The sequence below is a fragment of the Callithrix jacchus genome, chromosome 16 (assembly GCF_049354715.1).
Source record: "Callithrix jacchus isolate 240 chromosome 16, calJac240_pri, whole genome shotgun sequence".
Lineage (NCBI taxonomy): Eukaryota > Metazoa > Chordata > Mammalia > Primates > Cebidae > Callithrix > Callithrix jacchus.
The window spans coordinates 12,629,525-12,681,568 of record NC_133517.1 but is presented as its reverse complement, the minus strand read 5'-3'; the positions used below and the strand labels follow the sequence as shown (position 1 = coordinate 12,681,568).

General features: G+C 42.9%; 1 protein-coding gene across 3 annotated transcripts; it reads left to right on the top strand.

Moving 5' to 3' along the window:
- The first annotated feature begins 32,956 nt into the window (after window positions 1-32,956).
- On the top strand, window positions 32,957-51,826 carry SDR16C5 (short chain dehydrogenase/reductase family 16C member 5). 3 transcript variants are annotated; one of them, XM_008982674.5, is made up of 8 exons: window positions 32,957-33,045; window positions 35,899-36,046; window positions 36,705-37,051; window positions 39,879-40,010; window positions 42,078-42,177; window positions 44,864-45,008; window positions 45,980-46,105; window positions 50,231-51,826. In XM_008982674.5, exons 3-8 carry the CDS (start codon window positions 36,719-36,721, stop codon window positions 50,322-50,324), a joined length of 930 nt encoding a protein of 309 aa, XP_008980922.1. In that variant the 5' UTR covers window positions 32,957-33,045; window positions 35,899-36,046; window positions 36,705-36,718; the 3' UTR covers window positions 50,325-51,826. The 3 variants fall into 3 exon arrangements, with proteins under 3 accessions (XP_008980922.1, XP_078209687.1, XP_002758965.1); XM_078353561.1 differs by having other exon boundaries at window positions 34,657-36,046; XM_002758919.7 differs by lacking the exon at window positions 35,899-36,046.
- The last annotated feature ends 218 nt before the right edge of the window (window positions 51,827-52,044 follow it).

Sequence of the window (52,044 nt, the reverse complement as noted above, 5' to 3'; positions counted from 1 at the left end):
TCCTGCATTGGGTCCATATATGTTCAGGATTGTTAGCTCTTCTTGTTGTATCGATCCTTTTACCATTATGTAATGGCCTTCTTTGTCTCTTTTGATCTTTGTTGCTTTCAAGTCTATTTTATCAGAGATGAGAATTGCAACTCCTGCTTTTTTTTTTTTTTTTTTTTGCTCTCCATTTGCTTGGTAAATCTTCCTCCATCCCTTTATTTTGAGCCTTTGTGTATCCTTGCATGTGAGATGGGTTTCCTGAATACAGCACACTGATGGGTTTTGGATTTTTATCCAATTTGCAAGTCTGTGTCTTTTGATTGGTGCATTTAGTCCATTTACATTTAGGGTTAGTATTGTTATGTGTGAATTTGATACTGCCGTTTTGATGCTAAGTGGCTGTTTTGCCTGTTAGTAGTTGTAGATTCTTCATTATGTTGATGTTCTTTAGCATTTAGTGTAATTTTGGAATGGCTGGTACTGGTGGTTCCTTTCTATGTGTAGTGCCTCTTTCAGGAGCTCTTGTAAAGCAGGCCTGGTGGTGACAAAATCTCTGAGTACTTGCTTGTTTGCAAAGGATTTTATTTTTTCTTCACTTCTGAAGCTCAGTTTGGCTGGATATGAAATTCTGGGTTGAAAGTTCTGTTCTTTAAGGATGTTGAATATTGGTCCCCACTCTCTTCTGGCTTGTAGAGTTTCTGCTGAGAGATCTGCTGTGAGTCTGATGGGCTTCCCTTTGTGGGTGACCCGACCTTTCTCTCTGGCTGCCCTTAGTATTTTCTCCTTTATTTCAACCTTGTTGAATCTGACGATTATGTGCCTTGGGGTTGCTCTTCTTGTGGAATATCTTTGTGGTGTTCTCTGTATTTCCTGCAATTGAGTGTTGGCCTGTCTTGCTAGGTGGGGGAAATTTTCCTGGATGATGTCCTGAAGAGTATTTTCCGGCTTGGATTCATTCTCTTCGTCCCCTTCTGGTACACCTATCAAACGTAGGTTAGGTCTTTTCCCATAGTTCCACATTTCTTGGAGACTTTGTTCATTCCTTTTTGCGCTTTTTTCTCTGATCTTGGTTTCTCGTTTTATTTCATTGAGTTGGTCTTCTACTTCAGATTTTCTTTCTTCTGCTTGGTCAATTCGGCTATTGAAACTTGTGCATGCTTCGCGAAGTTCTCGTATTGTGTTTTTCAGCTCCTTTAATTCATTCATATTTCTCTCTAATTTATCCATTCTTGTTATCATTTCCACATATCTTTTTTCAAGTTCCTTAGTTTCTTTGCATTGATTTAATACATGTTCTTTTAGCTCACAAAAGTTTCTCATTATCCACCTCCTGAAGTCTAATTCCGTCATTTCATCACAGTCATTCTCCGTCCAGCTTTGTTCCCTTGCTGGTGAGGAGTTGCGGTCCTTTCTAGGAGGCGAGGTGTTCTGGTTTCGGGTGTTTTTCTCCTTTTTTCGCTGGTTTCTTCCCGTCTTTGTGGGTTTATCCACTTGTCGTCTGTGTAGTTGCTGACTTTTCAATTGGGTTTCTGAGTGGACACCCAGATTGTTGATGATGAAGTATTTCTGTTACTTGGTTTTCCTTCTACCAGTCTAGCCCCTTTGCTGTATGACTGCTGAGGTCCACTCCAGGCCCTGCTTCTCTGGGGTGCACCTCTAGCAGCTGTGGCACAGCACAGGATGCTACCAGTTTCTTTTTCTGCTATCGTTGTCCCAGGACGATGCCTGCCAAATGTCAGTCTTTTGGATATAGAGGGGTCAGGGAGCTGCTTGAGGAGGCAGTCTGTACTTTATAGGAGCTCAATTGCTGAGCTTTGAGCTCTGTTGTTCATTCAGGGCTGTTAGGCTGCTATGTTTGATTCTGCTGCAACAGAGCTCATTATAAAAACCCTTTTTTTCTCAAATGCTCTGTGGTGGGGGGTTCGGACTTTATTTTTGGATTACTGGTGATGTGTCTTGCCCAGCTAGGAGGCAGACTAGCCACTGTTTGCCTGCCGAGGCTCCGCCCTGCTGTTGTGTGGTTCGCCCTGTTGCTGCAGGCTCTGCTGTTCTGCTGTGGTCTCTGCCACACCCTGCATCAGAGTATCTCTGTTGTAGAGGGTTGCCTCAGCAATGGCAGGCTGCATCAGCAGTGGGCGTGTATCTCAGTAGGGACTGGTTGCCTCGGCTACGCCTGGCTGCGTCAGCAGTGGGCATGTATCTCAGTGTGGGCAGGTTGCCTCGGTAATGGTGGACGCTCCTCCCCCACAGAGCGACTCGGACTGTCTGCACGGGAATCGTTTGAAATCACGGTTTTGTTCGTCCCACTGGGCTACCCCAGATGCTCTGTCCCTGCTATTCCCTGGGCTGGCCCACTGTCCAAGTCTCGTTCAGTCTCAAGTCCAGCCCTCTCAAGTCTCAGGTTGCTGGTTCAACAGGGCACCCAGACAAGTGCGCCCTGTGGGAAGCACTGGGCAGGGCCAGCCGCCGCCACCCTGGCTGCCGGCTTCGCCAGGCGGAGGTACTACCTGGTGTCCTGTGTCTCCTTTATACTTGGGAATTTCCCCTTTCTGTGGGCAACACATATCAGTCTGGAAATGCAGCTCCGACTCACCTCTCCACGAATTCAAGGAGAGCTCTAATCCTGGGTTGTTCTCACAGCGCCATCTTGAGTCCTCCCAAACTACTTGCTTTTTAACAGTCACTCTATTCAAGTCAAAGATTGCAGATAATTTTTAACAATTTTTAATCTTGAGAAAGATCTTTCTGCCTATGCAACTGTTATAGACTCTAATTAAACATTGAGATGCATTTCTGACAAATTACTTCAAAACATAAATTTTAGTCTATCTACAGCCAATGAATCTTATGGAGTAATTTTTCTAAGATATAGTCCTTCATACACATCAGTTACATGTAACTATGATTTTAAACAAAAATTCAAGCTGGGCACAGTGGCTCATGCCTGTAATCCCAGCACTTTAGGAGGCTGAGGTGGGCAGATCACTTGAGGTCAGGAGTTCAAGACCAGCCTGGCTGACATGGTGAAACTCCATCTCTACAAAAATTTAAAAAATTAGTCAGGAATAGTGGCAGGCATCTGTAATCCCAGCTACTCAGGAGGCTGAGGAAGGAGAATTGCTTGAACCCAGGAGGCAGAGGTTGCAGTGAGCCAAGTTCACGCCACTGCACTCCAGGCTGGGCAACAAAGTGAGAACCCAGAATGGCTTTATGATTTGTACATAAATCAAAATACTTGTTTATGAATTCTATTACTGTACCTTCAATGATGAGGAAAAAACTAATTGTATAATTGTCTTTCTCACTACTGGTTCATGTGAAGTTTCAAATGAAAATTGTGTTTTTTCCATCCAACACAATGATCTTTAGATATAATTTCTAAGCCTATGAATGTTTGCTTTGTAATGTAGCAGTTCTCAAAAACAGAAATTCTAAATCTTCTAATAAGTCTTGCATATACTTTACTGAAATGTCCATGCTTACAATCCTATTTTGTAATGACTTACCACAAAGCTTACTGTCTAAACACTGGCCATTTCTATTCTGGTGCTTAGATGGGAGAGTTAATGCTTGTGTAGATACCTCAGGGACAGATTCTGGAGATGGCAGGCAAGGCAGCCTTTCACTGAGGGTCTTGCTGCTGCCCCTATGTGGAACTGTTCTTTCTTCTGTGAGCACAGCCACTGCCAACTGCAGTTTCTGCTGCTGCTAACACCATGGCAGCACAAATCTGGGCCACTTCCAGGTTTAACCCTCTCTTTGGGGCTCTGCAGCAGTCCGGACTCCCCTAAGGCATGCATCTGCATACAGAGCCAACTGCTATGTGTGCACTGCCCACTCTGTGTGGAACCTGAGCCTGCTCATGCATGGGCTGCTTCTGGACTACTCCTGTGTCCATACTGCCACCAGGCACACCCTCCGTGCTCATGCCAGGCACTACTGTCCCATCGAACTTCTCTTACAAAACACGAGTTCAAAGATAAATTATGAGGAATGTTAATACAGTAAAGGCAAAACATTAAACTAAGCACAGGGTCCTTCTGAGCATGACTGAGTGTGACCTCACAGGTCCTTGAAGCCAGCCCTATCCCTATGTGTCACACACTGTGCTGAAACATCCATGAGAAAGGCCACATGCTGAAGTCAAACTCCCTGATTCAAATTCAGCCTCCCAACTTATCAACTAGGTGACCATTACTGAGCTTGCTAAGCCCCAGCTTTCTTACCTATAAAATGAGGATAATAACATGCCACAAATCTGTCATTGTAGAAACGACCTAACAACAATTCATGTAAATCTCCTAGCACAGTGCCTAGGTGATGGTGTTGCCTGCCAGCCTTTGACCTCAGCCAGCAGTTCAGCTTCCTCTTCAGTTCCCACTGAGCCAGGTCTCAATGTAATTGTTATCTTGTGGTCCTCTCCTCTTCTTCCTCATCCATCCTTGAAACCCCACTCCTATGGAACAGGTGAGTTTCGGGAGAAGCCAGGCTGGGCATTAAATTCACACAAGAGTAGCTCCTGGAAAGGGGCAGACAGAGGGGAAAGAAAAGCCTCTAGCATAGAAAGAGAGGTCAAGTACACCAGCTGCTGGTCCTGGTAGGGACCAGATGTGATTGGCCCCACTCTGGAGAGGACAGCCTTTCCCACTGGCAAATCTAAAAAGGTGATTCTTCAGAAGTTATGACTACTGTCATTTTTCAAGTCGTAAAGATAAGGTTGTGACATAGTATGTGGGAAAGCCATCATTATGCGTGTGATAGCATGGAAATTCTGTGAATGACTATCTTCAGAACACAACCCTGCTGTTAAACTTTGAGAAATCAACTCAGTCTAAAAGCAAAGATTGCCTGTCTTGGTACCAGAAGCTCCCACCACATGTGGGGCACTCCCCTGGGGGTAAAGCAGGGGTGAGTGGTGTGAGACAAAGTAACATACGTCTGTCTCTGGCCAGCCACATAACCAACCCTTGTCACAAAGAGACTGTGTTCACTCGTTCTTCTTGTCAGCATAGCCTCACAAACCCCTGGCTCTGGCTGAGCACAGCCCACGAAGAATGCCTCAAAGACAATAAGCTAGATGGGCACAGGTTCTCACATCTTCCCTAAATCAATGCATTTTTTAAAAAAGATTAGTTTGGTAGATTTCGAGGATTATGATGGATGGGGAGCAGAACTAGATTGCAGCTCAGGACACAGTAACATGCAGAGGTTTGCATTGTGAATTTTAGCTCCTGATCAACTGCAAGAACAAACCAGAAATCCCGAGAGGACCCACAGACCCTCTGAAAAAAGTGTCTTGCTCCTGCAGGACCCAGGAGACACCCCAAATACTGTGAGTGCCCCAACTGCGGAAGTGGGAAACGGAGACCTTCCTCTCCCGAACACACATCCCCACTGGAGAAGCTGAATGTCTGTTTGTGGGAAAAGTTTCTGATTTTACCTGGAGCTGAGTCAAGTTAGACAGCCAAGCGAAATACAGCAGTAGAAAAAGCAGCAAAAAGGCCCTGGGAACTCACTGGGTCCCTAAGCAGCCGATTTGTGCCTGGTACCACAGGACCCATCGGGAGGGTGGCCAGATGAGCCGGGCGTAAAACTCCACAGGAAGAAGGAGTTCTCTAGCTGAACTTTGTAACACTTTGAGCAGAGTGGGAAGCCTCCTGGCCAGAGCTTGGGGGACCTAGGGGGAGGGCACAAATCCTGAGTGCCGACTTTACAGGAGGGAGGAAGAACTAAAGCTCTTTTCTTTTGCAGCTGGGAGGAGGATAGCCTTAGGCAAGTTTTCAAGCTTGTCTCCAGCTCTGTCTGGAAACAGACTCAGGGATGTTGAGGTGGGGGTGGACGGGAAGGATGGGGGCAAGGTGGGAGTAAGACCAGTCCTTTGGCTTATGGTTTGCATGGGAACTGGGTGAGGTCTGTGACTGCCACCTTTCCCCCATTTCCCTGACAACCTGCTGACCCCAGGGGCAGCCATAATCTTCCTAGGTACACAAGTCCAATGACTTGGGAATCTCATCCCCATCTCCCACAGCAGACACAGCAAGACCAGCCCAAAGAGGGTCTGAGCTCAGACAAGCCTAGCCCTGCCCCCACCTGATGGTCCTTCCCCATCCACCCTGGTTTCAGAAGACAAAGGACATATATCTCTGTCCCTCTCCATACTACTGCAGCAGATGCTTTCTGGAAAATGCCACCTCCTGGCAGGATGCCAACTAGCACAAAAATAGAACATTAAACCACCAATGCTAAGGACCTTCATAGAGTCCATTGCACCTTCCACTGCCGCCACCCAGAACAGTCACTGGTATCCACAGCTGAAAGACCCATAGATGGTTCACATTACAGGACTCTGGCAGACAACCTCCAGTACCAACACAGAGCTGGGTAGACTCACTGGGTGGCTAGACCCAGAAGAGAGACAACTATCACTGCAGTTCAGCTCACAGGAAACAACATCCATAAAAAATGGGGGCAAGTACTACATCAAGGGAACACCATGTGAGAGAGAATCTGGGCAACAGCCTTCAGCCCTAGATCTTCCTTCTGACAGAGCCTACCCAAATAAGAAGGAACCAGAAAGCCAGCCCTATTAATATGACAAAATAAGGCTGTTCAACACCCCCCAAAAATCGCACTAGTTCACCAGCAGTGGATCTAAATCAAGAAGAGATCCCTGATTTATCTGAAAAAGAATTCAAAAGGTTAGTTATAAAGCTTGCCAGGAAGGAACCAGAGAAAGGCAAAGCCTAATGCAAGGAAATCAAAAAAATAATACAAGAAGTGAAGGGAGAAATAGTCAAGGAAATAGATAGCTTAAAGGAAAACAGTCAGAAATTCAGGAAATTTTGGACACACTTTTAGAAATGCAAAATGCTCTGGAAGGACTCAGCAACAGAATTGAAGAAGTAGAAGAAATAAATTCAGAGCTCAAAGACAAGGTCTTCAAATTAACCCAGTCCAACAAAGACAAAGAAAAAAGAACAAGAAAATGTAAACAAAGCCTCCAAGAGGCTGGGATTATGTTAAACGACCAAACCTAATTGGTGTTCTTGAGGAAGAGAGAATTCTAAAAGCTTGGAAAACATATTTGGGGGAATAATCAAGGAAAACTTCCCCAGCCTTGCTAGAGACCTAGACATGCAAATACAAGAAGCACAAAGAACACGTGGGAAATTTATGGCAAAAAAATCTTTGCCTAGGTGTATTATCATCAGGTTATCCAAAGTTAAGACAAAGGAAAGAATCTTAAGAGGTGTGAGATAGAAGCACCAGGTAGCTATAAAGGAAAATCTAATGGGTTAACAGCAGAGTTCTTAGCAGAAATTCTCTAAGCTAGATGGGATTAGAGACCTACCTTCAGCCTCCTCAAACAAAAAAATTATCACCCAAGAATTTTGTAACCAGTGATACTAAGCATCAAATATGAAGGAAAGATAAAGTTATTTTCAGACAAGCCACCACTACAAGAACTATTAAATAAGGCTCTAAATCTTGAAACAAATCTTGAAACACATCAAAACAGAACCTCTTTAAAGCATAAATTACACAGGATCTATAAAACAAAGATACAAGTTAAAAAGCAAAAGCAAAAAAAGTCAAAGTGCACAGGCAACAAAAAGCAAGATGCAACCATACCTCACATTTCAATACTAACATTGAATGTAAATGGTCTAAATGCTTCAGCTAAAAGGTACAGAACCACAGAATGGATAAGAACTCACCAATCAACAATCTGATGCCTTCAGAAGATGTGGAGGTCGCCCCTGCGAGAGGCTGACAACTTGGCCTCTGCCATTAGGTGAGCTTGACTCCTTACCCATTTTCCCTGGCTGGAGGCTGTGGAGCTATGAGTGAGAGGAAATTAAGAAGAGAATGAAAGAGAAAATTGAGAATGATTAAGTGGGACACTATCCTCAGCCTTCTTGGCTGATGAGATAATGGCCAGGTGAATGCTGAAGTGAGTTAATTGGGTATTGTGTTCCTCTTTCTGGCTCCTGATCTAAGACTTTGTTTACCAGGCATTGTTTCAGCCTAGCGACCTCCCCTGTGGTCCTTGTGTCTCGCAGATACATGGTTTACTGCTGAGCTTGTGACTTCTACTTAATTAAAGATTGTTATCTAAGTTACTGATTGTTCTGACAATATTGATAATCAGCATCACCTATTTCCCCCTTGATCCTTTATACTAGTATTTGTTCCCTTTTGACAGTTCCTCAGAATCATCCCCCAAGGAATTTTCTGTTCCTTTTATTGTTTGAGTAATGATCTGCATTGAGGTAATGATGTTAAAGAAAAAAAGTATATAAGGAAACCTGCACAAATAAAATCGCTGAATGGGCATAGCTCATCTAGTCCTCCAGACTGCTCCTCTTTCTGTCTCCTTTCTTTTCCATGCACACCCTCTTCCATGTTTGGGACCCCCCTTGCTGGATGAGATTCCCGGGCTCACGTTCAGTTCACAACAGCTGGCGCCCCAAACGGGGGAACCTGGACACAAGGGACAATCGTGATGCCTACAAACTATAGAGGTGAAGCTGCAGCATAAGTAAGTGAATAACCTTTTCTTTTCATCTGGAGTAAAACATGGGGAAAATAGAATCTAAAGAGCATAAGTTGTTTGTACAACTTTTGCAACATATGATTAAGTCACATGGTCATGAGATTAAACTAAAAACTGTTGAGGAATTTGTGCAGATAGTGCCCAAGCTTTGTCTGTGGATTCCAGAGGGTGGATTCTTGGATGAAGACACTTGGAAGGTTATAGGTGAAAAAATTGATCACTTTTCTACCCACAACACATCGCTACCTCAAACTGATATTTTGCTTTCTGTTTGGCCTAAGTTGCGTGATTCCCTTTGTCCCATTCATACTTCTCCCTCAGCCCCACTTTATACCCCTGTGGCCACTTTTTCCTCTCCTCCTCCACTATCTCCTGATCCTCTTGATTTAGCAGAACGTGGCTCTCATCATTCTTATGCTGCACCTCTGCCTATGGATGCATTTGAGACCGTGGCCAAAGTGGTCGTGGACAGTTCTTCCCCTCCTGTATAATGGACTCCTGGTCATTCCACCCATACTATTTCTCCTGATTTAATTCACCAGTATTAAGATTTACTTTTGCTTTGCTCCTGTGCTCTCTCTCAACAGCACCAGTGTTTTCCTATCACCCAGCAGTCACAACCCCTTGGACCACCTGTTCCAGTTTGTGTGCAATCCACTCCCCTCTCTCCTATTTAACCACTGTCTCATGCCCTTATGTCCCTTCACAGAGGACTTATGGGCCCTGAAGCTTCTCTTATGTACCCCATTATTGAAACTGCGGGCAATGATGGTAATCCAGTCAGAAATTATGAACCCCTCCCTCCTAAGACTTTAAATGACTTGAAGGATGCTGTTTCTCAATATGGCCCAACTGCTCCCTACACTTTAAAGATCTTGGATAACCTTTGCATTGTATCCCTCCCTCCAGGTGATTGGGGTCATCTTGCTATGGCTTGTCTTTCTGGTGGTGATGTTTTGCTTTGGAAGGCTTATTATGAGGATGCAGCTTTGGACCAATCAATTCAAAACCACTGCCTGCAGTCCGCAGTGACTCTAAACATGCTTTTGGGGAGAGGAGCACATTTGGAATTACCCAACCAGCTAAACCACCCTACTGAGACTTATATGCAGATTACGTCCTGGGCGATGCATGCCTGGAGACAACTGCCTTCATCCAGTGTTAGGACAGAGGAGCTTGCTAAAATTCGTCAGGAACCTGACGAGCCTTTTCAGGAGTTTGTCTCTCGTCCAGGCTGTTACACACCAGGTTGGCAATGATGAGGCTAGCTCCCTTTTGGTAAAGCAATTGGCTTTTGAAAATGCTAATATGGCATGCCAGGCAGCCATGAGGCCTTTTAAACATAAAGGCACCTTAACTGATTACATTCGCCTCTGCGCTGATATCAGACCTGCTTATCAGCAAGGTTTTGCTCTAGCAGCTGCTCAAGCAGGAATGTCTATTGTCACCTTTTTAAAACAAAGACCCAACCAACCTAGGCCACCCCTTAAATGTTTTCGTTGTGGCGGTCTAGGCCATATGGCTAGACAGTATCAAGTTCCTTTTGCTCCACAGCCTCAGATGTTAGCTTTGCCAGAACCCCCAGATCCTACTTCTGCATCTCCTTCTCCTGTCACCCCATCACCCCAACCACGTCAACCAGCCCTTGCTGTCGCTGTGGCACCCATTGGGCCAACGAGTGCCACTCTAAGCATGATGCCTAGGGCAATCCCCTCCCTCAGCGGTCGGGAAACTCCCAGGGGGGGCGGTCCCAGCCCCCGCAAAATATCGGGACACCTTATGTTCAAGCTCCTGTCCTGAGTTCGAGTACAAATCCGTTTCTCAACTCTGCAGAGCAACACCGGACAGCACAGGATTTGACCTCCGTCCCACCGCCCGACAGGTATTAACCCCATGATGACATGGGACCCCAAGCCATCCCTACAGGCATTTTTGGCCCTCTTCCCTCGGGATATATCGGTCTTATTTTAGGTCATAGTAACTGTTCCTTAAGAGGACTACATGTACCACCTGGATTTGTTAATGCTGATTACTTGGGAGAGATTAAGGTGTTTGTTTGGTCACCTACAGGTGTTTTCACACTGAGTCCTGAATTGTCCTTTGCTCAACTGCTTCTTATTCCTGTTGATACATCAGCCAGCTCTCAATTGTCGACTAAAGTTATGGGTAATCAAGGTTCTCAGCCTTCCTCTTCTTATGCTTACTGGGTTCAAGCCATTTCATCTACCAGACCTGAACTTACCATTAAAATTAATAGCAAAACATTTAAAGGCCTCCTGGACACAGGGGCCAATGTGTCTGTAATTTCCCATAAATATTGGCCTTCTCAATGGCTTACAACTACTGCCATGACTTCTCTACAAGGCATAGGAATGACTAACAATCCTAAGCAATCTGCAAGTTTATTAACATGAACTGATGATGAGGGTCACTGGCTCATTTTGCCCCTATGTAATTCCTGGCATCCCACTCAATCTTTGGGGCCGTGATGTTTTAGAGGCCATGGGAGCTCGATTGGTGACCAATCCCGTTGCTCTTGACATTGTGACTAAACAGGGCTACTTGCTTGGCAAGGGCTTGGGAAAAACTTTGCAGGGAAATCCTGAGCCTCTTGCCCTTCCCCAGAAAACTGACCGTTCTGGCCTAGGATATTTTTCCTAGGGGTCACCGTGATTCCCGACTCCCATGCTGATAAAATTATTTGGTTATCAGATACACTGATATGGGTGGAGCAGTGGCCCCTTTCTGCTGAAAAGATTACAGCAGCTCACGAGTTGGTTCGGGAACAACTCTCTGCGGGTCATATTAGAACTACTAATAGTCCTTGGAATTCCCCAATATTTGTTTTAAGAAGCGCTCCAGTAAATGAAGGCTTTTACAGGATTTAAGAAAAGTTAATGCTACTATGGAAGTCATGGGCCCCTTACAACCTGGCCTACCTTCCCTGATTGTTGTGCCTCAGACTTGGAAACTCTTAGTGATTGATCTAAAAGATTGTTTCTTTTCTATTCCTTTGCATCCCTCATATTGTCATTGTTTTGCATTTAGCATACTGCCCACTAATTTTGATCGACCGTTTGAGTGGTACAAGTGGATTTTGTTGCCTCAAGGTATGGCTAACAGCCCCATCTTGTGTCAGACCTTTGTGTCTAAAGCCATTCAACCTGTTCATCAACAATTCCCTGATATTCAACTATTACATTATATGGATGACCTTCTCTTAGCTGCTCCAACTGAGACCCTTCTTTATTAAGCCTTTGAATATTTGCAAACCTGTCTGACAAAAAAACAACCTTGTTATCGCACCAGATAAGGTTCAAACTGCCACTCCCTACCATTACTTGGGAAAGCTTATTGAATCTAACCAAGTTTCCTTTAAGACTTCTATTCTCTCCACAGCAAATTTAGCCACACTGCATGATTTTCAGAAGTTTTTAGGAGATATTAACTGGATTCACCCAAGCTTGAAACTTACCACAGGACAAATGAAGCCCTTATTTGACATTCTCAAAGGACACTTTAATCCAACTTCCCCTAATTCTTTGACAGCTCCTGCCAAAGCGGCTTTGCAATTAGTTCATGATGCCTTGTCCCAGCAAAAACTTCTCATATTAAGGACAACTCCCGCTGGTGTTATTGTGTTCTTCCTACTGTTTATACTCCTGCTGCGGTTTTTTGGCAAGAGGGTATCCTGGAATTGCCTCATCTCCTGGCCAGCTGTGGAAAAGTTGTAACCCCTTGCTTTGAATTAGTTTCAGTTTTGGTAGCTAAATGTTGTGTATGGGCTCTTTTTCTTTTTGGTATTGATCCTCCTGAAATCATTATTTCTTATTCTAGCACTCAGCAACAGTGGCTTTGGCAGTTCTCTGACTCCTGGCAATTAGCCTTTGATGGCTTTTCAGGTCAAATACTGTGCCATTATCCTGCTGATAAATTGTTATATTTTTACTCCCAAAACTTCCTTATTTTCCCACAGACCTGCCTCAAGTCACCGTTATCTGAAGCATTCTTGGCCTTTACTGACGGCTCCTCTTCTGGTATTGCCACAGGCACTGTTAACACACACCCTTTTTCATTTTAGACCCCAGAACACTCCGCTCAGCATGTGGAGATCCTGGCAGCTCAACATGTCCTGACAAATTGGGATGTCCCTTTGAATTTTACTCTGATAGTCAATATGTTGTTAACTTAGTTCAAAATCTGGAAACAGCCCCCTTACCATTTTCTGACTCCTCTTCTGTAATTCATCTTTTGCTCCCTTTACAGCAGACACTTTAGCGCAGATCACGTCCTTTTTTCATTGGTCATATCAGAGCCCACTCCTCCCTGCCGGGTCCTCTAACTGAGGGCAACGCCCAAGCTGATCAACTCACTCAATGTATTTTTCCTGTTCTGTCCCCTGTACAACAGGCCGAGACCTCCCATGCCTTGCATCATCAGAATACTCACAGTCTGCGATTGCAATTTCAGATTACCAGAGAACAGGCCCACCAAACTGTTAAACAATGCACCACCTGTTTGCCTTACTTGCCTGTTGCTCGCCACTGTGGGGTAAATCCCCGAGGACTGCAAGCTGGTCATGTATATCAGATGGATGTTACTCACTTTCCCCGCTTTGGTAAATTACAGTATGTACATGTTTCCATTGACACTTTTTCTCATTTTATAGTTGCTACCGCTCATGCTGGGGAAGCAGTTAAGGATGTTGTAGCACATTGCCTAATCATTTTTTCTATTATTGGCCCACCTAAAATCCTGAAGACAGGCAATGGACCTGCTTATACCAGCAAAAGTTTCACTTCTTTTTGCTCTCATTTTCAGATTTCTCACCGTACAGGCATTCCTTTTAATCCTCAAGGCCAAGGTATCATCGAATGAAGCCATGCTGTTTTGAAAAATTTATTACATAAATTAAAACATGGTCCGATTTCTGACTTACTACATAAAACCCCTCACACTTGGCCTAAACATGCTATTTATGTTCTTAATTTCTTGACTTTAGATGCTGATGGACTCTCGGCAGTGGATCATCATTGGCACCCTAATAACGTATCTCATCCCCAGGTCTTGTGGAAAGATGCTCTCACTAACCAGTGGCATGGTCCAAATCCAGTCCTAATATGGGGATGAGGACATGTTTGTATTTTTCCCAGGTCTGCTCCCTCTCCAATTTGGGTTCCTGAACACCTTGTCAAGCGTGAATTCTCCACCAGGCAGTGCAAACGCCCTGATACCCTGCCTTCGTCATCTCCGGCTGACATTACCTCCACCTCGCTGACACCACTGGATTCGCCAAGCAGCTAGATCAGCGAACTTCCAGACTCCGCAACGAGGCAGCCCCCTGCTGACGTGGGCCCAGATGTGCCGTCTGACTGCTGAAGCAGCCGCTCTGGTCGCATCTTCCGGACAATCCTGTTCTCCTACTGTTACGTTTATTGCTATAACGGCTATATTGTCTTGTCATTTGGCACAGGCCTTCCCTCTCCCTGATTCTCGTGTTATGTGGGCTTATGTTCCTGACCCTCCTTTTCTTCGACCTGTTACCTGGAATAATCCCGCCTTCACCGTCTACATTAATGATACTTCTATTCTTGGCTTCCCCTCTTCTTCTCATATTACTCCTCAGGTTGCTACCTATACTTACTCTGCCCAAGCTGCTGCCCCTCCCATGTGCTTCTACATCTCCAAAATCTGGGATCATGATTCCTCTGCTAATGTCTATTCCCCTCCTTCTATTCCTCTTTCTTTCTCCGGTTCTTACTGCTTCGATCTTGGAATTCACTGACTTCATACCTTTTCTGGCCCCTCCGACCTCTTCCCAGGTGAAACCGTTTATTCTCATGATTGGATACTCAACCATGTAGGAATTAGAGAAACTTAAAACTTTTCCTTCTCTTAACATTTTCCCCTCATTAAGCACCGGCATTGTTGACCTTCTAACTCCTCTTTGGACCCTTCCCCGCACTGGCAGTTCTGTTTTCCTAACCAAAAGCGAGCTATTAATTATACCCTGCCTTCTGGTTTCTCCTTATTTGACTGGTCTGTATCTCATCCTCTTGACATTGCCTTAGCTTGTTATGAAACACCTGGTGGTTGGAGCACTCCCATTTACACTACCTTCTCCAGCAAAGCCTACACTTCTCTCTGGAAGCTGTTTGTATCCTTATCTCCAACCTTCATTTGCACTGGTTCCTGTAGTTTATCTTATCCTGCTAATCAGACTATTTATACTCAATCCTGTGTTGCTTCTCCTCATGCTATTATTGCTGGTAATGTTTCCATCACCCGAGCCTCTGGCTCATATTCCATTTATTGTGAAAACTGTATTCTTACCAACTGCATTGATTCTTCCTTTTTCCCTGTTCATACCCTTCTTCTTGTACACCAGCCCCCCTACATTATGTTACCTGTTAATGTTTCTGGACCCTGGTACGATGAAAGAGCCCTTCTTATTTTCCAACAAGTCCGTGATCTTATGATCCGCCCTAAACATTTCCTTGGTATTCTCATTGCTAGCATTACTGCTGTTGTTTCCGTTGTGGCTACGGCAGCTGTTAGCCTTGCTCACAGTGTTCAAACTGCTACTTATGTTAATCATCTTGCAAAGAATATTTCTGTTACAATGGGAACTCAAATGGATATTGATAAGAAAGTTGATGAGAGACTTAATGCTTTGGAACAAACTGTTACTACTCTTGGTAATAAACTTTATAATATTCAAAACTGCCTGGCCCTTCATTGCCATGCAAATTATAAATATATTTGTGTTACTAATACTCCTTATAATGACACTAAATGGCAGTGGCCTCTTGTTAAGTCCCATTTGCAAGGAATTTGGACTCATGACAATTTATCCCTAGATGTTTTCAGGCTTCAGCAGGAAATTCATGCCATTGATTTTTCTCATCGGGAGCTGCCTGAGTATTACACAATTGCCCGTGATATTGTTGACACTTTGTCTTCCTGGTTCACCAGCTTTCACCTTCCCTCCCTCTAGTCCATGATTGCTGTTGGTGCTTGTGTCCTTTTTCTCATCCTGCTTTACCATTCCTCTTTTGCCTTGTGTTCTCCACTCTCCAGCACTTTCAGCTCCAATTATTTGAGCTTCATTTAAAAACAAAGAAAAGAGGGGATAATGTGGAGGTCGCCCCTGCGAGAGGCTGACAACTTGGTCTCTGCCATTAGGTGTTTGACTCCTTACACATTTTCCCTGGCTGGAGGCTGTCGAGCTATGAGTGAGAGAAAATTAAGAAGAGAATGAAAGAGAAAATTGAGAATGATTAAGCAGGACACTATCCTCAGCCTTCTTGGCTGATGAGATAATGGCCAGGTGAATGCTGAAGTGAGTTAATTGGGTATTGTGTTCCTCTTTCTGGCTCCTGATCTAAGACTTTGTTTACCAGGCATTGTTTCAGCCTAGCGACCTCCCCTGCGGTCCTTGTGTCTCACAGATACATGGTTTACTGCTGAGCTTGTGACTTCTAGTTAATTAAAGATTGTTATCCAAGTTACTGATTGTTCTGACAATATCGATAATCAGCATCACCTATTTCCCCCTTGATCCTTTATACTAGTATTTGTTCCCTTTTGACAGTTCCTCAGAATCATCCCCCGAGGAATTTTCTGTTGCTTTTATTGTTTGAGTAATGATCTGCATTGAGGTAATGATGTTAAAGAAAAAAGTATATAAGGAAACCTACTGCACAAATAAAATGGCTGAATGGGCATAGCTCATCCAGTCCTCCAGACTGCTCCTCTCTCTGTCTCCTTTCTTTTCCGTGCATGCCCTCTTCCAGGTTTGGGACCCCCTCACTGAATGAGATTCCTGGGCTCGCTTTCAGTTCACAACAAGAAGACTCACCTAACACATGAGGATCACATTAACTTAAAGTAAAGGGGTTGAAAAACACATTTTATGCAAATGAACACAAAAAGCAATCAGGGGTAGCTATTCTTGTATCAGACAAAACAAACTTCAATGCAACAGCAGTTAAAAAAGACCAACAGGCACATTATATAATGGTGAAAGTGTGCTATAGCTGGAACCTGAGCAATGCCATTTTATGAAAGACAAAGCTGTTTTCCAAAAATAAGTTGTAACAGCTGCCCCATTCTCCTCACAATGACTGCTAACCTTGGCTTCTGTAAATAAAACCGCTTACCTTTTCTTATCAGTGACTGCCAGAATTGCTAGCCTTTGCTTACCTGTAATGACCAGAATAAGCAGCCCAAGTTAATTCCATCCTGGCCCCTGTGACTTGTAATAAGTAACTAAGATCTGTGGATTCCACTACTACCCAGACAACGTGTAAACTAATGCTTATCTTGACTTCTGTAAACCACTTAGGTAACAATCGAAGTGACAACAAGTCCCCTAGCCCTTGGAATGTCCAGAGACCTGCACCCTCCTCTCTGCCCGGGAGGTAATTTACGGAATCCCCTGGCCTTCAGAATGTCTGAATCCCTTACCCCGCCCGACACTCTCACCCCAGAGGTGGTTTACAGGCATAAAAGCATCTCGTCACCCTCCTTTCAGGGCCATGGGTTGGAGAGATGTGAGTCCTCCATGGTCGCCGGCAATAAAGACCCTGCAATTTGGCATACTTTTGTCTTAGTGTTAATTTTATAATCTCGCATTTCAATACTTCAAAAGGCTTTGTCCAACAGGAAAATATCACAATTCTAAACATATATGCACTTGACTCTGGAGCTCCCAAATGTATAAAACAATTACTAACAGAGCTAAGAAATGAAATAGACAGCAATACAGTAATAGTGGGGGACTCCAGTACTCCACTGACAGCACTAGACAGGACAACAAGATAGAAAGTCAACAAAGAAACAATGAATTTAAACTACATCCTCAAACAAATAAACTTAACAGATATATACAGAACATTTCATCCAACAAGCACAGAATACACATTCTATTCAACAGCACATGGAACCTTCTCCAAAATAGACCATGTGACAGGCCATTAAATGAGCCTCAATAAATTTAAGAAAACTGAAATCATATCAAGCACTCTCTCAGACCACAGTGGAATAAAACTGGAAATCAGCTCTAAAAGGAACCTTCAAAACCATGCAAATACATGGAAATTAAATAAGCTTCTCCTGAATGAGCATTGGGTCAAAAACAAAATCAAGATGGAAATTTAAAAATTATTTGAAATGAATGACAATAATGACACTACCTATCAACACCTCTGGGATACAGCAAAGGCAGTGCTAAGAGAAAAGTTCATAGCCTTAAACACCTACATCAAACAGTCTAAAAGACCAGAAATAAGCAATTTAAAGTCACACCTCAAGGAGGTACAGAAACAAGAACCAAACCTAAGCCCAGCAGAAGAAAGGAAATAACCAAGATTAGAGCAGAACTAAAGGAAATTGAAACAAACAAACAAACAAAATACAAAAGATAAATAAAACAAAAAGCTGATTCTTTGAAAAGATAAATAAAATTGATAGACCATTAGCAATATTAGCCAAGAAAAGAAGAGAGAAAAGCCAAATAACCTCACTAAGAGAAATGAAACAGGAGATATTACAACTGAAATGTGAAAGTTTATTCAAGGCTACTATGAACACCTTTATGCACATAAATTAGAAAACCTAGAAGAGATGGATAAATTCTTGGAAAAATACAGCCCTCTAGCTTAAATCAGAAATAATTGGAGACCCTGAACAGATCAATAACAAGCAGCAAGATTGAAATGGTAATTAAGAAATTACCAACAAAGACAAGTTCTGGACCAGATGGATTAACAGCAGAATTCTACCAGACACTAAAAGAAAAATTTATACCAATTCTTTTGACATGATTCCACAAGATAGAGAAAGAAGGAACCCTCCCTAATTAATTCTATGAAGCCAGCATCACCCTAATGCCAAAATCAGGAAAGAACACAACCAGAAAATAAAACTACAGACCAATATCCTTGGAGAATATAGATGCTAAAATTCTTAAAATGCTTGCTAACTGAATCCAACAACATATTGAAAAGATAATTCACCACAATCAAGTGGTTTCATCCAGGGATGCAGGGATGATTTCACATAAGTAAGTCAATAAATGTGATAAACTACATAAACGAAACTGTTTACAACTGATTGTTTACTTTGTAAACCCTAGACTCCTCCAGAAAGCTCCTAGAAAATAATTCAGCAAAGTTTCTGGATACAAGATTAACATACACAAATCAGTAGCTCTTCTATATACCAATAATGACCAAGTGGAGAATCAAATCAAGAACTCAACCCCTTCTATAATAACTGCAAAAAAAATAAAATACTTAGGAATATACCTAACCAATGAGGCAAAAGACCTCTACAAGGAAAACTACAAAACACTGCTGAAAGAAATCATAGGTGACACAAACAAATGGAAACACATTCCATGCTCATAAATGTGTAGAATCAATATTATGAAAATGACCATACTGCCAAAAGCAATCTACAAATTGAATGAAATCCCCATCAAAATACCACCATCATTCTTTACAGAATTAGAGAAAACAAATCTAAAATTCATATGAAACCAAAAAAGAGCCTGCAGGGCCAAAGCAAGACTAAGTGAAAAGAACAAATCTGGAGGCATCACACTACCTGATTTCAAACTATATTATAAAGCCATAGTCACCAAAAAAGCATGGTACTGATATAAAAATAGGCTCATAAACCAATAGAACAGAATAGAGAGCCCAGAAATAAACCCAAGTACTTACAGGCAACTAGTCTTAAACAAAGCAAACAAAAACATAATGTGGGGGAAGGACACCCTTTTCAACAAATGGTGCTGGGATAATAGGCTAGTCACAGGTAGGAGAATGAAACTGGATCCTCATCTCTCAGCTTATACAAAAATCAACTCAAGACGGACTAAGGGCTTAAATCTAAGACCTGAAACCATAAAAATTCTAGAAGATAACATTGGAAAAACCCTCTAGATATTGGCTTAGACAAGGATTTCCTGACCAAGAACCCAAAAGCAAATGTGGTAAAAACAAAGATAAATAGCTGAGACCTAATTAAACTAAAGAGCTTTTGCATGGCAAAAGGAACAGTCAGCAGAGTAAACAGAAAACTCACAGAGTGGGAGAAAATCTTCACAATCTATACATGTGACAAATGACTAATATCCAGAATCTACAACAAACTCAAACAAATCAGTAAGAAAAAAACCCAGTTCCATCAAAAAGTAGGCTAATGACATGAATAGACAATTCTCAAAAGACGATATACAAATGGCCAACTAACATATATAAAAAAAAAAAAAAACTAGACATCACTAAAGATAAGGGAAGTGCAAATCAAAACCACAATGCCATACCACCTTACACCTGCAAGAATTGCAGTAATCAAAAAATCAAAAAACGGTAGATGTTGGCATGGACGCAGTGAACACAGAACACTTCTATACTGCTGGTGGGAATGTAAACTAGTACAGCCACTTTGAAAAAGAGTGTGAACATTCCTTAAAGAACTAAAAGTAGAACTACCATTTGATCCAGCAATCCCACTACTAAGTATCTACCCAAAGGAAAAGAAGACATTATTCAAAAAAGATACTTGCACACACGTTTATAGCAGCACAATTCACAGTTGCAAAATCGTGGAACCAATCAACAAGCGGATAAAGAAACTACGTATATATAATGGAATTCTACTTAGCAATAAAAAGGAAAGAATTAACAGCATTTGCAGCGACCTCAGTGAGACTTGAGACTATTATTCTAAGTGAAGTAACTCAAGAATGGAAAACCAAATATTGTATGTTCTCACTGATTTGTGGGAGCTAAACCATGAGGACACAAAAGCATCAGAATGATACAATGAACTTTGGGGACTTGGGGGAAGCAGGATTGATGATTATGCCTCTGTAATCTATAATCAGATGTATTCTTTGATAAAATTTTGCTATAATATAACTTTGTAGCACATGCAGAATCTCCACCACCTGATATACAAGCTGTGGACTGAAACACTGCTTTGGAGCCATCTAGAAACCCTCTGTAAAACACTCCTAGGTTGCGATCCTCAGTAAGACTGAACAAAATGAACTTTAAATTTTTGAAAGCCTGATGTTTCCTTTGGTTCACAGTAAGGAGGGTGAAAGGACTTGAGATATGGGGGTGGAGAAAAGAGGATGAGGAGCAGTGCTCTCCCTCACCCACAGTGCCAGTGGGCATGGGGGAGAGGGTGTCACATGCACCAGGAGTCCCCTGCACCTCCGACTGGGAGTGCAGTCTACTGTGGTTGAGGACATCTCAGGAAGCCAGCAGCTGGCGCCCAGAGGCTCAGGCCCCAAATCCACTAGAAAGATTCACAGGGTCCTGGCCAAGCACAGCCCTCTGCAATTGAACACAAAAATCTTCCCATGGACCTAACGTGTCAGATCCTGCCTCCATCCTGCCAGAAATAAAAGACATTGTAAGACACAGGACTTAAGTAAATGCTTGTTAGATAATGGTCCCATGCACAAGGACACCCACTCCAGTGGTTGCATCAGCCAGAAGAGCTGCAGAAAAACACGAATATGTAAGCAGGTAGAACCTGGCAGAGAAAGCTCAGTGGCCCAAAGAAGCTGCATTGCCTGCACAGGCGAAGGCAAAATAATACTCTAAGCAACAATGTGTTCACCTGAATATCATCAGCATTATCAGTAACAATAAATAGATAAAAACAAGAATATTTATCTTGGAGAGATCCAAGATGGCTGATCACTAACAGCTCAGGATTGTAGCTCCCAGGGAAAGCTCAGAGAACGAGAGGACGCCACACTTTCAGACAAATTTTCGTCGCTCACGGACCAGCAGATTTCTAGTGGAGGAGCCCCACAGGTCGCCAGCGCAACTCTTGTGGCCGGTGCAGCCATTTTGCCGGCGCCTTGGCACGGCAGCTCTTCATGCAGAGTAAACGGGACTGGTTCCCTTACTGACCGGTGTTTGGAGCTCCGGGAAGGCAGAGCCGCTTGTTGCGGACTCAAGAAGGAAGCCAGACCAGAGATTCCCGGGCAGAAGAGCACCATCAGTCTTACCACTGCTATTTTGGCCGGCACAGTGGGTTGCTTGAATCCCAGCACTGGGAATCAATAAATTGGACGTCAACTCAGAAACCTAATTAGAAAGGCAGTAACTGTAAAGATGACAGATGGATAAATTTATAATAAAGGGAAAAAACCAGCCTAAGAAGGCCAAGCATACCCAAAATCGGAACCCCTCTCCCTCTACAGGGGATTGCAGTTCCTCATCAGCAACAGAACAAGCCCTGATGGAGAAGGACTGTGTTCCATTATCTGAAGTAGGCTTCAGAAGGTGGATGATAAGAAACTTCTGGGAATTAAAAGAACTTGTTCTAACCCAATGTAAAGAAACTAAGAACTTTGAAAAAAGGTTTGATGAAATGCTGAAAAGAATAGACAATATAGAGAGGAATATAAATGAACTAACAGAGTTGAAAAATACAACACGAGAACTTAGTGAAATGTGAACAAGTTTAAATAGCAGAATGGATCAAGCAGAAGAAAGGATATCAGAGGTCAAAGACCAACTTAATGAAATAAAATGACAAGACAAGAATAGAGAAAAAAGGATGAAAAGGAATGAGCAAAGTCTCCAAGAAATATGAAACTATGTGAAAAGACCTAATCTACATTTGATTGGTGTACCTGAATGTGATGGAGAGAATGAATCCAAGCTGGAATATACTTTTCAGGATATTATCCAGGAAAATTTTCCCAATCTAGCAAAGCAGGACACTATTCAACCCTAGGTAATACAGAGAACACCACAAAGATATTCCTCAAGAAGAGCAACCCCAAGCCACATAATCGTTAGATTCACCAGGATCGAAAAGAAGGAGAAAATACTAAGGGCAGCCAGAGAGAAAGGCCAGGTTACCCATAAAGGGAAGCCTATTAGACTTACAGCAGATCTCTCAGCAGAAACCCTACAAGCCAGAAGAGAGTGGGGGCCGATATTCAATATACTTAAAGAACAGAACTTTCAGCCCGGATTCTCATATCCAGCCAAACTAAGCTTCACAATTGAAGGAAAAATAAAATCTTTTATGAACAAGCAAGTACTCAGAGATTTTATTACCACCAGGCCTGCTTTACAAGAACTTCTGAAAGTAGCATTATACATAGAAAGGAACAACTGGCATGAGCCTTTCTAAAAATATGCCAAAAAGTAAAGAGCATCAACATAAAGAAGAATTTACATTAATGAATGGATAAAATACCCAGTTAACATCAAATGGCAGTAACCCTAAATTTAAATCGACTAAATCCCCCAATCAAAAGATACAGCCAAAACCTAACTGTGTATCCAAAGATACACAAAGACTCAAAACAAAGGGTTGGAGAAAAATTTACCAACCAAATGGAGAGCAAAAATAAATAAATAAACAAAAAGCAGGAGTTGCAATTCTCACATTTGATAAAATAGATTTCAAAGCAGCAAAGATACAGTGGTAAAAGGATCAATGCAACAATAAGAGATCTTAATACCCAGATACATAAGACCCATAACGAGATTTAGACTCAACGAGACAGAAAATTAATAAGGATATCCACAACTTCAACTCAGATCCGGAACAAGTAAACTCAATAAATATTTATAGAGTTCTCCATTTTAAATACACAAAATATTGATCGGCCATTATTAATACCCATTTTTAGAATAAAGCAATATTCCTGTTCTCGCTCCCTCTTTTTCTTCCTCTTTCTTCCTCTCCTTCTCTCCTTTTTTTACTTTTCAACATCCTAGTTCCTCACCTGTAAATACATTCCTCTGAACACCTGATTCCTTGTGATTCTCCCATCCCACTGAAACCTCCAAAAAAAAAGATTATTGAAGAGAAGTAGTAATCTTTCCCTTGAGTTACTAAAAAGCAGAAGATATCAATCCCAGCAGTGTCGGATATAAGCTTCAAACATACCAAGGCAGATGAAGTTGGCTTTCTTAGTAGGGGACTCGTTCTCATTTTCATTACTGAAGGTGTACTTAGCGTCACCCCTTAGTACTGGTCATAAACTCTTTCGTATAGCAAATAGTGGTCGAAAGTCCCTTGGTGGGTTGCCACATGACGAGAACAAAGAAACTCCTTAAGTGGTCTGAGCCCTGTATACCATTACCACTTATTAAAGACGCAGCTTCTCTTTTTGATCCTTGAAGTGATGGCTAAATAAATGACCCATTAGCGCTAATGGGCCCAAAAAAAAAACCAAGAATATTTAAAATCAAATCATGGCCACAATTAGTTTCGGTAACAAAAAGCACAGTCTTTTTTTAAGTAAACTTTTTATTGAAATAGAACATACATTCAAAAAAAGTATTCATTGAAGGGAATACAGCTGAATATGTCTTTAGACAGTGAACATAGCTGTGTAGCCACTGCCCAGATCAAGATGTAGAACATGGATAGCACCTCAGAAACTTCCCATTTACCCTCTCTTGCTCACGACTCCTCAAGGGTAAACACTGTTCTGACTTTATCACATGGATTAGTATTGTTGTTTTTGAACTTTACGTAAGTGCAATCACACAGTATGTACTTAGGTGTGTCTTTTTTTTTTTTTTTTTTTTTTTTTTGCTCAGTATTATGTTTGTGAAAGTCATCTATAAATTGTATGTAGCCATAGTCCATTCCTTTTCATTGCTGTATGGTATTCCGTTGTGGAAATATACCACAAGTTATCTGGATATTCAGTCCAGTTTCGGGCCATTACAATTAATGCCAAAATTAGTACTTTGTATAAGTCATTCAAATGAGGTGGACCCTAAATTACTAAAGCCTCTTTCAACTCAGAACTAATTTCTAACCATAGCTTTATTGTGTTTGGTAACTGGATAGGCCCTCTGCTTATTTTTTTTTTTCATAGTTTCCAGCTAGGTGAAAAAGTTTTACAGAATAAGAACTATGAATCAAAAAATCTAGTAATAAAATTACCAAAATAATAAAATACTGAAACGGTCATTGTAAAAGCAACCAAAAAGAAGACAAGTTGAAACATGAAAGATAGTACTGTATATGTCCATGGCCTCGAACTTGTGTGCATAACCCCTACCGCAACTTTTAAAAGTATGTCTCCTCGCATGTTTTTACTTTGACACCTGTATTTTTTAAAGCATACATGTAAGTCACTGAGGTGATGCAATGCCCAGTGCACTGTGTACTGCATATACTTGAAGTACTTTTTATCTTAATATAGTGTCTCATTCAATTAGTGGAGAGTATCTGTTATGTAAAGTACAAAGCCAGTCTTTACTGTCAAACTAATAAGCCAAAACAAACTTACAGTTAGTGCCAAAAAAAAGTCTGACTTTGACTTGAAAATGCAAGTGTTACTATGCATTCCTGTGACAATAATCTCACTCTTAAATTCTAGCTCTAAGACAGAGAGTTGTTCTGAGTCTCCCACCTGGATGAAAAAGGCGCCGCCCTCTAGCATTCGTGCCACAGCTGGCTTTGCTTTTGCTTTTGTGGAAGTCTTCCCCAGCAGGTGTCCATTGCTTGAATTAGCCAAATGTCTGCCAGAAGAGTTTTTGCAGCCTAGAGCAAAACAGGAGTAGGACTCAGAAAGAGTGAGAAGTACTCCCACGTTTTGTACACCAGGACAAGGTTAAACATAAGGAGAGGTGAGAAAGGAGGACCAGCGGACCACAGGCTGTTTTCAGGCAGTTTCATCTTAGGAAAGAGTACATATGGAATTTAAAGACCTGGAAATCAATTCCCTTAGAATTATCCCAGTCCGCACACCCCTTTGAAAGCCTTCATGCACACTTAGGTAGTGTATTCACAGTATGATGGTGCACACAGCTACCTTTTATGTACGCCCAGCGTTGAGACTCCTGGAATAGTCTAAATATTATTTTGAACTTCGATGTGGCATGACGGCTCATGCCTGTAATCCCAGCTGTTCAGGAGGCCAAGATAGGAGGACTGCTTGAGGCCAGAAGTTTGAGACCAATGTGGGCAGTATAGCGAGATTCTTATCTCTACAAATAAAAAAAAAATAAAGTAAAATTAGCTGAGCATGGTGATGAGCATCTATAGTCGCAGCTACCAGAGGGGCTGAGGCAGGAGGATTACTAGATGCCCAGGAATTCAAGGCTGCAGTGAACTATGATTTCACCATGGGATGACAAAATAAGACCCTGTTTCTATAAAAAACAAAACAAAAACTCAAAGGAAATGTTTACAAAGATGACTATGACGACAGTGTTTTCTAGCTATAGGAATTACTAGATGTTCAGAGAAAGTGTTTCGGTATGGGTCTAAAACTTGTGCTTAAACATTTTTGTTTAATCTCCTAAAGTAAATGAATGAACAGTTGGAAAAATGAGTGGAGCTATGCCCTAGATAATAGAAAAGAAAAAATCCTGAGCGTTAATCCTGAAAGTTAAGGCATGATAGTTAATGCCAGATTGCCATCAATAAAGGATACACCTTCTCATTGTCAGGAGGCAGTGGCAGGGGTGTATTTGTTACCCAGATGCTTATAGGATGGGTAGAACCGAAAACATGAAGCCAAGAGGATGGACTGGAAAACCACACAATGCCAGAATCCCAGTGGTAGGGAGAAGGGGCAGGAAGGAAGGATCTAGAGAAAACAATGAAGAAACTTATTTACCATCTTTAGATCTGAAAAAAAAAAAACTAAAAAGGGGGGGTGGGAATTTTTGGAGAATATCTAACCACAAGTTTGTTACCGCATGGGTTGGGGCCATGGGGGGCCATGAGTGGGGTTACCTCCATTCTCTAATAAATCTAAGGTAAATATGTTGTTAAAAATACGCCCAGGTGTGCTGGAAGCATTCTGAAACTGGAATGAAGTAATACACAACTGTACAACTCTGTAATTTACTACAACACAGACTGTACACTTAAAATGGATACGTCATAGCATATAAATCATACTTCAATAAAACAGAGAGTAAGGGAGCATGCCTGTTGGACTTCTCATCCTAATCACATATCTACCAAAAGTTTTTTTCTGTAACTGTATAAGCAAAAAATGCCCTTCACAAATAGTATTTCCACTGATCACAGAGAATCAAAAAGAGAAACCCCAGAAGAGAAAAGCAGAATGAAAAGAGGAGAAAATTTATCTGGGCCCATAAGTCTCCGGCTATATTTGAATTGTCTTTCAATGTGACTAAATAACCTTGGCACAACAAGCCAGGTCAAATCTACATAAATCCATTGCCATCCTGCTCATGCTATGATTATTCAGGGTGAAAAAAAAAAGATCGTTAGAGGTGATAATGGCCTTGGGATAAATAGAAGAGCAAGAACAAACATAAAACAATACATCCTTTTGTCTTTTCAGCGAGAGATGGAATGAGGAGTGTCGGGCTTTGTGCCCAGTTGTTCTGAAAAATGTTGTACACAGGGAATTTCAGTCATGTGCTCAGTCCTATCACTGTCTTCCTGAAGTCTTGGCTTTCTGAAACTTTTGCATTGCAAAAGTTGGGGGTATGTAGTTACTTTCCCCAACAAAGTGACAGGGCACATGTCCCCTTTCTCCTTCGACTCTTGGACTTATTATCAGTGTATATTATTCATCCTACTCTTTCACATGTTTGTTTACTACTTCTGTTCCAGCCTAACACTGATCTCTTCCGTCATTGAACAAACAAGTCTACCTTTACACTAATCATGTACTTCTGGAAGGATTTCACAAGCTCCTTCTGCCAAAATAATGCATTTTGGTTAAATGTATATATTTGTGAAAGTATCATCTGCTGACTGGACTTATTCCACTATTTTACAAAGTAATTCTCAAAGACAGCATGTTCTGTAAATAGGTCTTTTAAAAGTAGGCATATTTTCACCATTTTTTGTTTTTAATATAACAAGATATTGCGTGCCATTTATAAAAAGTCAAACAATACAGAAATATATACCATAATGGAGGCTGCTCTCCTTGCCCCTTACTCAATTCAGTGCCCCTCCAGAGGTAAACACTGCCAAAGGTTTGCTGTGTAGACTTCCAGATCCATTCTTCTGTGCATTTCCATCTGAGTGACACACATGTGAACGCACATGCACATGCACAATGCACAGTAATCATCAATTTAATTTTGATGAAATAATTCTGTGGTTTTTTTTTTTCACTGACCACACCCTGGAGATCTCTCCTTGTCAGTAAGTATACTTCTAACTTCATTCTTTCTGTCAGCTTCAGAGAATTTTATTATGTGACTGTACCATGATTAATGGAATAGATGTGCATTCAAGTAGCTTCTCATTTTTTGTTATCACAAACAAGCTTCAATAAAAATTCCTTCTGTACAAGTGCCAATATTCTTATGTGATAGATTCCTAGATGTGAAATAGCAGTCAAAAGCATGATAGTGGCCAGGCACCATGGCTCAGCCTGTAATTCCAGCACTTTAGGAGGTCAAGGTGGGCAGATCACAAAGTCAAGAGATCGAGACCATCCTGGCTAACATGGTGAAACCCTGTCTCTACTAAAAATATAAAAAATTAGCTGGGCATGGCATGTTGGTAGTCTGGAGGCTGAGGCAGGAGAATCTCTTGAATCCAGGAGGTGGAGGTTGCAGTGACCCGAGATCACACCACTGCACTCCAGCCTGGGCGACAGAGTGAGACTCTGTCTCAAAAAAAAAACAAAAGGCATGATACCTACTACGCAGTTACCATCCATAAAGGACTCAAAGACGAATACCTCCACATTGCATAAGAATGCCTGTGATTCCCACATCCTTGCCAATCCTGAATTTTTTTTTTTTTTTTTTTTTTCCGAGATGAAGTCTTGCTCTGTCATCCAGGCTGAAGTACAGTGGCACGATCTCTGCTCACTTCAACCTCTGCCTCCCGGGTTCAAGCGATTCTCCCTGCCTCTGCCTAGTGAGTAGCTGGGATTACAAGCGCCTGCCACCACATCCAGCTAATTTTGGTATTTGTTAGTAGAGACTGGTTTTTGCCATGTTAGCCAGGCTGGTCTTGAACTCTTGACCTTAGGTGATCCACCCACCTTGGCCTCCCAAAATGCTGGGATTACAGGTGTTAGCCAATGCCCCCAGCCCCAATCCTGAATTCTTATCTTACTTTTTAATATGTGAATATTAATTATTGAAAAAGGGGTTATTCCTTTTACAATTTCCTTTTCCCGAATATGAGTGAAATTTAACATCTGTTCAGGCATTTTCAGTAATTTATATTTGTTTGCCTATAAATTTCTTTATCCATTTTTTTCACTGCCTTATTTCAATCAGTATATAGAAATGCCATGTATTATGGCTAATTAGCAAGGGTCAACTCTTTATGCAAAAGTATTTTCTCCTAGTCTGTTGTTTATTGTCTTACTTCACTTATGATATTTCCTTACCTAGTCTCAAATTGCAAAACAATTTTTTGATATTTTATTTCAATACCTTCAGAGTTTTCTTTTTTTTGTATTAGCGCTCTTACTCCATCTGGGTATCCTGTGTCCCATTTACACTCTGTGTTTGTTTACTGAATTGGGGTTACTCAGGCTTTCTGTTGGGAAGAATGACTCAATTCTGCAGTACCTTTCGTGTGTCATAACTTAAGGTATGTTTTGCTCTGGTTTCTGAAAATAGTATCCATCTGCTTAACGAAGTCACCCCTCACTGGTAGCTCCTTTCTTTTTTATAACACTAACGTGTTTATTTGCATTTTTATATTTTTTCTTTCAATAGAATTTTGGAAGAAAATAGGACATGAATGCATATACTCAGTCTGCCATCTGTAATGGAAGCATCTGTGTATGTATGGATTCAGAAACATTTTTATTATGAGATAAATGTATGAGATACATTACACACATAATGGGCTGGGCTCAGTGGCTCATGCCCGTTATCCTAGTACTTTCAGAGACAGAGGTTGGCGGATCACTTGAGACCAGGAGTTCGAGACCAGCCTGGCCAACATGGTAAAACCCCGTCTCTACTAAAAATACAAAAAAAAAAAAAATTAGCCAGGCATGATGGTGGGCACCTATAATCTCAGCTACTAGGGAGGCTAAGGCTGGAGAATGGTTTGAACCCAGGAGACGAAGTTTTCGGTGAGCTGAGACCGTGCAACTGTACTCCAGCCTGAGCGACGGAATGAAACTGTCTCAAAAAAATAAAATAAAATAAAACCAACAAAAAATATATATACACATAATGGAAAATACAAAAACATACAAAGAAATAAATTCAACCCAAAATTTACTACTATACTATAAAAAACATTAAGATGTTGGTGAACTCACTTCCAGTGCTTCTAATGCATGTTTGGAAAATTTTCACAGAAAATTAGGATCATAGCATATATTTAGTGCTATGTTTTTAAAACTGATATTCTGTGAAGTGTACTTCATTCCCTTGAAAAACATGCTTTTATAAAGATGGCTATAAAGTACTCCATCTGCACCTACTTCTTAGGAATGAATGATCAATTTATTTTCATTAATATACTTATTTCCTAAAAAGGTACTACACTCACATGATTCAGTGCAGTGAAAATTCTCTTTCCCATCTCTCACTCCCAGTGATCCAGTTTCGTTTCCTGAAAGGCCACAGACAACACCTGGGTATTTGGTAAAGATAAAGGTGGAATTGGGTCAGAGATTATATCCCTTTCTAACTCCTGATACATATTTGTTCTCCAGAAATGCATAATTTACACCCTCACCCCCATGTGAAGGCATTCCTTTAAAAAAAAAAAACTGTCAATTTGCAAGGCAAGGAATGTTTTAATATGCATCTCTTTGGCCGTCTGAATTGTCCACCCATCTGAACTCTTTCAGGCAGGCTGCACCATCAGGGGCCCATTACGTGACATTTCTCTGCCTCAGCCCACTCTCAAGTGCCTCTCCTGCAGGCTGGTTATGGACACTGGAGGTACCTGGGGTGCATGTCTATCACCCACATTGTCAGGAATGTGCCTGCCTTCTCCCTCAAAAGCCCTGCAGCTCCTCAGAGCCCCACACATCAGTGTCGCTGGGTGGTGACAGCTGACCTGAAACCAATGCACACACACTTACCCCACTCACCTTCCCACACACCTCGCTTAGCTTGCCACCGCTCCCTCACTGCCTAAAGCACACAGGTAACCTCTTAAACACTGAAAAGACAGTCGAGGGTCTTTCTTGCACCTACTTTTCCAAGCTTAAATGCCTGCCTGTTTCTTCTGCCACCCAAATAAAGAATAAACGTGCAGTTCCTCTACCCAGGTCTGTCCCAGATATAGGCTGGCTAAGGCTGTTTTTCACCCCTCACCACTTTCCCTGTCCCACCCAACCCCAGGATGAATTCCAAAACCAATATCATCCTGACTCCCTGTTTTTCTTTCAACATCCCATAATTTATTGACATTTCTGCTTCTCATTCCCCCCAGAAAACTTCACCCTTTTAACTACAAGCATCTCAGTGGTGACTTGTGCTTATATAAAATCTTTTACTGATTTTTTTTTTTTTTTTTAAATCTTGAACAGCTAGACACTGAGGGGGACGCAGCTCTGGACCTTGGGCCATCATTAGAAATATCAGCTATTGTGTTTAACAGGCAGATATGGCACTTTCTTTTTTTTTTTTTTTTCAGTTAACATTAAAAGGGTCTTTTGTTTTAATTGCATTTTAGGTTTTGGGGTACATGTGAAGAACATGCAAGATTGTTGCATAAGTACACACATGGCAGCGTGATTTGCTGCCTTCCTCCCCTTTACCTATATCTGGCATTTCTCCCCATGCTATCTCTCCCACCCCCACGCTGTCCCTCCCCTATTTCCCCCAACAGACCCCATTGTGTGATGCTCCCCTCCCTATGTCCATGTGTTCTCATTGTTCAACACCCACCTATGAGTGAGAACATTATGTGTTTGATTTTCTGTTCTTGTGTCAGTTTGCTGATAATTATGGTTTCCAGGTTCATCTATGTCCCTACAAAGGACACGAACTCATCGTTTTTGATGGCTGCATAACATTCCATGGTGGATATGTGCCACATTTTCCCTGTCCCATCTATCATCGATGGGCATTTGGGGTGGTTCCAGGTCTTTGCTATTGTAAACAGTGCTGCAATGAACATTAGTGTGCATGTGTCCTTATAGTAGAACGATTTATAATTCTTTGGATATATACCCAGTAGTGGGATTGCTAGGTCAACTGGAATTTCTATTTCTAAGGCCTTGAGGAATCACCACACTGTCTTCCACAATGGTTGAACTAATTTACACTCACATCAACAGTGTAAAAGTGTTCCTATTTCTCCACATCCTCTCCAGCATCTGTCTCCAGATTTTTTAATGATCACCATTCTAACTGGCGTGAGATGGTATCTCAATGTAGTTTTGATTTGCATTTCTCTAATGATCAGTGATGAGCATTTTTTCATGTTTGTTGGCCTCATGTATGTCTTCTTTTGTAAAGTGTCTGTTTATGTCCTTTGCCCACTTTTGAATGGGCTTGTTTGTTTTTTTCTTGTAAATCTATTTTAGTTCTTTGTAAATTCTGGATATCAGCCCTTTGTCAGATGGGTAAACTGCAAAAAATTTTTCCCATTCTGTTGGTTGCCAATTCACTCTAGTGACTGTTTCTTTTGCCGTGCAGAAGCTGTGGAGTTTGATTAGGTCCCATTTGTCTATTTTGGCTTTTGTTGCCAATGATTTATTAATAAATGTTTATCCTTTTTGTTCTTGACAGATCTTCTGTATCTTCGATCTCGCTGTATCTTCTGAATCTCTGTAGATCATTGCTGTATCTTCTGGATCTCTGTACACCCAGAGCTTAATATATCTTGATTAGGTCAGAGTGTCTGGTGACTCTCTATCTTCATTTCTCATCTCGTTAGAACAAACTTCCTCGCCCTCTTCTCATAGGCCGCCTGCCAGCGCCGCACCCGCTCCCGCCCCTGCCTGCACCCCACCCACTTCCCGGAGACTCTGGATCCCACGCCCACATTCCTTGACTCCAAGGGACAAGGAAGCTGTTGACTTCGGATCCCAAGTGGAGCAATCAGATGTTGCTGGAAAACCCGGGGCTGCAGGCTCCAGACGCACGACCTGGCCCCTCCCCCATGGACGCTTGCACTGCTCTTTGTTCTCTACCTCTAGGGTTCTCAACCTCGGGGTTGTGCTTTTCAGATACCTGGGAAACTTTTCTAGCTGATGCCTCCCAACCCAGAAATTCCCATCTAATAATCTGGGGTGCAGCCTGGGCATTGAAACGTTAAGTCTAAGAGAAATCCCGGCGCATGTATCCAGTCTCCACCATCGAATTTCCAGCTTCTTAAATCTGCAGATCCAGCAAAAGAAAACAAGAGTGCGGCCCACGTGGCGCGCAGGGGCCACGGCCGGCCCCACCCCCGGCGCTGCCGCTGCTGTCCCGCCCTTGGACTCCGGCTCCGGCGGCGCCTGGATAAACACCTGATTCTCTCCTGAGCTCCGAGCCAAGAACGCGGGTGTCTGGGACAGACGAGGCCGGCTTCTCCGCGGGCAGCCAAGGAGAGTGTCCTGGGTGAGTTGCGGAAGTCGTTGGTCTCTGGTGCTGGCTCCCGGAGGAGGTCGCGCTGGCCCGGGTCGGGCGAGGTGGCCCTTTGGGCTGGTTTCACGCTGGGGCGCGCGCGAGGGGGAGCGGGTCGCCCAGCCGCGGCAGGACTTACAGGCGAGTTGGTGAGAACACAGCGCCTCCGGGGAGCGCACGGCTGCAGCGTCCCTGAAGCCCAGGCTCGGGTGGCTACAGCGAACGCCGACCCCGAGCCTCCCTCCCCACCCGGAGCAGAGGGCAGGATGCCTTCCTGGACCCTCTTCTTCTGTCCATTCTGCCCAGGTTCCCTACTCTATGCTGCTCAGCGCATTCACCTCCCGGGCCCTACCGCTCCCCTATCGCCCCTTTCAGCCCAAGCTGTGACTGTGGGTCTGCCCACTCCTTTCGACCTGGTGCCCTCACCAGAGCAGACCTGCTGGTCGCAATGACCTGGGAAGCCGAGAGCACCCGTTGACTGTTAGCCAAGTTGGCGCAGTTTTGGATTGGGTAGGCCGTGAGATTAGAGACACCGAAAAGCCTTCTGCCACATTAAAGTGTACTCTCCGTAGCATTCTAGGAAAGTCTTTACGGTAGACTGAAACTTGACGTTCACTCTTGTTTGTAAGTGTACTACTATAACCATATTTCACTGGTATAGACGGGGATTATTAATTCATATGCTTAGCAGGAACACCCGTGGAAGTTCTAGCCATTAATTATTTTACTGTCATTATGTGCCTGGCACTGTTCTAGAAAGGCCTCCATGTTATATCTGTGCCACATTATTAGGGGAACTGAGGAGCAGCACCTGTAAGCTGGCAGGTGCTGAAATCCAAACAGCTCCTCTTGCACCCCCTCCCCAACCCCATGCACCCGGAAGAGAACTTTGTGCAGGGCAATGCCTACCTTATTTTTTTTTTCTAATTTGTTCAGAGGTTTCATGCAAGCTAGTAGCGACCACATAATGTTCCTTAACACTTTACCTGTATTAACTGGTTTAACTCTCACAGCTCCTGTGTGTGCTAAGTATTCCTATGTACTATTGGAAACTTCCTTTTTAGAGGAGTAAACTGAGGCACAAGGGATTAAATCATTTCTACCAAAGTTACAGGGAAAATCAGTGATATATCTGGAATTCCAACCCAAACTAATCTCTAGACCTCATTGCCTCTGTGGGTACCCAGCAGGCACCCTAAAGTGCAAATGGGGAGAGGGGTAACTCAGGATGACAAGCTCTTAGGAAACTAGTAAGCATCTGCCAAGACAGGGTTAAAAGATGGACATATATTTTAGGTCTTGCATCAAGCCAACATTGAGACAATGGAATACTGAACCCTAGAATGTCTGGCATTAAGAACTTTCATGTCACCCAGGTCACTGTTGAGACATCTGGCCACTGCTGAGGTACTGGAGCCCTGTGATAGGAAGTAGACCTCTGCCCCTCTGCATGAATTCACATAGTGACATAAAAATGAGTGTGGTGGCCTGAAGAAGTCCCCCTGGTGTGGATGTTCCAATGTTGGCGATGCCCAGGCTGCTGTCTGAGAAGGGTGCCTAGGGTGTCCCATTACTGTGTGCACAGTCTGACCCTCATCCTTGCAGATTCACAGGTACGGGCTCCATGACTGTGTATTTAAAATGAGAGTCCTCTTTCGGGACACCTTCTTCTCAAGTTCTGCAGTGATCATCCAAAAGTTACTCTGTGAATGTAAATCAGAGCAAAGACGGCAGAGTTGAGGTCTACTTCATCCACGCAGGGATGTAAATTTCTTCATTTGACCATAATGTCCACGTTCCTTCTAGCCAGCATTCTTATTCTCTGGACAGCTCTGGACACACAGGCCAAGCCCGCCTTAAACGATTTTGCACCTCTGCCAGGAAAGCTACTGCTCAGTGTCCCTACCTCCCACCATGGTCATTTGGACATCCACTCAAAGGTCACTTTCCAGCAGACCTCTATTGCCTCCTCCCCCAAGCCCAATCTGAATCAGCTCTCCTGTCATCCTCTCTATAGCACACTGCACTTTTCTTTATAACAATGTATTTATTTGTTGAATATGTCTCTTCAACTAGATTACTTGGCTCACCTGTACAGAGATTTTGAGAGGGCATGGGCAGCCCACTGCCTAGATAGAACCAGCACAGGGTGTATACTCAATAAACATAACACATGAACCAACCTGGCCTGCAGCTAACCAGCACCAGGACCCTGGACAAGCCACGTCTTCTGCCAGATCCTCAGTCTCATCTGTACCACAAGCCAGCCGGGAACAACAGCCTGGGTCACATCAACTCTTGACATTTCCTAAGGGTGTGGCCATGTGCCAAGCCCTCCAATAGGTGAATCTATCCACTCTTACTCATCAGCAGTAACTAGGCTGGCTTCAGCCGAACTCCAAAGTGAAGACCTGCTGTTTTTCCTTTACTCCCCTCCCATCTCCTCACACCTGTACCTTCGTCTGAGCCTCTCAGTTGAACACCCCATTCACAGAAGCCTCCCACCCCCAGCACAGTATGCCCTCTGCTAAATTCGTCTTCTCTTCTCAAACTGGAGGAAATAAGACCTTCCCTTCTTTCTCAGCTAATCGTTAGTAAAGCATCTTGTATACTCATTCACACTAAAGTGGGAGTAACTGGTAGCCGGAGGTAAGCACCACGCTCTGTGTGAGTCTGTCTAGGGAAGGCCTTTTGTTCATTCAGCAGACCTAGTGGATGCCTTCCTGGTGGGCAGCACTGTGAATCTGAGAAATGTGATAACATCTGTAAAGCACTGACTATACTCCAAGCATTGTGCTCACACGTGGAACATTCTCGTTTCATGTGGAAAAACACCCTATGCTACAGGACCAGCATAGATGAGGAGACCAAGGCCCAGAAAGGCCAAGCACCTCACCCTCCCATCCCCTGCGGCCAGGAGTTCACAGGTAGGCAGAGGCAGTGCAGGCCAGGCGTCCAGGTCTGCCTTTCCTCTGACCTTCAATCACACAAAGTGGTAAGTGGTATGAGGCTGGCGGGGCGGGGACCTTGGAACCTGGGGACTGGCTATCTGGTGCTGATCACAAGTCTGTCGGAAAAGGTCTAGAACCTCTGGTTACTTCCTGTCAAATGCTTTCTACAAAGAGGATTTTACATTTTCCTCTCAAATCTCAGATTTGAAATAGTAATGCAAAATTAAAGAAAAAGAATGCAAATGAGAAAGCACAAACATCAAAGGAGGGAAAAGGAAAACCAGAGAGGTAGTAATTATGTCATAAACATTGTGATGTGGTCAAGACTTTGAACCTAAAATCAGCCAACACGACTTGTGATTCTTATGAAGAAACGCCACCTATGAGGAATAATGAACGTGTTCTCCATGTTAAGTTTGGGTGTGTGGTTACAGTTCCTGGTTAACACACAGTTCTGTTGTGTACTGCACGTAGCAGGCACGCAGATAACGTGCTGAGCTTGGGGCCAACTAAGAAAGTTGAACACGTATTGTCCCCGTGGCTTCCTCCTCCCCGTTTCTGAATTCAGAGTCTGCTACCAGGAGAGCTGTCAAAGTCACATATCTCAGTTACTTTCATTATTTCAGAAATAGGAGCTCTGTGAAGTAGCAACACAGAGGAAATGGACAACTAAGTCTTCATGTGAACCTGTCTTCTTCACAGGTGTCAGCCAGAACATGTCTTTCAACCTGCAATCATCGAAGAAACTGTTCATTTTCTTAGGAAAATCACTGTTTAGTCTTCTGGAGGCTTTGATTTTAGCCTTACTCCCGAAGCCACGGAAGAACGTTGCTGGTGAAATAGTCCTCATCACTGGTGCCGGAAGTGGAATGGGAAGGCTCTTAGCCTTGCGATTTGCCCGGCTGGGATCTGTGCTTGTTCTCTGGGATATCAATAAGAAGGGGAACGAGGAAACATGTAAGATGGCTCGGGAAGCTGGGGCCACAAGAGTGCACGCCTATACCTGTGATTGCAGCCAGAAGGAAGAAGTATATAGAGTAGCCGATCAGGTAACTCTTGCATGTTTACTGTTATGATTTGACATACATCACGTTCTTTTTCATTTGCCTTTCTCAGTGCCTATTAGCCCGTTTCCAATGTCCCTTTAGTTTAAAAAAGATAATGGGAGAGTGGAAATCGGGATTTTTGAATTCTTATTGTATGCAAGACACTGTACTAACTACTATGTATATATTATAACCTTATAAAGTAAAACCCATTATTATCCCTATTTCACAAGTAAGGAGGGTGAGGCTTAGGGCGGGCATGTAGCTTACCTATGAAGCATCACTAGTAAGCAGAAAGACTATAGCTTCCCCTTGCGTCTATTGACACCTGAGTACCTGCTTCTAACATTACACTGCACTCACCGTACTGGCCCCTATTACAGTGTAAGTTAATGGGGAGATAGAGGCATCCTTCTTTGAGGATAAAGAAATCGAGTTACAGAGACACGAAATAACCTGTCCAGGGGTCACAGAGCTGGTACATGACAGAGCCAGGATTTGAATCCATAGTCAGTCTGATTTTAAACTTAGACTGTGTCCACCCAACCACAGTACCCTACGTTTGAATGTGCATTACTCTTAAATAGTCATAAGAAAATCGGAATCTTTTATTCATCCTGAAGACTCTGCTACATTTGCTTCTGTGGTATTTCTACAGATACACACATAAAACTTTCAGGAAACCAAAGCTCGGACATGCAGATGGTAAGGCTTTTCTTACCATCGTAGAGGCATGTGCCTGTCCCTCACAAGGATTTTTATGTCCTCACATTGCCTTGGGTACCTGCCTCATCACTCTCCTGGGACACTTTGTCTGTGCCTCCCAGAATTGCCCAATTTATGGAGAAGGGAGAAAGTAACCAAGCCTGCCGTGAGCAGTCTGACTGCATTACAAAGTTCCTCCGTAGTTTCACACCCGACCAGGATTCCCTTGCCAAGGTTTGTAGGTCCCTGGCAGGTGAGTTTTTGACTTTCAAGTGTGTCTTTACATTTTACATCTCTGCTACAACCATCTCCAACCACGGGCTGCCCAGTATGGGCTGGAGATCCACACCCAACAAGTTTGCTCAGGTCTACATTGGTATTAGTCTTCCAAGCATAGCTGATCTCACAAATTCAGCTACTTAGAAATTAAGCACCGATCACCTGGCATGTTGACTTACGCTGACTACAATTTATCCGGCCAGTCTTAAGCAATAACCGGTTGATATGCAAACAATGAAGACTGTCAGCTGTGGGATAAACTAGTATGAAGCACTCTATAAATAAATACCTCCCTTTCTGTTTCCCCTGTATCTGTGATTTAGTTCTGCCCCAGGTGTTTGGCTTCAGAAATAGCCAAACATGTCATATTACTTGCTTATTATTCCGTTTCTATCACCGTAGGGTCTTGGAGGGAATTACTTATGCACTCCTCTAAATTCAGGAGAAGGAAATTACTCCCCATCCTTATAAACCCACCATGTCCACTTTTTATTCAGGATAGAAGGAAGGTACCAGAGAATTTTTTAAGTAGTAGCCCGTAGATGAGCAATCAAAGAGAAAACTTTCAGAGTGATGTGACAGCGTTTTGTCTCTGCTGACTCTCCGATAACTTTGAGAGGTTGTGTCCCTAGGTCATAGCTTAGCTCTGAGTTCAGAAAGTCCATCCTTGGAGAGAAGAAAACCAGCCAGTGGATGAAAACAGGAGAAGCAGATTCTAGTCTGTGCTGTTTGTTTAAAATATATACAGTCATGCACCATATAATGACACTGTGGTCAGTGATGGACCACATACAAAATGGTGATCCCACATTATGGGACAGAATATTACAGTGCTTTTACTGTCTCAATGTTCTATGTTTAGATATGTTTAGATACACAGGTACTTACCAATGCGTTACAGTGGCCTTCAGTATTGAGTGTAGTAATACACTGTACATGTGGGTACCCTAGGAGCAATAGGCCCTACCAGATGGCCTAAGATGTGTAGTAGGCACACATCTAGGCTTGTTAGGTTCACTCTGTGATCTTCACACAGTGACCAAGTCACCTAACAAGGCACTTCTCAGAATGCATCTTTATTGTTAAGTGATTTATGACTGTATTTTCTTTTTTCCTCCATTTATTCCCTAATCTAGCCCCTTCTCCATGTGTGTGAGGTCTTGATCTGTATCACACTTGGCTATAATGAAAGTATTCTTATGTCCTATCATATTGATTAAAATGAAATGTCACATACAAAGCACAGAACAAAGTTAATAACTACTGAGTAGAACAGCTCTAACTGTAAACAGAAAGTAGCATTTCGATGGTAGAATTGTTTTAAGAGGAAAATGGGAAAAGTGCATAGAAATTTGATCCCTGGTACACTGTAGACTCAGCAATGGAAATCAGCCAAACATTGATTGATTGATTGATTGATTGAGATGCAGTCTTGCTCTGTCACCCAGGCTAGAGTGCAGTGGTGTAATCTCGGCTCACTGCAACCTCCACCTCCCGGGTTTAAGTGATTCTCCTGCCTCAGCCTCCCGAGTAGCTGGGACTAGAGGCACGTGCCACCGTGCCTGATTAATTTTTTGTAATTTTAGTAGAGACAGGATTTTGCCATGTTGGCCAGACTGGTCTCGAACTCCTTCCTGTCCTCAAGTGATTCACCTGCCTCGGCCTTCCAGAGTGCTAGAATTACAGGTGTGAGCCACTGCACCCAGCCCCAGACTTTATTTTTAGAGTGTAAACTCAGGATGAATTAACCAGGATAAAAACAAAAACATAAAACTATGGGAAAATAAAACCTAGATCATATAAGGAATTACTACATTGGTGGTGTTGCTCTTCTTATTCAATTCAGGTGAAAAAAGAAGTTGGTGATGTTTCCATCCTAATCAACAATGCCGGAATCGTAACAGGCAAAAAGTTCCTTGACTGTCCAGATGCGCTTTTGGAAAAGACATTTGATGTGAATTTCAAAGCACATTTATGGGTAATGATTATTTCTTCTCATTATAAATGTAAAGTTACTCTGGCATTTAGATCTTTCCTCTTGCTCTTTCACAATATTATTAGCGTCTAAGTGAAGCACCGACTTCTCAATTTTGGACCTGTCCTGGTCTGTGCAGTTGTCCTCTCCTGATCGCACTTAATCTACAGCCCCCAGAACCCAGGGAATCGTCCTGTGGTCCTACTACCATGTATTGATTAGCTGCAAATGTTAGAGAATACTCCAGGTGGCTCACATATTTTCAGTGAGATAAGAGATCATAAAACTTAAAAGTTTTGCTCCAGGCTACATAGTGGGTAACTGCACTTAGACACGACAGGGTAGCTTTGTAATTTCAAAACTGTCCTCGCTAGGACACTTTTGAAACTGAAATGCAGCATTATTAATGAGCAAGTGTTAATCAGCTCTGCTACGGGCAAACCAAAGCCTACCGTCACCTCCGTTAGTACCCAACCAGAGAAACGGGAGGTCCCACCGGTAGCTCTGGTTACCACCTGATGCCAGCACTAAAAGCACAGCTCTGACTTCTAAAGTTACCCCTCAATTCCAGAAGTTGCATTTTTCGGGCCTTTGCTGAGACCAGCCATCTTGGGCTTCCCCACATCATGCATGCACCTTGCTGCCTCTCCCGGATATTTTTTTTTAAGTTTTATTTTTGTTTTATTATTTTATTTTAATTTTTTTGAGACAGAGTCTCACTCCCTCCCCCAGGCTGGAGTACAGTGGTGTGATCTCAGTTCACTGCAGCCTCTGCCTCCCAGATTCAAGCGATTCTCATGCCTCAGTCACCTGAGTAACTGGGATTACAGGTGCGCTCCACCAGACTAATTTTTTTAATAGAGACAAGGTTTCGCCATGTTGGCCAGGCTTTGACAATTGAGACAACTGTCTTGAACCCTGGCCTCAAGTGATCCTCCTGCCTCGGCCCCCCGCAGTGCTAGGATTACAGGCATGAGCCACCACACCCGGCCTGGCTTTGTGTTCTTTTCCTACTCTCTTTCTCTCTCCTTCTAGAGCTTACTTAAATGCTGGTGTTTCCCTAGCTCCCACCACCCTCATGTCCTCTCACTGTCTTTACTTTTTCTGGGCAAATTCCTGTACATTCTTTGAGCATCTGCACATTGCCAGGCACAAAGACAGTGACTTAATTGCTAGAGCATCAGAGAGCTACCTGAAGGCAGGGCCCTCAAAGCCGGTGTCCCTGCTGAGGAGTGTCCCGACTCGCGACAGCCCCCAGAGTGTTCTGCTGCACTGCTTCCTTTTGCTTTGATTTCCCACCTCTCTCTACATGTTAATTTCTCTCTGAGACTTATGGCAATGCAGGCAAACAAGTGAGGTTTGGCCTTTATAAGAGATCCCTTTTCTCACCCCCTTGCCTTTGGATGTGATTAGTTACTCCCTTGTTGCAGAAGATGTCTTCTTTAAAAGCTCATTTCTATCTCCTTTACCTCCTTTCTCCAGGCCCCCAATCAAGGGTGAAGGTGTTGGACAGTATACAGATGTGCCCTCTTTCTAATAGATATTCTGTTCTAAGAAATGGAACAAAAATAAGATACTTATTTTAAAAAGTAGTGGTGAGTTTAAAACAAAGTCCTCTTTTTAAATGGAAGCCAACAGCTGGATGTCCTGTGAACAATGTTCAGGGAAAATTTGAAACTCAAAATCAGGCTAAGGAGAGAGAAGGCAATCTAAATCTAAAGCATCCTGTTTGTGAGGTTTGGGGTGGTGGCTGCCACAACAGAGGTTTTCCCCTACTCCTTCCATTCTTGTCTTAATATTGTGTTGTCAAAAGTCAAGTGTGAGCAAAAACGTTAAGTCTGAATAAATTATTTTAATACTACTGGAATTACCATAGGAAAAAAAACTGCTTTAACGGGTTAAATGGGTTAAAATGATTACTTTCCAGATGCTTAAGTGTTCATATCCCCATACCTTCACATACTTTTTGAGCCGAAAAAACAAAGATTTTTTAATCACATAATTATATAAACTTCTGAGAACATTTGCAATGTGACATTAAACGTTAAACGTTTTCCTTTGTCTTCTCAGACTTATAAAGCCTTTCTACCTGCTATGATTGCTAATGACCATGGACATTTGGTTTGCATTTCAAGTTCAGCTGGATTGGTTGGAGTAAATGGGCTTGCAGGTGAGAAAAACATAGCAATTTACAATTGCAAAATTCCCTGTAACTTTAGCTTGCATAATTGCTCTGAGTAATTAGCATTGACTTAATTCCCTAATGATAAGGGATAATAAACTAACAAGTATCATCAATAAGTGGTTGAGAACTTCATCGTGCAGCAAAACTGCCCATCAAATAGACTTACGTGAAATTGGACCGTGCCCTTTGGAATCATTAGGTCTTATACAGTCCCCTATGTTTGAAGGAGAGGCCTCACTGATAAACTTTTTGCACAAGTGATCAACATAACAACCGTCCCCCAAACTTCACACGGGCACTGTCACAGGATGGTAAGGAGGATGACCCTGTCTTCTCCTGAAGTTTCCTTCAAGTGGTTGCCCCACTGCTATGAGTTTGGATAAAGTCTTTTCACCTCAAGAAACCTAAAGTTGACTGCGGTGCTTTTCCACTGGTGAAGACCTGCAGGAAGTGGGAGGCATTTTTATCTCCCTTGCAACAGCCAACTGACTTGACAGTAGCTGGAGGAGCAGAGAGGTCCTTCCAGACTGTCAGCCAAGGAGGCCCAGCATGGGAGCTGGCTCTAGAATTAACAGAGAGCTTGACCTAACCTACCAGGGCATCCCCTAGAGCAAATGTCCTGGATCCCGGCTTACAAGGACTGCCAAAACTCAGCCAACAGAACTGTAGCAACAACATTCAGATAACAGATAAGACAGATTGCCAATTGGGTGCTTCCTAAGGCTTTTGAGCAAAGTGACATACTTCAAGATTCACAAAACCAGTCTTAGCTCCGTATGTCTATTACATGAATAGGTTTTTCCGAACCACGAGTCACCCCAAATATCACCAGTGTATCCTCCCTATGACCCAGGACTTCCCTTCCTCTCTCCCTCTTAGAATGTATCAGATATTATTCTTACCTCTCTCTTATATGTATGTTAAGTCACAGGCCTTTGAAATCATTCAGGTGTATTTACAGCTCCTGTCAATCCTTTTCAGACAGAATATTCCTGTCCTCAGATACAAGACTCTCCCACCCGCAGCTCATCTTAGAAACAAGTGTTTGTATTTCCCACCATGTGAGTCTTGACTCCCCTGCATGAGAGCCACCAGGGGTGCTAGTTTAGCATGCAGATTCCTTGGGTCATGGGCCATATCTGCTCATCAGAATCTCAGGAGTCAAGGGACTCAGTGAGCTGCAGTTATACCTGATGACTCCAATGACTCTAGAAGCTGCGCTGGACTCCTCCTCCCACTCCCTTGTCTCCAGCCTCTGACCCACTGTCCGGACAGCACTGCGACTGGACAACCCCATGCCTGGCACTTATAAACTGGCTCTTGCCAGTTGCAGTAGCTGCACCATAACATAGCAAGTTAAGTATGCCTCTTCTGACTGTGAGGGACAAGGAAAGTGTTCATGCTCCTCAATGCCACTTCTCCAAACTTTTTTTTTTTTTGAGACAGAGTTTTGCTCTTGTTGCTCAGGCTGAAGTGCAATGGCATGATCTCGGCTCACCACAACCTCTGCCTCATGGGTTCAAGTGATTCTCCTGCCCTAGCCTCCCAAATAGCTGGGATTACAGGCCATGCCCGGCTAATTTTGTATTTTTAGTAGAGTCAGGGTTTCTCCATGTTGGTTAGTCTGGTCTCAAACTCCTGACCTCAGGTGATCCTCCTGCCTTGGCATCCCAAAGTGCTGGGATTACAGGCATGAGCCACAGTGCCCTGCCTCTTCTTCAAACTTTTTCACTGAGTCAACTGCATAGTCAGATGTTTTGTTAAAACCAGTGTGATTAAAGACAAAGCTAAGAGGCCATGTGCGGTGGCTCACACCTGTAATCCCAGAACTTTGAGAAGCCAAGGCGGGCAGAACATGAGGTCAGGAGTTCAAGACCAGCCTGACCAACATGCTGAAACCCCATCTCTAGTAAAAATTCAAAAATTAGCCAGGCATGGTGGCGCATGCCTGTAATCTTAGCTACTCAGGAGGCTGAGACAGGAGAATTGCTTGAACCTGGGAGGCGGAGGTTGCTGTGAGCTGAGATCGCGCCACTGCACTCCAGCCTGGGTGACAGAGTGAGACTTGTCTAAAAAAAAAGACAGAAAGCTCAAAATGGACACATATGCCACTTTCCACTGCTCCCTCCACCCCCACCCTACATTTTCAAGGTATTTAAGAGGTGGAAGTTGAAGCTACCAAATCCTTTGTTCTTTTTCTGGAAGTGAAGGAAAGAGTTATAGTTGGAAGAAAACTTGGTCTGAGAACCACAACCCATACTGGCCTCTCTCACCTAGATTCCTACGTCAGTCAGTGTTTCCTTTCTTTTTTTGAATGTCTTCATGCCCCAATGGGATTGCAGTGTTTTGAGACGGGGCCCCATGTAAGAAGTAGCACAGGGGCTGGCAATGCATTCACTTGTAAGTCGGGCAATGTGACCTGAGGCAGGATCTCTGCACCCTTCTTGTGCTGGAGTCCACTTGGTCATTATCAACTGACCCTGACCTTCAGTTAACCGTGTCCCTTCCCACTCCCTGCTCATTTCTTCCAGTGGGAGTAGACCCACATTACACAAAAGGAGAACTCTGAAATAGTTGTCTCATTTTCTGCTGCTGTTAGCATTATAGGTAAACCGTAATGTAACCATTTTAAAATATTGGAATATACATCATCATGATTTGTCTTTTTCAGATTATTGTGCAAGTAAATTTGCAGCCTTTGGTTTTGCTGAATCTGTATTTTTAGAAACATTTGTCCAAAAACAAAAGGGGATCAAAACCACGATTGTGTGCCCATTTTTTATAAAAACTGGAATGTTTGAAGGTTGTACTACAGGGTAAGTACGCCCTTTGATTGCAAAGAATCTACACTCTTAAAAATGATTTGCTATCTCTTTTATTTTGTTCTGTTTTTTAAAGTTGTTTAAAAGGTATTTGTCTGCAATTCAGTATGATTTATAAATGGTTTTAGAATTCTGTCTTTCTTCATATGTGTTTGTGTAAAGGATACCAAGTTGAATGGGAATGGTTTATCAAGGCAGTATCTCTCTGGTCACCCCCAGGCCCTGGATCGTCTCCTCCATCTCCCAGGCTCTCCTGTCCACATCCCCTTCCTGCCATCCAATCTCATTCTGTCTCCTCTCTGATTCCAGAAGGACTACAAATCATTGAAGAGACACTGTCTTGGTCATATAAAAGGTGCTGCCATAATGGAATATCTTACACTAGGTGGCTTAAACCACAAAAATTCCTTCTCACAGTCCTGGAGGCTAGAAGTCCAAGATCAAGGTGCTGACAGGCTCTTCTCAGGCAGGCACTAATCCCATTCATGAGGGCTCCACCCTGATGACCTAGTTACACCTTAAAGACCCCACCTCCAAATGCCATCACATTGGGAGTTTAGGCTTTAACATGTGAGTTTTATGGGGGACACAAATACCCAGTCCATAGCAGTCACAGATGCCCAATTCTGTATCTCATGGAGACTACAGGTAATGTGTTTTCAACAACCTACTTTACAAATGTGTGGAACATTTGTTTAATATGATTTCACATATATGTATATTGCATTATCAGGGTATTAATGAGAATCATCCTCTTTCATCTCATATTTTAGTTATGTTACTACTTACTGCATTGACACATGGACAATAAGGGAGTAAATATAAAACCAGATGAAATTTGAAAAGGAAATAAATAAGTGATAACATCTTATAACCTTTCATCCTTAATTTGAAAAGTTACCTTCATTAATTTGTGAATTTGGCCTTTGCGGTTTTTTTTTAATTGTCATTGTTTTATATCCTAGCTGTCCTTCTCTGTTGCCAATTCTGGAACCAGAATATGCAGTTGGAAAAATCGTAGAAGCTATTCTACAAGAAAAAATGTACTTATATATGCCAAAGTTGTTATACTTCATGATGTTTTTAAAAAGGTAATTACTTCAGCTTCTATGACTTCCCTAACGTGCCAGTCTACCGTTTACTCCAAATCCCACCAGGAAAAGCCACTTTAAAAATTCCTGATAAAGCTGGGCACGGTGGCTCACGCCTGTAATCCTAGCACTTTGGGAGGCTGAGGTGGGCAGATCACCTGAGGTCAGGAGTTCGAGATCAGCCTGGCCAACATGGTGAAACCCCATCTCTACTAAAAATACAAAAATTAGCTGGATGTGGTGATGCACACTTGTAATCCCAGCTACCCAGGGAGCTGAGGCACAAGAATCACTTGAACCCGGGAGGCAGAGGTTACAGTGAGCTGAGATCGCACCATTGCACTTCAGTCTGGGTGGCAGAGCAAGACTCCCTTAAAAAAAAAAAAAAACTGATAAATTAAAATTCATTAATTTACTTCTGCCAAGTCCTGTTAATCCCATCATTGGGCCTGTTGTAGAAACAATCCCAAATTTACATAGTTGCAGTGCCCCCCATGAGTCAAGAAAATGGGTCCAACCCTTCCTGCCACCTTAGTATCTAATTATTCTGAAAAAGAAGTGGATGTACTGACAGATGGAGAGATTGAAATGACTTTTTAGGAGAGATTTTCTTGTGCTCATGATAAAATGATCCTATGGGAATAGCTATTGTGTCCATGCCTCCTCAAGTACAGGGCCCCAAAGTCAAGGCCAGATAGTAAGCCAAGTGCTTCAGGAATCTGTGGTATGGGTACAATTGGCAATATATAATAAATTTTAGCTCTAGGTTGGTGAAAGAATTTGAGGGAAAAACCTTAAAAGCAAACTACCTCTTAAAAGCACAAGAAAGGGCTGGGAGCAGCAGCTCACGTTTATAATCCCAACACTTCAGGAGTCCAAGGTGGGAGGATTGCTTGAGGCCAGGAATTTGAGACTAGCCGAGTAACATAGAAAACCTCATCTCTACAAAAATAATAAATAAATAAGCCAGGCAGGGTGGTGCATGCCTGTAGTCCCAGCTACTTGAGAGGTTTAGGCAGGAGAACTGCCTGAGCCCAGGAATTTAAGGGCAGGTGCACACTTGTAGTCCCAGCTAGTCAGGAGTCTGAGGCAGGAGGATTGCTTGAACCCAGGAGTTTGAGGCTGCAGTGAGCTATGATGAGACCACTGCACTCTGTCTTGAGCAACAGAGTGAGACCCTGTCTCTTAAAAAATAAAAAAGTGCCGGGCGCGGTGGCTCACACCTGTAATCCCAGCACTTTGGGAGGCCAAGGTGGGTGGATCATCCTGGTCAACATGGTGAAACCCCGTCTCTACTAAAAATACAAAAACTTAGCTGGACATAGTGGCACGTGCCTGTAATCCCAGCTACTCAGGAGGCTGAGGCAGGAGAATTGCCTGAACCCAGGAGGCGGAGGTTGCGGTGAGCCGAGATCGCGCCATTGCACTTCAGCCTGGGTAACAAGAGCAAAACTCTGTCTCAAAATAAATAAATAAAAATTAAAAAGTACAAAAAGCATTCTTTTTGTACTGCTCTCCATGAAGTTTCAGTGCTGAAATTCATAGGCACTAAATGAACATTTGACCCAGTTACAAGTATAGTCATGCTAAACTGCTGATTCCTGCTGTCTGAATCCATTTTCTAAACTGTAATGGGTCATTTAGTTAAATATTTCCTCACCGGGCTTTCTGCTATGTAAGGAAGCACCTTGAGTTGAAATCTGTCTAGTTTGAACTTTCTGTCGTTGGTTGGTGCTTCTCCCCCAGCTCCACATGCAATTCCATCAGTCTTGCCAATAGCAATTCCTCAGTTATTTGAAAATAGATACTATACCTCACATCCACCACGCGGCCAGCAGCCATTGCCCATCCTTCGGACAGAAATGTCTTATCTCATTAGCTAATTATATCTGCTTTGTGCAATGAAGCAAATACCGTTCTTGCATCCTATCATTTTTCCAGGCTTCAGCTGGCGTGGGAGGAATTTGAATGCCTGACTGAGGCTGTGTGGGGCAGAGCAAAGGGTCTTTGAAAGCAGTTTGAAATACAGGCTTACGATCCCACTGTTGACTAAGTCTGTGACTCTGAGCATGCCCTTTATTCTCCAGGCCTTGGCTTCCTCATTTACAATGGAGAGAAAATGTTTGTCATAGCTTATAGATTTTTGTAAGGCACTGTTTATTGCGGGGCGGGGGCATGCCTTCACAACACACTAAATTCTTCTTGCCAAAGCAGATTATAGTATAGTAATGCCAATGGTAAGAAAATGGAACTTAATTTTTCTACTGCAAATAACTGTGGAGATTATGTTTAATTTTATGACATACTAGTTATGGGACACGTTTTGAGAGAGGGCTAGATAGCTGCTGAGTAAGCTAAAGGCAATGGGAAGAAGCTCAGTAAAGGCAATCGCATCAAGCACTCCACCAAACATTCATTCAGCAAACTTTCAGAGAGTGCTGTGTGTGTCATGAATCACCACCATCCAAGGATCTGGGGTCAGGGTTACAGCAAAGAACAAGACAGACAGTAGTCTCTGCTCATGTGGAAATCACTTCCTGTGGGGTGAGGGGGCAGAAAAGAAACAAACAGGTAAAGTAGGCCGGGTGCTGTGGCTCAGCCTATAATCCCAGCACTTTGGGAGCCCAAGGCAGGTGGATCATGAGGTCAAGAGATCGAGACCATCCTGGCCAACATGGTGAAACCCCATGTCTACTAAAAATGCAAAAATTAGCTGAGCGTGGTGGCGCACGCCTGTAGTCCTAGCTACTCAGGAGGCTGAGACAGGAGAATTGCTTGAACCCAAGGAGCGGAGGTTGCAGTGAGCCGAGATCGTGCCACTGCATTCCATCCAGCCTGGCAACAGAGTGAGACTCCATCTCAAAAAAAATAATAATAAGGTAAAAGAAAAAATCATAAGTGCTCTGAAGAAATACAAAGCAGGAAAAGGGAAAAAGGAAATCCCACAGTGGGAGGTAGACTGGTGCAAGTTGAGATTTACTTTTTTTTAAATTTTGCTTATTTAATATTTTTTGGAGACAGGGTCTTGCTCTGTCACCCAGACTAGAATGCAGTGGTGTGATCATAGCCCACAGCAGCCTCAAGCTCCCAGCCTCAAGCCATCCTCCCATCTCAGCCTCCCAAATAGCTGGGACTACAGACAGTTGTGCACCATTATGGGCAGCTTATTTTTTTATTTTTATTTTTTTAGAAATGGGGTCTGGCTATGTTGTCCAGGCTGGTCTCAAATTCCTGGCCTCAAGCAATCCTCCCACCTCAGCATCCCAAAGCGCTGGTATTAAAAGCATGAGCCACCACACCTAGGCGAGATTTAATTTTAAGAATGGTGTTTGGTGGGTGGAGAGGGGTCTCATAAAGAAGGTAGTACTTGACCAGAGACTTGAAGCTGTGGAGGGGATGAACCACTTGGAGACCTTGGGGTGCCCAAACAGGGGGACAGCGAGCATGGGGTCCTTTCCTTTACCCCCACCTTAGGATGAGTCTCAGGTTTCCTGTGCCTGCTTTGTTTCCTTGCTCTGCAGTACTGAATGTTAAGGTCAGTGGAGCAGAGTGCTCTGTTGAAATGACGGCCATGCATATATATGGGCTTGCAGAAGAGCAAGTAGGGATGGAGAAGATGAACAGTGTTAGTTCAGTCTTGCCCAAGGTTTGAGGAGCTATTGCATCTCATCCTCACAGTAGTCCCAGAAAGGCAAATTGATGACCTCCTTTTACAGTTGAGGAAACTGAGGCCTGCGAGTTGAGTCAGTTGCCTAAGCTGGCATAGCAAATGACAGAGCTAGGATTCCAGCCAGGCTCATCTGCCCACAAAGCCCATGCCTACGCCACAAGGCTTCACTGCTTCCTCTGTCGTTGTACAGTGGAGTGATGCTTTGGAAATCGAAAGGAGAAGTGAATTGAATAACTGAAGCAAAGCCACAGGACCTGCCAAGGCCCTGGGCAAGCATCCCCCGATATAGTGAGCAAGGCCCAGTGACCCCAAGGCAGGTAGCACTCAGGCAGAATAGTGTATGCATGAGTGAATGATTTCATCTGCAGCAAGAAGTGACACTGCTTTTCAGCAGAGCTGGTAAAGATGCTGCCGTGAATGATAACCAAGAACGTTTATTCTTGTGTTCTTTTTAGCTTTTTGCCCCTCAAGACAGGACTGCTTATAGCTGACTATTTGGGCATCTTTCATGCAATGAATGGCTTTGTTGACCAGAAGAAGAAGCTCTAAAGACCAACTCTATGGCTGATGTCATCTGATACGCAATGTTACATAATATGTACTTCAATGAAGAAACGTATTTTTGTCTGACAGTGGAATGTATCTACAGACCACAAGTACCATTCCTATTCTGTTACCTAGACTAGACTTTTCAACCAATGTGTTTGAAAATCATGTTGCTATCACCTTTTTGGTTGAGTTTTGGGTTTTTTTCTTTTTCTATTTTCTTATTTTCCAAAAATGAAGACAGCCCATTTTTGTCATTTCCATTTACACAGATGTAAGAAAATAATATGCCTTGTCCATGAGCTGCCCTGAGCTTTGGTGGTTGGGGAGGTGGTTCAAATGGAGCCGGTGGCTGTGGTTGACCTGCCTTAGGGAGCAGAGCCGAGGGGCAAAAAGGACATCTGGGGATCTAGCTGGAACAACCTCTCTGGCTAGGACACACAGCTCTGAATTCCCCCTTTGCTCTCCGCTCTGGCCTTTTTGAACCTGTAACCACCTAATGTAGAAAAGGCCTGCCTCCAATCCCCTTCTTTGCAAAACAGCTATACAAATGCTTACTTCGAATGCACTGGATACTCAGACCAAGTGCCAGTCTGGCTAAAGGCCCATCGAGCACCACTGTGGCCGAGAGCCTTACTGAGCATTGCCTGCACGCCCCCCATAGGCAGTGATCCTAGACCAAGCTCTTAAACAGAATCACTTTTGTTTCCTAGAAGAGATCAAAGAAGGGTTGCTTCTTACTCTGAAGATGAAATTCTACTAAGTTAGGTTTTTTGCTATCCATTGATCCAAAAATATATTCATGCAATTAATTTTAAGTGTTTAACTTTGTGCTTCAAGTTGGGATTTAGGTTGAGGCATTTTTCTGCAGAATGGGCAATTTTTTACATTTATATTCATCAGTGCTGCCCTCACTTCGGATCTATTGTATTCTTACAGTTTAATCAACTGGCAAAATGCTTTCATGCTTTGGAGATTAACTATAAAAGCAAGATTAAGAAAAAGATGTTAATTACCATATCCCTGGAACTCCTTCCCAGGCTGGCAGGGGCAGCCTTGCAAGAGAAACAGCAGCCTTTGTCTCTTCCCTCTTGTGCGGAGCAAGGAAGGGATGAGCAGTACCTTGGGAGACCCTGTAAGAGTAAAGAATTGAGAGTTTGACTATCTTGGGGTAAAATGCTGTCATCGGGGCAGCAGTCCCAAGGAGTGTAAAGTCGAGAATACACTATGGTCTGATTTGTCTTGAGTCGCCGGCACGAACCTGACAGCCCTGTCCTGTATTTTTCTTTCCACTCAGAAAGCTTTTTAAAAAAAAACAAACTTGTTTTATGATAATATTATAACAATCATAACTAACACTTACTGTGCCTGGCAGTATTACACAAATATCAAATTTAAGTATTTGACAAACATTATTTCATTAAACAAGGCTGTTGTTGATCGTTACTCAAAGAATGATGAAGGTGTTTGGTGTATGCCAAAGAATAAAGGTGTTTTGTTCCTCAGAGCGACATCTTACTCAACTGCAGATGGGTACTGAGAGGATCAAAGGCCCTCTTAGACCAACCCACTGATGTTCCAAATCCCTGGTTAACAAGGTTAATTAAGAGAGCACAATGTTGCTCAATATTACAATTCCAGAAGCGTATCTTCTAGGGTCCTGTCTATTTAGTTGAAGATTAAAGCTCAGACTCTTTGGGGATTCAGTACAGCAAAGGTCCAG

Bases quoted from the DNA above. Each gene is read 5' to 3' on its own strand.
- SDR16C5 (XM_002758919.7), top strand. From the start codon at position 36,719: ATGTCTTTCAACCTGCAATCATCGAAGAAACTGTTCATTTTCTTAGGA. The intron at 40,011-42,077 runs GTAATGATTATT...TTGTCTTCTCAG, and splicing joins ATTTCAAAGCACATTTATGG to ACTTATAAAGCCTTTCTACC. The intron at 46,106-50,230 runs GTAATTACTTCA...TGTTCTTTTTAG, and splicing joins TTCATGATGTTTTTAAAAAG to CTTTTTGCCCCTCAAGACAG.